A 72089-nucleotide genomic window follows, 5' to 3' on the forward strand; every position below is an offset into this window, starting at 1 on the left:
TACAATGTAACTACAATTATCAACAAAGCAGCTACACCTTAAAATACAAAGTCAGAATTCAAATAATCTAACAAATAACTACACTTTAACTACTATACACAGCAACACATGGAACAACAACTACCACAAAAGGCCTCAATAATATATACATGCAAACTAAAGTTAATATTATAAGTCTTCAACTGGCTCTACAATTTTACTACAAATTAACTACAACCATGAAATATAGATATACCAATTCTGTCTAAATTAATAAATATACAATTTTTACATACAATTCATCATCAAATATGATACATAAGGTTCAACCTAAATACAATCACACTATAATTAATAAGAGCAACATTTATAAGAAATGTCTACATTATATCTACAACTTATAATAAAGGGCATGGTCACATATATTTCATATCTACAATATAACTACAAAACAGAAGTGAAAATATATCTTTTGAATTTATTCTTTGATACTTACCGAGTCATTGAGGACTCCCTCGGGGTGAGCAAGGGAATAAAATCAGTCTTTCTTATCCACCTTTTCAACTCCAAGGTCTAACCAAGGATTGATTTAGTTATCCTTTATGGAAAAGGGAGCCTTCTTCCTGTAACAACAAATAAATGCCCAATCAAAAAAATTCACAGAATGAATTACATTTTTTAACTTTAAAATGCTGAAATGAAAGTGTCAAATTAAGCATTCATACCTCTTAGATACTTTGTCAGTACGGTGGTATAACCACTTGTTGAACTTATCTAACATATCAGAATCTACATTTTCACCTATAAGAGTTGTGAATGGGTGCTTGAGGTAGAAAAATTTAGGTCCAATAGAGCTGCTGCCTCCAGAACTATATAGCGGTATGAAAGGTGATCGTGCATGTTTCCCCGGTTGCCTGGTTCTCCCCGGATGAATAGGGGTTGCTTCATCTGGTATGGGCTCGCCATACTTAACCAATTGTATTAAGTTGTCTGGCAACTCAAAGTCATCCAATGTCACACGCTTCTTATCAATGCCTGAACCTTCAGAAACAACTTCATCCACATGATGTACATCTTCACCTTCATTTAGCTGTTTCTCAATGACTTGTTCTGTCTGAGCTGCTACAGTCACTCCGTGAATTGGGGATTGTGAATTGATATCTTCAATATCTGTTACAAAAAACAATACTTACTTAACAGGGAATGTAAAATTGTATAAAGAACAATTATTTATTTTGAATGACAGTATGATATTATACCTGCTTGTTCTACCTCAGCTGCTTCTTGAACTTCTCCATATAAGTCAACATGTACTGGAACATGTTCTGGACAAACTGCAACTTCAATTTATAAAAACAAAATAGGTAAAAAATACTAGATAATGATGCCTTGAAAATTGCAGATACATGTAGGAAGTTGTAGATAAATTGTGAATAATAAAACTCAGTTCTATAAAGTTTTATAATAAGTGTATATATTTGTATGTATTTTGTAGATACCCGTGTTGTTTGTGCTTGCATGCATTTGATCACCAAGATTGAACGGAAATTGTTGGTGGTTCACTCCTTGTTTTTGGTCATTGTTTTTTGTTGAACTACCAGCAAACTAAAGATTTTATGTTAGTTTGATTATATTTTTTTAAATGTCATAATTTGTTTTGGCATATAAATATATATCAACTCTTACCTTTGCCTCATCCACATCATATCTCCTATTTATTAAATTCAAAACCCTCTTCATAGAATCATCTATAAACACTCGAAGGTCATGGAGTTCCTTAAATACATCCTTCCTAAAATCCTCTAACTTTTCATCAACCTAAAAGTTAAAAATATAGTTAGTTGGTAATTTTATTCAAATAAATTACAATTTAGTTTAATTATGTACGAGGCAGTATTGTTTATACAATTGTCTCCAAATTGATACAGTTATACTACAATTTAACAACAATGTTATGCAATGTAGATAAATTGTAGCAAATATGTAAATATATTGTAGTTAATAATTTTACCTGCTTAATTCCCTTTTCTAGCTTCCTGAGCTTCATAGCCACAGATTCCTTGTCCTCTTGACAGTCTGTATGTTTGGGTTCCAATGTTGGAGAATCAGCATTTGGAACCTCTGATGATTGTGCACCTCGTTCATCTTCATACTCAATCTTGTTTGGCAGAGTAAGTACTCCAATCTCTTCTCCAGATTCAGTCATGCTTGTGAACTGAATCATGAAAAAAAACAGTTAGTTCCACTAAGACAAAAAAATGTAGTCTAAATGTAGAAATTATGAAGGTAAATGTAGGAACATACAAAAATGAAAAAAAATACCTTAACTCAGGCTTGATCATCTTCTCTTCAAAGGCAGTTACCAAATCTGCCCCTTAGTAGCTGACCATCTTAATATGCGAGGTATTGAGTCAAAACACCTCGTAGCAAGCTCCGTGCTGACGGTCGAGCAACACTCATAAAGTCACACTTGCAAGGCTAATGAGCATCCTCGTATGAGATAAGAATGTACACGGGGATTTAGACGATGCCTAACAGATTCCATAACCTGATTGAACGATTTAATACCTCATGGGTATGACTCAAAATTACCAGACTCTACCAAATAGAACCTAAAATGGTCTATAAAAGACACATGATCTTTGTCAGAAGGGCAAACAAAAAATTCCAAAAGATAAAGAATGCACAACTTGACTGCATCCTCATCGTTTACCCAAGATCTATTTGTTACTATGTTTTTCAAATACCACTTCTCTACTCTTTTTTTGTTAGGAAAATAGCTATCCATTAACTTGCTAACATAACTAGAAGTATATCCATAATCTGTAAACTTATTCACACAATTTAAACCGGTAATTAAACCAAACTCTCTTAAGGCAAAATTCAATTTTTCCCCCTTCAAGTGGATTGAAAAAAATGATTCATTAGACTTAGACAGTTCATACTTCATCAAAAGATGAATAGTTTGATTTTGCATGCAAATGGAGGGAAGAGACAATAAGTAACCAAAACAAATATTTTAAAAAACTTTAAAGCATTTGGATACAATAACTCTTTTATCGGGCTAGGAATGCTAGGATCACACAAAGTGTGGAATCTAAGCACACCATAATCCATATTATGTGGGGTAAAATAATGTCCATTCTGCACAAAATGATAAATTATTTCACATTAGTAAACTGCATAGAAATTAAGCATTAATATAAATAATATCTACATATAACTACATAATCACTACACTTATTGCTAAAAAAAATCAGGGAGAAAAAATACATACAAATCTGCTTCAAAAAAATACAGTCAACCCACACATATAACTACAAAAACATACAAGATATCTACACATATAAACATTATCTACAAAAATGCAGGAAGCAAAAAGTAGCTACAGCTCTGTTTCAAAATTTAAAAGCTAAGGACAATATAACTACAACACGACTACAAAATAACTACAATTATATCCGTGTTTTAAACCACAGCTACAAAAAATCTAGAAAATTAAGACAATTAATCTACAATTTACCAAAACACTTAAAACAGAGATTTTTACATCCAAAACAAAACTAAAAAAATGGAAACGAAAATACTAAATGTTTACCTTCACCAAATTTTTTTTCTGAACCAATTTTGGGAGCTTTTTGGACTGTTTCTTAGTTTTTTGTTTTGTGGAAGCAGGAGGCAAGTTGGGTTTTTTAACTGTTGGAATTTTAGGGACATCTTCAATAAAGTCGTCATCTACACATACCTCTTTCCCCTTTCTTTTGAATTGTTTGCCGCCTGGTGTAGCACTTCCTCCAGCATCTACATCGTGCATTTTCTTTGTTCGCATTTCGGTACGGATTTGTCTAGGAGATGAACTGTGAGTAGTAGGTTCCATTGCATGTGTAGATTTTACTTGTTTTTGTGGTGATTTTGGTGTTAAAACACCCAAATCGAAAGAGGGGATATCACCTACTGTAGATTTTTTATGTATTTTTTTGGAAGATTTGATATTTTTCATGGTTTAACTTCAATATTTGGTGAAATTAAATTGAGAAAAATGAAGAACGTGGGTAGATTTTGTTCTGTATAGAAGAAAACTGAAGAAAACGTGGGGGAGTAAAGGGTAAAGGTAAAACGTGGGGGAGTTACGGTAAAGGTAAAAGATGGGGAGGGGATGAGCTGAAAGGAAAGAGAAACGTGGGAATATACGGTCCTATAATTATGCCTAAAATAAATGGCCCATTAATTATATCCCTGTTTTAAATTATGGTATATAAATGATAATTTAGTATAGTAAATGTAATTATGTGTGACCTTAAATATGGAGGGTAATAAGGTTTGATTCCATTCAAATTTCTTCAAAAATCCCAATTTCTTCTTTGCTTCGCGTTAGAAACACTCGAGGGTTGTGGGAAGTGACTCCCGCCTGCGAACGAAGAGTTCGCTTTTGCACTGATGTTTGGACTTGTTAACAATGGCGCAAAAAAGCATCTCTTTCCCATTTGTTACATCAGATTTCAGCTCCTTTCCTCTACAGCTGTCGCAACTTCACGTGCCAATGTATTGGTGGATTTCCTGGTGAACTCACTTGAGTTCTCAACAGAAGAAGCCATGTCTACGAGCACCAAGGTAACTCGTTCGAGAACCCGGAACTACGAACCACATTTGTTACTTGATCTCTTTCTCAAAATGGGTATGAACAAATCCCAGATCAAAACCCTTGTTTCGTCTTCCCCTGAACTGTTGTTTTGTAATATTGACAAAACCCTTAAACCCAAAATTAAGTTTTTACAAGAACTTGGCTTATCTGTGTCTGACCTTGATCGTTTTATCAAAAAAGGCGATTTCTTGAAAAAAGGTTTACATACTATTTTAAAGCCTAATCTTGTTTATCTCCAGGAGTTATTGGGTAATCTTGATTCTGTAGCTACGGTTGTTAAGAAGGAGCCTAGGTTGCTTTCTAGTAATCTATCAAAAGTATTACCACCCAATATATCATTGTTGCAAAATCTTGGGATTTCACGGGCGGATATTGGGATGGCTTTTCATAGGCATCCTAGGTATCTGCTTATTAAACCTGAGTGGCTCGAGAGAGTAGTGCATCAACTGGAAAAGGACTTTCATATGCCTCGGGGGTCGCGGATGTTTCTTCATGGCATTGAAGTACTCGTGTCGCTTGCTGAATCGAAATTAGAAAGGAAATTAGATATTTTCCGGAGTTTTGGATGGTCTGATTCTGATATCTGCGCAATGGTGCGAAACCTTCCTTACTGTTTGACTACATCAGAGGATAAGATAAGACGCACATTGGAGTTTTTTATGGTGGAATTGGGATATGAATCTAGTTATCTTGCTTCTCATGCACCACTTTTAAAGTTAAGCTTGGAGAAGAGGATCATGCCAAGGAATGAAATCTTCAAGATTCTTAAAGAAAACCAGCTGATAAAAGAGAAGCTAAGTCTCTACACCGTTGTCACACGTACTGAATCGCAGTTTCTAGAGAAATATGTGCTGCCTTTCAGGGCTAAGATACCCGAGGTGTATGATTTATACATGAAAACTAGAAGCTAAAGAGAAATCTTTATAGTGGAGACAGTGGCTGCGGAGCATCGATTGTCTAGTAGGTTTATTCAGTTCCTTGATAATATTGCACTTTCGTTTCCATGCTCTTGTCAAACATATTACTGCTTTGTTAATTTTCATAGCTGATGGTCCATCATTGAGCGATGAATAGTGGAAATTGAGGCGCGTCTCATCTTCAATCAACCTGTGCTTGTTTAAAGTTAAGTAAATGGGATATTATGTTTGTGAGATTGATTATTTGAATGTTTATCTCTGTTAGGATAGTACACTTGGGGCTTGCACTGAAAATTCTTTTTCTGCTGTCTTTGCTCTAGGACATTTTTGCTCCTCAATTACATAGTTTTGACTTGAGGCTTCTTTTCTTGTGTTGCCTTGTCCTGGTGAGTGGGACTAAAATCTTCAACCTGTATTGGATTCAGCTTTGACAAGTGTGAGTACGATGTTTCTACATGTAGCATGTACCAGATAGTTATGAACCGTATACCATTGCCTTTTGTCAAGATACATTGGTAGCAAAGTGAAAATGGGGCCCCAAAAAGAAAAGAAAAAGTGACTGTTACTTAAGATTCAGATGGAAGCAAGTTTGGGATGAATTCTAGAAAAATTACTTCACTATATCAACTTTAGTTTAGGTTTCAGCATTATTTCATTTTTGACGCCTTGGTCATGTGTAGGGGTGTGCATAATATCGATATTTTGATATTCGGTACATTACTTGATTTAAGCTCTTAAAAATTTTGGTATTTGGTACGGTATTCGGTTTTTTAGAAAGAAAAAACAAAATGAAATACCAAATGATGTATCGAAATACATAGTTACATTGACGATACACATATATCCTATTACTCTTCTGTCCCAATTTGTGTGGCACTCTTGCCTTTTTAGCCAATCCCAAAAAGAATTACATCTTTCTATATTTAGTAACAATTTAATTTTAAACTTTTCACTTTATCCTTCATAAGATGATTTATAGCCGCAGAAATTTCTATGGCTCTTTCTTTTTCTATTTAAACTTTGTGCCTAGTCAAACATACTCACATAAATTAGGATGGGGAGGGAGTATAACAATAATATAAAAGGACTAAAAATTTAGAGCCTTACCTTAGTTTTTTTTTTAAAAAAAAAAAATTCCAACTTCATAAATCGTTCCATTCACTCAGTCAGAGTTGATGCTTGGTTTTTGATTTCTATCCAATTTGATTACTTTCATTGTTCATCTTGTCATACTAAAGTGTCCACTCTACAACAAATTTGAGAAATGACGAATTGTGGTGATAAAGTGCCTTGAAGTTATGTTCATACTTTAAAGTATACATTGAAGTGTACTTATTAACAATTATTTCCCTATTATATTTTTGGTTTTGTATTCTCAATTTGGTGAAGGTTTCTTACGGTTCCTTTCCGTTTTACCATCCACTCACCTTAAAGACAAAAAAGAAAGTTAGAATTCTTTATCCGAGCCAAACAAACTAACCGAAAAGAAAAAAATTGAACCACCCCAAATTTTACTAGGTTTGGTATTGGTATAACATTTGAAGAAACCGAATACTAAAAATACCGTACCCAACCGACTGATGAACACCCCTAGTCGTGTATATGAAATTTGGCATTGGTTGTTTCTAATAGCCTGTTTGGCCAAACTTTCAAAATCTGCTTATTTTGGGAAGTATTTTTTTGTCAGAAGTGCTTTTCAAAAAGTATTTCAAGGAGTAGCAGTTTGTGTTGGCTAGTTAATTTGAAAAGCATTTTTGCCAATATTACACAACAATTTGTATTCGCCCAAGTTTCCAAAAGTGCTTCCGGAGAAAGGATATTCACTTCAGCTTCTAAAAATTAGCTTCTGCTACTACTCAAAAGTTATTATTTTTTTCTTGAAAGCTTGGCCAAACACCTCAACTCTCTAAAATATGCATTTTTCTTAATTAAAAAAAAGTACTTTTGCATTTCTAAAAGCTTGGCCAAGCAAGCTATAAGTAATGCACACTTCTGGGAGAATGAGGTAGTCCGTGGATGTAAAAAGTAAAAGAGAACCTGATGTTTCGTCTGAAGTATATTTCATAAAATCAGCTTATGTGTACACAAATGTTAGTGTAACTTAAACATCATCTAAACGGACTCATCATCCGTATGATATCCACTCTTTTCCTAATTGGAGATAACTTTACATTATTCAGTCATTGTACTATGTTATGCAGCTGCCTAGGCCTTCTGTTCTCTTATTCCTGTGAAGCGCCTCTATTGGTATTGGAGTATTGCTAGCAAATGGCTTCTCTTAGTTAACACGTCTTATGTTTGTTGTATTGTAATAATGGAACTTAATTTGAATTATATCATTGTGATTACTGTCGGATATTGACCTGATTTACTAAAACAATCTTGGTTTTTGTGTAAGCTAGGTCTTTAACACTATCCTGTCATGGTCTGAACCAAAATGTTAAGAGAGCTACATGCTACCTTTTACGAATGAGATGCGCAAGGTGTTTATGCCTTTGAAAAATAGGTGCTAAAAGGTAATTCTTTTTGGTAAGATATGCAGATTAGAGCAATTCTTTTTCTTTGTTACTATCAATCAATTAAAACTTAAAATAGAGAACGTTTCCATTTCCTTGCGCTGAGATGCTTGTTGTAAATGTTGAAAGAAATAGCAGAAATTTCTTAGTTTCCTTTCCCTGAATTATTGATTGTATGAATGCATATCTCAATCACCACAGCATATTCCATAATTCCATTCTCATTTTTTCCTGTTGGCTGAAACCTCAACCACTTTCTGCCATATGTGATAGTATTACTAAATTCCTAATTAATTTGGAGCTTCTCCTCTGCATTGCTAGGCAGAGAAGTGGAAGGTCTTTAGTTTATCTTGGGACAGTATCTTCTCTCACTGTCCTGTGAGCATGCGAAGCTTACTTTAGGCGCAACTAGAGCTGTAATGATTGTTTATTGGAAACTCATACAGATAACATCTTTTTAGAAGAAGCCCACTGGCAATGCATACTTTGTTATTGAAATACAGCAGCACTAAGCGAAAGCACTCTAAAAAAGAAAAGAAGTGTTGCTTCTGGGCCAAATTACATGACAATCTTCAAATCACATTTCTAAGAAAGCTTGGCCATGGATTCTGGATAGCTGTCCATGGAATTTGGCTGTGGGGGTGCTTTGAGTGAGAATGCCCGGGGATTCCTCAAGTTGACTTCTTTGTGTCATTTGTTTTGCATATGAAAGGATAAGATTCACAAATAGCCACTTCTCAACTCTTGTAATTGAAAAATAGCCGTTGTCGTGGAGTTTCAAATTGTCATGGAGTTTCACCTGTGGAATTTGAAACTCCACGACAATGGCTATTTTTCAATTACTGGGCTGAAAAGTGGCTAGCCCGCACTATTACTACCATATGAAATTGGTGAAGTAGAACACACATCCTAGTGCTTATGCCGCATGTATTCTTACCTTTTCTTTTGACTTCTTCCAACAGTTGTAGCTTCGATCCTCTTTGTAGGACTTCTTACTTATTTTGCATCACAAAACAGTTAAACAAGGGTACTTTCAGTATCCAGAAGGATCGATTCAATCTTACAGTTGTGCTATTTTCTTAGTAGTGAGGTAGTGACCTCAAAACCTCTTAATGAAGATGTATACAAATTTTCTAGTCCTAGCTTCTTTCCGAGAATTAGTTCAAAATTGAGCACATACATTCAAGTTTTGTTCATGAAACTGATGATTAATTTTTGTCCTTCTTGCTAGTCTCAAATTTGGCTCTGTTGCAGGTCATGCTTGCAAAGTGTGTATAATTTCTTGTAGTAGAAACTAGCAAGTGGGATCATAAGATGCTTAGCTCTTCTTATGGCTGTTGTAATAATTTCTTCAGTTTTAAGAACGTTATAACTAGGGTGATGTCTGATAAAAAGACGCGTGCTGAGGATTTCCCAACCAGTTCTTTCATTTTGGTCTATGCTATTGTTAATTCTGTCATTGATTCTTTCAATTTGGTCTAATCAATTCATGTTCCCTGAGATTACTTTTTACTGCTGTGAAGGTGAGGCCGTTGCATTCTGGTCTGGTCATGTCCTAGCTCTCATCTCCATGACCCAATCAATCTGATCTAAACTTTATGCCGCATAAATTGGTAATCAGGTAATGAGAGCCTGTTTGGCTTAGTTAATTAAAAATAGTTGATAAGCATTAAGTGTTTAAAATGCTCGTAACAACGAAACTAATTTTATAGATAAACAATTCTTCTTAGCCGTTGTCCGAAAAAAGAATCTCATTACTTTGGTATAGTTGAAGAATATGTTGCTACTCTCCAGAAATGTTTAGTTGTGTTTAGTTGTTTATATATATCCGAATATACAACTTGTGTTGAAGTTTTTAATTTCAATCCTTAGGGAATGAGGCTATTCGGATATACAACTTGTTTTCCTCTTCATTGTAGTTGATGGAAGTACCACGTCTATTGTGGGATGGGTTATTAATCTCGTTAGACAGTTTTGGACAATTCTCACCTCGCGAGTTAGCTTTTTGAGTTGAATGAAGCCCAACGATTATTTCTTAGCATGATATCAGAGCAAACAAAGGTCTTGGTTTCAAGTCTCACCACCATCTATCATGAAAACGAATTTTCACGTGTTTGTCTTATTAAAAAAAATATCAACCGGCACGTGAGGAGGCGTATTGAAGTTTCTGTTTGGTAAGATGCAGCCTGGTGAGAATTTTCTTCAAGATTGTTTACATCAATGTGCAGAAGTTAGATTATGTTATCCAGTAGTGACACCAATGATCTTGAGTAACAAATAATTTACATCATCCAACTTGCGAGCATAATTTCTCTACGAAGATAATGATGAAGAAAAAAATAACAAAAAATAGAAAGCTACTGAATAAATAAGAACTTCTAGCTTGTTTTTAGGTAGTTGAAAGAACATCCTAGGACATTATTATTAGGTGATAAAATTTTAGTGTTGGAAAATTTGTTAAAATGAGGTTATGACATGCCTTTTAATTTGTTTAACTTACCTCATTGCCTTTGATCATTAACTCCAGTAACAGCGCCTTTCGCTCTCCAATCCATGGTAGCTGGAGTAGTCATATTTTCATACTCGAATGATGTGGTTTTTGACAACTTTTGATGAGAAGACATTTTCATGCTCGAATGTGTGGCTTGAGAAGCATACATTGCCAACACTAGTAGAGCCGCAAAAGCCAGCTTCCAATTGAATGTCAAAGCCATTTGATAGTATATCTTTTGTACGTAGGCAGTCTATCCTAATGCAAAGATTAGTGACTAAATTCATGGCTCGAACTCGTGACTATTTAGTCACAGTGAGACAATTTACTGTTGATGGGACATGGTTACGCAGATGTATCGCAACCCTCTTCTTGTATCCGGGTTTGGATTGGCAATGTCAGCAAACTAGCATAGGCAAGACCTAATGTTCAAACAATAATAGCAAAATGTCAAAAAGAACATTTGGTATAAACCTAAGAAACATTTTTAAGCAATTGAAGTAATATGTTTCTTCATCATAAAATGATTCTCAATGTATTCCAAAGTACAGTGTTGATTATGTCCTTTGAAGTAATAACAAATGTAAGTAATATTATCTATGCACTAATAAAGTTGGACAATCTTCCAGTGTTTTCTCCCACAGAACTTACTAAACACTTTCACCCATCCTAAACCAGAAAATTGGAAATAAAAACTAATTTTCTTTCCTCATCCTCTTCTAAAATAATCTTCATTCACATGAGGTGACCAGATTGCTGAGGTATTATCTGGAAATCCTCTGAACTCCTCTCAAGTGACAGGCATGCAAAACTGTGGCGCAGCGTTTCAATATTGCTTCATTTAGGCACTTAATCACACTTGATATTTCTGTAAATCCTCCTAACGAACAAATTAGAGCCGAGATATCCTACAGCACCTGGAGTTCAAAAAAATCAAGAAAGAACAATTTAAAGTCGGAACTTTAAGTCCATGACAGGGATGAAGAATTTAATTGACCCGCCAGATTTTGTATTGACTCGAGACATACAAATAATATATAGCTTACCACAAAGGATACCGAGGCCAAGGCAGAACATCATAGTGTAGCCAAAGTAAAAGCTGGTCTGGAAGAAACCAGACATCTTAGTCTTTACATGATAGTAATATATCGCATATAAATACACATAAAGAGCTGTTGAGGCAGCAGAGAAGAACGACGTCCACTGCCAATGGTAGTTCTCCGCATTCAGCAAGAAATATGTGCCCACAATTGTCACACAAACAGTGACAATGATCAGGATAATAAATACAAGAAGCATAAAACCATAGACATAGTAGACCTGCGCAACAACAAAAATCAAGGTCAGCAGCCAAATACAAATGTAAAACACATTATTTAGAAAAACAAAATAATACAGCTACACAGCAGATATGCAATAGATAAATACTACAAAACTTCCAGCAAATTAACAGACAAGAAAGTAATAATTGTCGATGGCATGAAAGATAAGGACCATTCAAGTGCTGTACAATGTTGGGTAACTTTGAAGAAGTAACCATTGCAAGTTGTCCTTTATGTGTTGAAGTGATTTGTCTAATAATTTAGGGAAAAACAAAGGAACTATACCAAAAAACATTAGTAGATCAATGTTTTCAGAATCTCAAGCAACTAGAGAAATGGTCACCAGCATCTATAAGCAAAGACATTGATATGTAATGCAGGTTTGTTTCTGTTGCACTATGCGTCACTATAATTTATAAAGTTCAAATATGGTTTCCAACTTAAGCTTGGGCAGTTGCCAGTTAGAATGGTTTCACTATCCATGTCGGAAGTAGTGTCTGACAGGAAACACATCGGACAGTCCTGGGACCTGCCGGCATACCCAAAACAATGTTACATCTAGGTCACCTTTCCTATTTTATAATTTTGACCAATAGAAACTTATTCGCACATGCCATTCATAGGCCTTAAGTGTGCACTCACTCGAACAGTTTTTAGCTGTCTTAGAAACTATATATGCATGACATGTATAAACAATCACAGAAAGGTATATAATCTACGCAAAAACAGTTCTTAGGCAAAAAAATTATTTTGTCTCCGACTAATTCAATGCTCATAGTGGAAAACCGAGTAGTGAAGCAAATGAACATCTAATAAAGTTGAAAAGATTGTCAAGTAAATTAGTGCAAGGAACAATATCTTTTTAAAATGCTATTTCCATTTAGCCCAAAAAGAAAAAAGAGGAGAGAATAACCTTGTAGTTCCAGAAGGAAGTGAAGACAAAATACATCTCAATGAAAATGCTCCCAAAGGGAAGAAGACCTCCCATCAGAGAAATTACAGATGGTGTGAGATACCATTTCTTCTCAGGGATAGGACGGGGTATGGTCTTAACACGGCACGGATTGTTTGGCGTACCACTCCAGTTTCTTCCTACAACAGTACCAAGAAGCGCCAGAGGGAATGAAATAAAAGCCCAAATAACAAAAACCACCACCATTGTTCCAAAGGGAATAGCAGCTAACGATCCATAAAATATTGCAATCGTGTTTAGAATGAAACCAATGCCAAAGCACATAAAGGGGAAAAGTGACGCTGTAAGGATCATCGACTTTATCCACTTTTTACCTGACAATATGCAAGGGTAAAAAAACAACCTTCAATCACTTAATGATTAGAGATAATTGATTGAATCAACTGAAGAGACGTCAGCTGCAGAAAGACAACATACCACCATTACGAGAGTACAGGCCACCACTCACGTATCCGGCAATGAATGATGTAAGAGCATAACATACGAAAAAGGTTGTAGTAATAGCTCCTCTCCTGAGCAGCATAAAGTACAGCAGATAAGCACAATATTGAAGTATTAGGGGGGGGGGGGAGTATACTCCCTCAGTATGTGACATTATTTAACCATGGACAGTTCTACAATATTAATGTGATTTTTATACTATATAGGTAGCAGTGCAAGAAAATTTAACTGATATTTGAAAACTTAGCTTACTGAAAAAAAAATCAAATCCAAACCATATTAAGTTAGTTAGACAAATTTGAGTGTGCTAGTTGTATAAGATATATTATTACCCAAAATAGTAAAAAATGTTATACCCACATGAGAAGCACTGTAAATGCCAAGTACTGGTGATAAAATCGTAAAGATTTTAAACACTGACAAATTTGATTCACTAGGAAATATCCAAATCCATGTACTGGAACTCAAATAGAAAATGACTGACACAATGTTGATTACACAGAACATATATTTGGAAGTCTTCAGACAAGAGGATGAAGATTAATGGGTTAAAGTGTATCATTACTTCATTAAACCCCACCCCCACCAACAAAAAAAAAAACAGGTTAAAGAGGGAGCCAGAAGTAATGAACCGGAAATAAACTCTACCTAGAACCACAATCTTCAGATTTAGTACATATAATTATAAGGGAAAGGTCGCAGACATACCCAATGTATAACATTCCAACAATAGCAAATATGATCACAAGGAGAACAAGTGTTGTAAGCTGAGCGCCAGTGCCAACAACAGCTGAAAGCAGGGCCAAATTTGGTACAGGCCGGAAGACATCACCATGGACAAGTTTCCAACCAGACTCTTCATTTACATCCCTCTCCTGTACAATTAGTTTAAAGTTCGATAAACTATCAAAAATTTGCCAGACATGAGAAAAGGCCTCAAATAGTACCTTAAATTTGGGTAAAGACTCAAAATTGTCCTTTAAATATGCTCTGGCTGGAGCAGTAACAGTTTCTAAAAATGGTGCACTTTTGGTCCTGGTGGATGGAATCTATTAGCTACAAATATCACCCCCTACTTTTTGCCATTCAATACAAAATAACCCATTCGTAAACAAAAGCACCTCTCTCTCAACGTATTGACTTGGATGGAGTACTTTCATCTTTCAATTGTTGCTGGTGATTCCATTATGTTCCTGAGGTCCGAAAATAGGGACCTTTTAAGCAAATAAGGGAGTGCACTGCAGGTGGATTAAAGAATAGATTGGTGCCATACCAAGAGTTTTCCACATTCCTCAGAGAAGACAAGAATAAATTGGCTAAATCTACAAAAGCTTTTCCAACCCGAAAGCCAACAATTGGCTAAAAATTGAAGTCGGCCAAGAAGAACACTAGATGGTATCTTTAATTGTGTAAACAGAGGAGACCCATCTCTTGTAAAATGTATAGCAATTTAATTGTGTAAACAGATGGAGACCCATCTCTTGTAAAATGTATAGCAATTTAATTGTGTAAACAGATGGAGACCCATCTCTTGTAAAATGTATAGCAAGTTCGGGAAGTTTTTATGGTGAATGGTGAGTGTCTGGTAGCAGAAGCTAACATGGCCCCTTTTTCGGGGAAAAAAAGGTAAAGAAAAACATGGTTTCACTAAGAAAGGTGAAATGTGTTGTCAGTTTTTTTTTTTTTTTTGAAGTAAGGTGTTATATTACTGGCATGAAGAAGATGCAATAAGTACAAGAGTAGATGTGTTAGCGCCAGTTATAAAAAAGTTCTATATCTAGTGCAGGGAGCTAACCAGAAAACTGGCTGTTGGGCCAGAATGAGAGAGCTAATGAAGTCTAGAAAGGGGAACACATTATTTACAGGGGATAGATTACTCCAACCAAAAAGATTCATCAGTTAGGAGTTGAAATGCCATCAAAGCATCTGCATTGCAATTTCTATCAGGAAAGGGCTATTCTGTATTGGGCGGCAACAAATACGGGTCACATAAAGAACTAACAAGTTCCATCTATCAGGACCAAAGTGCACCACTTTTAAAACTAGAAGGACTACTAGTGCCCCACTATATATTTAAGGTAAGATTTTGCATCAACGCTCGAACTTAAGGTACTATGGGCTTTTTTTTTATAAGGAAGGGACTATGGGCTTTTATCACTCAGACATCATGCAAAGACACGATTCAAGAGAAGAAGAAACATTACCAAAGACTCCAGATCATCATCTTCACGGGCATATTTAGCATAATCATTACGAAGAGTGCGCATCAAAATCATAGACACTAAGCCAGTGAGGAAAATAACCATCATGAACGAATTGAAAACAGAGAACCAGTGAATCTGCATAAAGAATAAGAAGTTAACAGAGGCTGGCAACAGAAAGAGTAACTTGGAGATACTCACGTTTGTTTGTGCAGATTTCTCCGTTAGTCATTTGTTTCAACAAGGACCAGATGACAATGAAGTTTCAAAACACACACGAGACAAGAAAGCCACAAGGAATTTAAATTCTACAAACTCTCTCGGGGTAACAAAGTATTGTCTCTAATCATATCAGTAACGAAAATGTGAACAGTTATCTGTTGGAAATAAGTATGGAATTGTCCACTGGACGTATTTTCAGTTATCAAAGTAGTTCTTTCATATAATTGACCCGGTCATAGCTCATAGAGGATAGAGCCAAATGAACAGAGCATAAGACTGCAATCACCATTTCATTGTTCAGTTGATTCTTTCAATAAAAGCGATACTAGTGCAAGGTGAGGACCATCGATGGTGATTGGGCATGTACCTGATGTTCAAAAAAGGGGTAATCCAGGTATACGTCAAACCGGCGTTCATAAATAATATTTGTGGGGACCCATTTCACAGAGTACGTCATGCCCAAGAGTCTTCCTTCCTCCAATGGCTTTGGGCTCTCTTGAGTTAGGTTGACATGAATGATCTGTCGGAGTTAAAAAGTTAACTCAGTATAGCAACATTAAGTTGCAATAGGTATGAGAAGTGACCACAAGAGTGAAGATCAATAATACATTACCTGGTCTCCATTGTATTGAATAAGAAAATTCTTGTGCGTGTAGAGCACATGCTTGGTGTCTCGGCTTCTATCAGGAAGCACTTCACCGACGAAACCTGAATTTCCATTACACCATAATGAATTTCAGTTATGTTAAACAGTACCTAGTTATCAGAATTCACAAGACAAAAACTAGCTGAGCACATACCCCATAATGGCAAATCGTCTGATGCAGGAAGCCATAAGTCATAACCACAAAATACATACAGATCACCGGATACAGTAAAAAGGTCAGTAACTTAGCAGGTCTCATCTAGCAGCCATGTGTTACTGTTAAAAGAACTTTAAAAAAGAAAAAACCATAGGACATATTAAAAAGATATATACCCATAAAAAACTCAAACCAATATGAATTTTCGATTGCATCCTTAAATTGTGCCACTTTTGCTGCATCCAATGCAAGATCACAAATTGTGCTTTTCTCCACATCTCCTGTTGTAATAAAACGGAACATGGTGAAAAAGATGCGCTTTTGAGGAATAACAAATCCATTGTTAAATTTCAAAGAAACATACTTTTGAACTTTATGTCAATTCGGCTATCAATAAGCTCATTCCCACCAAGAACCTCGCCAAGGCCACCCCACTTGTGACCACCATCACCGGGGTGGCAGAATGGAAGGCTGTAATAGTTGTACGTCTCTTGTGGATTATTATAGGGTCCCACTTTATTTACCCAAAGAGTGACAGGTTCATCTGCTTGATACTGCAGCAAATAGCAGAAAAGACATACATACCATCAGATAAACTCAAACCACGTTCTTACCAGCAAAATTTTTGTGAAACCAGATTTTCCTATCTGAGTTTAGAGACATTAAAAGAGACAGTCTTTAGGCTCTCATAAGATATCCTAACCGAATAGCATTTGCGTTGATTGTGGAATGCTAATTAGTATCAACTATCGCATATGCTTTATTAGGAGGGCAGCAGAAGGTATAGAAGAATAAAAGCACTAGTAGCAGAAGACATGGTGAAACAAGAAATATTCAAAGGAAGGCGATGAGTAAATGCGCCAGTTTTGTGGTTACACAGTACAGGGTATGGACTAAGGAGGAGTGAAATAAAGGTTTCATACCCTTCAACTTTTGAAAAGATAAGAATTATAAGAAGATATATCTGGTTTAGTCAGTTAAATGGGAGAGCTTATCTATAGATCTTCCTTTCCATTTTGCATTCTCGTTCCCTTCTTTGATCTAAACATATTAAAGAGCCGAAGACAGCTTTTTGAGAGGTGAAAAAGCTTAAGGCAAGGTAATCCACAAGTGAAAAGAGATCTTCTTTCAAGTGATAATGATTTACAGTTTCTCAATCAAAAATAACCTCAAAAACAGAATAATCAGGTAAAATTGAGAACAGATTCAGAGAGAAAGGGCCAAGGGGAACCTTTGAATTCCGTTGTTATACTTCCAACAAACATAAGAGTCCCAATCAACACATATACACATAAAAAGCGTCAAACAAAATGCTCTAGCCAGCTAAGCAAAGAGTTACTACTCTAACCTTTTTCTCAACAATGCTCAAAATCATTAACAGTATGAATGTAAACACATTAACAGTGTAAAAAGAAAATGATCATAAAGCCTCCATTTTTTAAGATTCAAATCATTATCCAACTCGACCTTCAGCATCAGATCATTATAATATAAAAGTTTAAAATTTTCTTTTATAAAGCTCAAAGTTATTACACACTTAGAACCTATCATAAAATCTTAAAAAAACGACCACAAAACATCCAGTCTGTAACCTTCAAATCACTACCCAACTACAATTTCAGTTCATCAAATAGCATTATCATACAAAGTCTCTATTTATTTCCACAAAGCTCAACATCACTAAAAGCTAAGCATTTACACATAAACAGCAGAAAAGAAAAGAATCATAAAACCCTCTGATGCATAGTAGAAGTTACGGGTTCGGCCCAACTGATACACGTGATAAGAAACCTACTAAATTTGTACAAATATTAAATGTCGAGCCCAGTAAATCAAATGGTCAGTGGGTTCAGTGGCAGAACACCTAAAGTTCAAATCCTGGATCCGCCTCTGAATACAGAAAATGCAGTTACATAAATAAATAATAAATGAAAAAGGATTACATCATAGAGTTAACTCAAGATCCAAGAATGGTGAACCCCAGAAACCAAAACCCATTTATATTTTCAGAAACTAAAGTACATCAAATTACTAATTCACTGAAATTCCAAAATTCTACCTTGGCAAAAGATGGGTATGCAAGGAACAGAGAGGAGATGATGAAAATAAAGAGGGATCGGACGGTGGAGAGCATTGCTGTGAGATCTTGAAAATTGATTCTTGAAACGTCTTTTTTGTTTATCAATTACGGGTTCTTTTTTCGACAGAATGTGAGCTCTCTCTCTCGCTGTGCTCTTTGGATCTGAAGTTATGAATTGGTTTTTGGGAGGATGGAGGAATTTGAGAGCTCAACGACTCGACAAAGCTGCAAATCTGAGTTTTTGTCGTTTCAAGGAAACTGTTTGGAAAAACCAAAAAGAAAAAAAAAATGAATTAAAAGGAAAAAAGAAATTATGAGTAGTGGGCTAAAAGGTAATTACAGTAACTTATAAAAAAGTACTACTACCACGTAAAACTCTAATTAAACCCTGTCTCAACATCTGAGTGACGTATGCGTTTTGGGCTTTTGGCTTGAAGTTTAGGCTGGGCATATATTGTAAAAATGGGCGCCCTAACTTATAGCTAGGGGCGGATCTAGAGCAAAGGTTATGGGTTCCCGTGAACCCAGTAATTTTTGCATAGATCATGTATTTATACTAAAAAATTCATTAAAAGTATAAGAATATTTAGCTTAGAATCTAGTTCGTTGGTCCAGTTATCATGTAGATTAACTTGAGATTGTTATAGGAACCCATAAACTTAGAATTCTGGATCCGCCTCTGCTTATACCCATTTTTTAAAAAACTTTTAACTTGTACCCACTTTTTAAATAACTTCAGTCTCTTTTTCCTCCTCCTTCTCCTCCTTCATTTTCTTCTTCTTCTTTCTTCTGCTGCTGTTGGTGCTACTATGGATATAACTACATTAGTATCCAATGCATTTTAGTGTGATCGGATAATATACTCAGGTGCTTCACATTATATTACTTTTTATATGGAAGTCGTTCATGATATAAAGAACTTTAGTCATCAGAAAAGTAGTGGAGTGAAATTGTCAGTAGGTAATAGATGTAAAATAACACATATAGGGAATGCTTCTATATTAGACAATCAAATTTCAGGGATTTCCTAAATGTTCCAGACTTTAAATTTCAATTAATTTCGTGTCTCCAAATTGACCAAGGAACTACATTTTTGTGCACTTTTCTTCTCTGACTTCTATGTACTACATGGTTTTTAAAAATGGGAGGGTGATAGGGTTGGTAAAGGATACATAATACAAAACAAAATAAAAACTTCAGCTCCTGAAGTTCGCTAGTTACAAAAACAAAAACTTCAGTTCTAGAGCTAAAGTTCGCTAGTTACAAAACAAAAACTTCATCTCTAGAGCTAAAGTTCGCCAGTTACAAAAACAAAACTTCAGTTCTAGAGCTGAAGTTCGCCAGTTACAAAACAAAAACTTCAGCTCTAGAGCTGATGTTCGCCAGTTACAAAACAATTGGTTCAGCACACTTGCTACTTCAGGCCCGTCTACTAGAATGCTGAAGTTTTGTGTGATTGTCTTTGCTACTTCAGCCCCGTATACTGAAGTTATGCGAAAAAGCGCGTACGCTTGCAATTTTTTTGTAAAGCGGGCACAAGTTAAAACGTGACACAAAAAGCGGGTATAGATACAAATGAGTCGCATATATCGGAAAACTGATAGCCCGAACCGAAAAAAAATGGGAAATTTTCGTTCCTATACCATATAGGAAACTATATTACGAAAAATGTCCATAATTTACAAATTACCTGCCCTGCTAACAGATTTTCTACAACATATAAACAACTTATTAAAAACATAATCCTATTAGATGTACAATTCCTTTAATAGGCGTGCGAATAATGGGATATTAAGGATTCTTTCAGACTTTATCCAACGCAAATTTCGCTATTAAATTTCGCTCGTTTCTCTCCTAAAATCATTACTCTATTTTTACGACAATACTCTATTTCACTGGTTTTTCTGATTTCACAAATCAAAAGCGACTAAATGTGACGACCCGACCCGTCGTCTCATAGGTTACCGCTTTGTTTTTCCCATTCTCAGCTTCTTTATGCTTTATTATCCGTATCTTATGTGATCGAGTTGGTTTGGAGTGGTTTTGATAAGAAATGAGACACTTAGTCTCTTTTAAGAAGGCTTAAGTTGGAAAAGTCAACCGGATGTTGACTTATGAGTTAGAGGGCTCGGATATGAATTTTGACGGTTCGGTTAGCTCCGGGAGGTGATTTGTGACTTAGGAGTGTGATCGGAAGTGGTTTTGGAGGTCTGGTGTAGAATTAGGCTTGAATTGGCGAAGTTAGTATTCTGGCGAATTCCGGTTGATAGGTGAGATTTTGATCCGAGGGTCAGAATGGAATTCCGAGAGTTTTTGTAGCTTCGTTATGTCATTTCTGATGTGTGTGCAAAATTTCAGGTTATTCGGACATCATTTGATCGGTTTTTTGATCGAAAGTGTATTTCGGAAGTTTTTGGAAACTTAGGCTTGAATTCGATGAGTTTTGGGTAATTTGATGTTGTTTGAGGTGTTTTGATGATTGGAACAGGTTTGAATGATGTTCTGAGTTATGTTGGGATGTTTGGTCGGGGTCCCATGAGGCTCGTATATGTTTTGAAAGAGTTTTTGGAAGATTTTGGCGTTTCGATTATGAGCATGTAATGATCCAAAGGTCCATTTTTAGTTCTAGAGATTGAAATTTGATTTTGAGACTTCCGGAATTTTGATAATGAATTGTAGGAGTGATCTGGAAAGTTTGGTCTAATTTCATCAAGTCGCGATTGGCTTTTGACGCGAAACATGAGTTAATTGTTTAACGAGCGAAATGAGTATTGAACTGAGCAAATGAGCTCTGAATTGAGTTTCGACTGAAGGTCTATGTTCGTATTATTATTTTTAACTCATAGGAACAAGAATCATCGAATTCCGAGGTCCCAGGCCCGAGAAATGAATTTTTGAGTAAAATTGCTTTCTGAAAATATTTAAGGAAAATGGAAATGAAATTTGATTAGAAAGTGATGGTATCGAGCCCGTATTTTGGTATCGGCGCCCGGTACAGGTCTTATATATGGTTTAAGCACTTTCTATAAAGTTTGGTTGAAAACAGACGTCGTTTGACGTGTTTCAGACTCAAAATGGAAAATTTGATGTTTTATGAAATTTGAAAGAATTCTTGGATTTTAAAGCTTAATTCGTGGTATATGACGTTATTTTGGCAATTTGATCGCACGGTTAAGTTCGTAGGATGTTGTTGAGTTAGTGTATGTGTTTGGTTAGGAGCACCGAGGGCTCGAGAGTGTTTCGGAGGTGTTTCAGAGTGATTTTGGACTTAGGAAAATTGGAGAAAATTGCAGAAATAGTACCCCGTGAACAATACCGTGTACAGTACCCCGTGAACAGTACCGTGTACAGTAACATGCGTGAACAGTAGAAAGTGTTATTTATGCCAGTCCAGGAGCATGAGAATCTTATTTCAATTAGCATAAACATGTGTACTTGCTGGATTACTTCTATATGATATGCTTGGATTGGAGGTCTGTGACCGTGCCAGGTGGATTATGTTATTGGCAACTAAGTTGCTCGTGAAGTTAATGTCAATGTGAGCTATAGAAGAGCCGGTTATTATTATTCTATTCATGTATCTTGGTTCCACTGTGATTGACGAGCTCATAGCATATCGTTGGGTTGGTACTTGTGGAACTTTCAAAGTAGCTCTCTTCTTTGAGGTATTTTCCCTTTCTGGGGTAACCGGATGGTGCAATAGTAAGGTTTACTGGTATGACATTGTATTATGTACTTCTCCGTGGGCATGATGATTCGCTTGTGGTACTAGACATCAAATTGCGCTTGGTTGATATGGGAAATGTTTATGGCTTACCGCGTGATTTAGTTATCATTGGCAGCATATGAAAGTGTGAGATGAGACTTTAGTTGATAAGAGTTTTTCTATCGGCATTCGGGTGTTGTGTGCAGCTGTTGTGATTAGGAGTTATCACTACAAGCGTTTGAGTTATGTGATCTATCATGTAATAGCACCTGAGGTTACATGTGTGGGTTATTACTGCTTGTTCGGGCTTATTCACAGTATAAATGTGGGATTCTGATCATATGAAAGATTTCAAAAGTGGAAACGTGGTCCTATGGCTTATGGGCTAGATTGGATTGCAAAATTTCAGTTACAATGTGTTGTCGGACCTATATGAGATAGGGTGACGTGGGATCACCCCCGGGTATATGCGTGGCGAGGTTACTAAGCGATTGTTTGGATTTTGGGACAACTCTAGGCACATTCGAGGACGAACGTTTGTTTAAGTTGAGGAGGATGTGACGACCCGACCCGTCGTCTCATAGGTTACCGCTCCGTTTTTCCCATTCTCAGCTTCTTTATGCTTTATTATCCGTATCTTATGTGATCGAGTTGGTTTGGAGTGGTTTTGATTAGAAATGAGACACTTAGTCTCTTTTAAGAAGGCTTAAGTTGGAAAAGTCAACCGGACGTTGACTTATGAGTTAGAGGGCTCGGATGTGAATTCTGACAGTTCGGTTAGCTCCGGGAGGTGATTTGTGACTTAAGAGTGTGATCAGAAGTGGTTTTGGAGGTCTGGTGTAGAATTAGGCTTGAATTGGCGAAGTTAGTATTTTGGCAAATTCCGGTTGATAGGTGAGATTTTGATCCGAGGGTCAGAATGGAATTCCAAGAGTTTCTGTAGCTTCGTTATGTCATTTCTGATGTATGTGCAAAATTTCAGGTTATTCGGACATCATTTGATCGGTTTTTTGATCGAAAGTGTATTTCGGAAGTTTTTGGAAACTTAGGCTTGAATTCGATGAGTTTTGGGTAATTTGATGTTGTTTGAGGTGTTTTGATGATTGGAACAGGTTTGAATGATGTTATAAGTTATGTTGGCATATTTGGTCGGGGTCCCATGAGGCTCGGATATGTTTTGGAAGAGTTTTTGGAAGATTTTGGCGTTTCGATTATGAGCATGTAATGATCCAAAGGTCCATTTTTAGTTCTAGAGATTGAAATTTGATTTTGAGACTTCCGGAATTTTGATAATGAATTGTAGGAGTGATCTGGAAAGTTTGGTCTAATTTCATCAAGTCGCGATTGGCTTTTGACACGAAACATGAGTTAATTGTTTAACGAGCGAAATGGGTATTGAACTGAGCAAATGAGCTCCGAATTGAGTTTCGACTGAAGGGCTATGTTCGTATTATTATTTTTAACTCATAGGAACAAGAACCATCAAATTCCGAGGTCCCAGGACCGAGAAATGAATTTTTGAGTAAAATTGCTTTCTGAAAATATTTAAGGAAAATGGACATGAAATTTGATTAGAAAGTGATGGTATCGAGCCCGTATTTTGGTTTCGGCGCCCGGTACAGGTCTTATATATGGTTTAAGCACTTTCTTTATAGTTTGGTTGAAAACGGACGTCGTTTGACGTGTTTCGGACTCAAAATGGAAAGTTTGATGTTTTATGAAATTTGAAAGAATTCTTGGATTTTAAAGCTTAATTCGTGGTATATGACGTTATTTTGGCGATTTGATCGCATTGTTAAGTTCGTAGGATGTTGTTGAGTTAGTGTATGTGTTTGGTTAGGAGCACCGAGGGCTCGGGAGTGTTTCGGAGGTGTCTCGGAGTGATTTCGGACTTAGGAAAATTGGAGAAAATTGCAGAAATAGTACCCCGTGAACAGTACCGTGAACAATACCCCGTGAACAGTACCGTGTACAGTAACACGCGTAAACAATAGCCGAAAATTCTGGACAGTGTAAAGAAAGAGCAGTCTGATTTTCTTTCATTTTTTTGACTTTCAAGCTCGGATTCTGGGCAATTTTGAGCGAGAAGTTATGGGAATTCTTGGGGTAAGTGTTCTTGACTCTCTTGTGATTATATTCCATGAATAAATATTCATTTTTGGCTTTAGATTATTGATATTTGAAGAGAAATGGATGATTTTCTAAAATTCCCTAAAGATGAATTTTTAAGATTTGAAAGCCAATCCGATGTCGGATTTTGGTAAAATTTGTATGGTTAGACTCGTGGAGAGACAAGGAATCCGGTAATGTTAATTTTTTGATTTTTCGAGACGTGGGCCCGGGGCTCGGGTTTTGTCAAATTCGTGAATTTTGATATTTTTCGATTACTTTCGATTGGGTATTGTCTCTTTGGCATAATGCGACATATTCGTTGTGATTTTGGGCAGATTCGTCGCACGAGGAGGGTAATTTGAGAGGCAAGGGCATATCGAGCTAGACTTTGACCGTCTTGAGGTGAGTAATTGATGTAAATGATGTCCTGAGGGTTTGAAACCCCGAAATTTCACATCGTAACGCTATATTGAGGTGACTTGCACGCCGGATAACGGGCGTGGGGTAGAGCACCGTTGGGGATTGTGACTTGGTCCGTCCCGAGAGATGTTTGTACCGTGTTTTCTACTTAAACTAAATTGAGAATCATCCTTACTTAGATTTAATTGTTACATTTGGGCTTCTTGCCAATTATTTGAATCCTTCAGGGATTGATATCACTGCTTTCGCATATTTTGCATATCATTTGACCCCAGTCCAAGGTTTTAAATACTATTTTGCAAACTCAGCCATTTTTCTAAGATTTAAAAACTTAAATGATATTTCTAAATGATATTTCGGGCTGAGAACTACTGTTTTACAAATGCCCAAGGGGCTTATGATGGTTTCTGGACTGAGCATGGATCGGGCTGCGCGCCGCAACAATGTTACATTGATATTGAGGCCGAGAGCCTGGTTGAGTACATTGATATTGAGGCCGAGAGCCTGGTTGATTATACTGAGATTGATATGAGGCCGAGGGCCTAGATTTGATGCCACAAGATGACTTGATATTGCGCTTGGGCTGTAGGAGCCCCTCCGGAGTCTGCACACACCCCCAGTGAGCGCCGTCGACGATAAATAAATGGATGGCTCGGGTTGCATGCCGCAGTGAGTACTAGAGTGTACCATCATATGCATTGCATTGCACTCATTCATTTGTTTTTTTATCTGTTATACCTGTCTCAGTATTTGGTACTCTGACTTAATTAACTTGTTGCTTCACTATTTGTTGTTCTAAACTGCCAGTTATAGTTTACTTTGTATTTTTTTTTTCATAATTTCTTATTCTCAGCCTTTATATATGTTTATTACTCACTGGGTCGGAGTACTCACATTACTCCCTGCACCTTGCGTGCAGATCCAGGTATACCACAGGCTAAGTGAGGAATTGTTTAGCTGAGCAGGCAGTATCCGGGAGTATTGAGGTAGCTGCATAGTGTTCGCAGCCTTGATCTCTCCCCTCTATCTCTATCTTTTATTCCGTATTTTTCCTAGACAGACTTGTAATAGGTGAATATTCTGTATTAGAGGCTCATATTCATGACACCGGATTCTGTTAGGCTATGGTGTGGTATTTTAATTGAACTTCCGCAGATTTTATTATTAATTATACACTTGAATGAAATGACTTAGTAAATTCTCTGTGATATTTATCTATAATCTGAATAAGAATTTAGGATAATGTTGTTGAATGGTTGGGCTTGCCTAGTAGTGTGTTGGGCGCCATCATGACCGGGGTTGGGGCCGTGACACTAAATTAGGTGCAATTCTTCTATAACAAGCGCAATTATGTCGAAAATCCCAATTATGCTTCAACTGAATGGGAATTGGGATAGCTATGAGATATATAGAGACTTTCAGGTCGACAGAATTGTAGTCGAAGAGGATGCGAGTTATAGCTTATTGAATTCTACAATAACAGAGCATCTAATGATAGATACATCCGAAAAATAATAGAAATCAAATACATTGTCAACGAACATTGTCCTCCAATGGGAATTAGGAACGATATGGGTGTTCGTGTATACATGGAGACGAAAAAGGAAAACAAAAGCTTAGGAACATATTCGCTATGTATAACAGTACGTGATTTCAGTTTAGAATTGAGTATCACCAATTCGAACACAGTTGCAGCTTTGTTTTGTTACATTACTATCGAATTTTGGTTGTATATTATTGATCTACAATTTATCTACAATATTTCTACAGAAAAGGGTAAATTGAGAGTCTATATATATATATATATATATATATATATATATTAGTATTGAATTTCATTCTATCTACAATATTTCTACAATAAAACTACATATCATTTGTATATTATTGATCTACAATTTATCTACAATATTTAAAAAATAACTACATGTCAGAGTCTCTCTCTCTCTCTCTCTCTCTCTCTCTCTCTCTCTATATATATATATATATATATATATATATATATATATATATATATATATATATATATAATTTCATTCTATCTACAATATTTCTACAATAAAACTACATATCATTTGTAGCTCAATATGAAATAAAGATTTTCAATATTTCTACAAATTAACTACAAAATATCTACAAAAGACAATGTAGATAATTTGTAGATATTTTGTATTCTGATTGTATATGAATTGTTTTTTGTTTGTAATGTAATTGTAGGTGAGGGCTTCAACAGATCATATACATACAGTGATAGATGGTGCGAAGCGCTATATTGTTTGTCTTAAAAATAAGAGATGTAGCTGTGGACAATTCCAGCTTGATGAACTTCCTTGTGCACATGCTTTGACTGCTTTAAGCCGCAGGATTGAGTCTTATGAAATACCAGTAAATCCCCTACTTGATGAAACCAAATGGAATGTGCCACAACATATAACTGAAGAAGTTGGAAATCCACCTTCAGGTGGGAAAAGACAGCCAGAAAGACCTCAAAAATGAAGATACAAAACATATAATGAAGTAAATTCAAAGAAGTACAAGGTTTCATGTGGCAACTGCGGAGTAGAAGGGCATAATAAAAGATCTTGCAAGAATGTTCCCAAAAAGAAATTAAATTTTATGTAGTAAACTGAATTTTTCATAAAAATTACTGATGAGTTCAGGAGAATTATATTTGATGTGTAATAGTTTAGGCACCTTCAACTCTTAATGTAGTTAGTTTGAAATTGTTTTGTTTAATTAGTATTCTGTATTGAGTTAATACTTTGGTAGCTTGATTGGTTTGTGAATGATTTCTATATATATAATACACAATTATTTTATTATCTCTAGCACCCATCGATAGTTTTAATGATCCTTACAATTTATCTACAAAAGAACTATAAAAAACTACAAAATAACTACATAATCTGGAGTTGACAGAGTAACTACATAATAATTAAGTTGAAAAAGAGTTAACCAGTAACAATAATTAGATCAAGTACTGTTTGCTTTCAACAAGTGAATATAAAAACAACAGAATGTTTCCCCATTGTTCGAACTAGTATACTGGATAAAATAAAAATACAAAGGGTAAAATAATTCACGCAAAAATCTGCTACAATTAAACTTCAACAATCTTGTTCATAAACTTGTCTACCATCTTTCTACAAAACTAGCTGCAACTAGGGGTGACAAAATGGTTCAAAGAAAACAGTTAACCACCCATATTATCCACTAAAAATGGGTTGGATAATGAACTTTTTAAAAACGGGTCAAATATAGATAAGAAACATATTATCCATTTAGAAAATGGATAACCAATGAGTAACCAATGGATAACCAATGGGTCTAACTTTTACATTTGTAAAGCCTCAAATTTGGGGTTCCTCAAGTTAGAGAGACTAAGAATTCTCCCAAAAGTGATCATATACAAGAAGTCACGGATAATATGGATAACCTATATTATCCGCCGGTTAATCCATTTTTATCCGTATTAAATATGGGTCGGGTCGGATAATTGATCTGTTTTTCATTACCCATTTTTAACCCGAACCATATCCGACCCGACCCGCCTGTTTGCCACTCCTGGCTGCAACTAAACAATTTAACTACATGTTCCATACAAAAAATTGCAACTAATTCTTCTTCCTCCAGACTTGCATTTTCTCGTTCACAACTGATGCACCTTTTTTCCTTGCTAATTTGGCAGTCACCTAACTTTCACTAATTGCACCATTTTCTTGCTTTTTCCTAGCATAGTCCCACAGTAGCGCTCCATAGAGTCTACGATGTTGCACCAATCTCTTATTAATACACTGCTCCAATCTAAAAAATAACATATCTACATTTGTCATACAATATATCTACAACTACATAATACAGTTAAAAATAAAAATAATATAACTACAATTTTTTTACAATATATCTACAAGTTTAAACAAATTCAAAAAACTACAACTAATATTCTACAAGTTTAATGACAGGTTCATCTTCTACAAAATCATCATCAAAATCTATCTCTTTGCCTTTCTTTTTCGCTGAATTGATTTACCTCGAAGATTCACCAGCATCAAAATCATATTTTTGTTTAGTTCTAGCTTCTGCCCTAGCTTGACGAGGGGAAAACTTATGCTTCTTCTCTTCATTTGCATGAGCATATTTTTCATGCTTTTTCGATGAATGTGGTGATAAAACACCCAAATCGAAAGAAGGAACATCTGTTTCTTTAACTTTTTTAGGGATGTTCTTTGAAGCTCTGTTCTTTTTCATTGAAAATCTTTGAAGCTGGTCGTTAATGGGTGAATGAACTTTGAAGAATAGCAGAAATTTTGACTGATTTTAGAAGAAAAAACTTGAGAATAGGCATTAATGGAGGAGTTACAGATTTTCGCTGGGTTTAGAAGAGGAAATAGTGGGTGATTGAAGAGAAAATCGTGGGGTGTAATTTGATACGTGGGTGAGGGGGTGGGATTTGGAGAGAGAAACGTGTGGGGGGAGTGGGAATATACGGTAGAGTTAAATTAGGAGACTAATTAATACTATTAAAACCCCTAAAATGTACATAAATGGTAATTAGGTATATAAAAGGTAATTATATTAAAAGTTAAGCATGTAGAGTAATATAGTTTGTTATATGGCATAGGAATGTAAAAATCCCAAAAAATTTATTGGGTTATCTGTATCAGGTTATTGGGTTAACAGTTCGGTAACCGATTAGAATTTTTTTACTATTGAGTTATCGGTTCGGGCCTCTATTTGCCAATTTTGTTAATGGCTAAATTGATAACCCAATAAGAATTAATAAAATTACGACTTTATCCTTAAGTATATACATATATTTAGGGCTTCATTCTCTCATATTCTTTCTCAGCCGCGATATGTGGAGGTAATGAATAGAATTCTGCTGCTACTAATTGTTATCAATATATCATTATTATATATTTTTTGCTAATTCAAGTTACCGTCGCTGAGCTTATCCTATGGTTGTGGTTGTTTGTTGTTCCACTCATAATTAGCTACATTTTGACATATTGGGTGTGTTTGGTATAACGGAAAATATTTTTCAAGAAAATATTTTTTTTAAAAATAAGTAGTAGTCTTATCCATTTTTCTGTGTTTGGTACGCAAATTAAGAAAAATGACTTCTTAAGAGTATTCATAAATAATTCAAATATAATAAACATGAAGCTATAAACTTTCAAACCAACAACCTTCCGAACCCACAAATTTCATAAACTTCTGAACCGCTAAACTTTCGAAACCGTGGAATTTCGAACCCGTAAACTTTATAATTTCTAAACTCGTAAACTTCCAAACACATAAATGTCACGACCCAAAATCCCAACCCGATCGTGATGGCGCCTCTCGTGGGGACAAGGCCAGCCAACAACAAAACAATACATCTCTTTATAATTACTTAGCAGGAATAAGTCTAATTCGCAGATAATATAATCACAAGTGCGAAGTAAACATGATAGAATAATGGAAACCATCCCGACTCAGCCCGAAATCGGGGTGTCACAAGCCACGAGCATCTAAAGATCTAAATACTAATACAAGACCAGCAATATACAGAATGGAATTTAGAATCAATGAAGAAATACGGTGCCGTGAACGCTGACGGTCACCTTGCTCAGCTACAATAGTATACCTTCAGTCCGCTAATAACCCGCTACCGGGTGAACAGTACCTGCAACTGCACGCGAGGTGCAGGGAGTAAAGTGAGTACTTCCAACTCAGTGGTAATAAGAGTAAATAATAACTGAGCGATAAGAAATCACGTAAGAACACTTCATCATGCTATCTAAGACGGTACAACCCTTTTTGAAAATAGTAATTCCATGAAAATCCTTTATAAAATATCTGACTCAGTTTTAAACCTCTTTTGAAAATAATCTTTTTAACAGTTGCAAAATAATTCCAACCATTAGTGTCACTATGCACAGAAACCCGCCCCTCGGACAATATCTTCGTTCCTGGTCAGCCACTCGGGGCCCAACACTCAAGGATCAGATAGCACCAGCAAAAGCAGATAAATATCTCCGGAAATATCACAACAACAAATAATGAACAAATGCATGAATGCAATGCAATGCATATGATGGTACATTCCAGTACCCACTGCGGCGTGCAGCCCGAGCCATCCATATTTATTTATCGTCGACGGCGCTCACTGGGGGTGTGTACAGACTCCGGAGGGGCTCCTACAGCCCAAGCGCAATATCTTGGTCAGTCATTGTTACCTGACCGGTCAGCTATTGTTACCTGACCAATTTATATCATATAGTGCCATTGTTACCACTGTTCAAATATATCATCCAGTGTCATTGTTACCACTGTTTCAAGTATATCACACAGTGTCATTGTTACCACTGTTTCAAGTATATCACACAGTGTCATTGTTACCACTGTTTCAAGTATATCACACAGTGTCATTGTTACCACTGTTTCAAGTATATCACACAGTGTCATTGTTACCACTGTTTCAAGTATATCACACAGTGTCATTGTTACCATTGTTTCAAGTATATCACACAGTGTCATTGTTACCACTATTTCAAGTCACTTTATAATCAGTCCAGAAAATAATATAATAAGCTCCTTGGGCATTTACAAAATCGAAGTTTCCAACCTGAAATGCATTTAAAATATCATTTAAGTTTTCAAAACTTAGAAATACGACTGGGTTTGCAAAACAGCATTTAAAACCTTGGACTGAAGTTAGATGATATGCAAATCATGCTAAGCAGTAATATCAATCCTCGAAGGATTTTACAAGTCGGCACAAGGCCCCAAACATGACAATCAGCCCAAATTATGATGATAACAAGTAATTTCAGTCAAATACGCAGTAAAATCAACAACCGGGACGAACCAAGTCACAATCCCCAACGGTGCTCTACCCCACGCTCATATTCGGTGTGCAAGTCACCTCAATACAACACTATGATGTGCAAATCCGGGGTTTCAAACCCTCAAGATATCATTTACAAGTATTACTCACCTCTAGCTCGCTATGCCCTTGCCTCTCAAATTGGCCTCCTCGTGTGACGAATCTGCCAAAAATACACAAACATCGATGAAGTTCGATTTCTAAAAGACGGAGTTTTAACCCTACATATCTGAAATTCGCCCCTTAATGATACTATAATGATCCCATACAGTTATGTAACTTCAATCTACAATACCACACTCAATAGGGCCAATATTAGTACTAGATCCCATAAATTATGCCATTTAGGCATATTATCAAACATCTTGTAAGCATAAATATTTACACCTCTTAACTATAGCATTGGTTCCTCCAACTATCACCATCAACCAACAATTCATCCCACTATTATTCTTTAATAATTTATACTCCTAACATCACATGTGTGATCAACCATTCACCCCAAACCAACAAAAATTCCATCCAATAAACACCTTTAAATCCCTACCATGTTCATGTATTTAAATTGGGAATTTATGGCTTCCAACCACCATACAATAAGTTGTAATACTTGATTCATACTCATATTCCCATAATATATCCATATATGTGAGTCTAAGGTGTAGGATTTACCTTTTGGAAGAAATCTTGCAAAACCCTTCTTTGAGTTCTTGAAGGAATTTCTTGAAAATCTAAGGATTTTCAAGATCAATCCATGTTAATATAAGTGTTTAGGAGTAGTAATCAACTCAAAGTACTCCAAAAATCTTACCTTGGATCATAGAAATGAAGAGTGGGACGAAATCCCCTTGAGAGAGCAAGCCCTTGCTCCAAAAATGGCTTGGGAACTCTCTATTCCCGGTCTTGGGGTATTTAGGGGCCTGCTACTAGCGCGGCCGCGCATCTGGGCGCGCTAGTTTGCCCAGTGTTCTGTCTTGGGCGCGCATCTGGGCGCGCTAGTGACATATGTCCAGTAAAATAGTCATAACCTTTTGTATACACCTCCAAATGACGAACGGTTTGTTGAGTTAGAAACTAGACTCAAAGGGCTTTAATTTGATAGGTTGTGGGTCACACAACTACTTGTATAACGGGAGATATGATCGTCCAAAGTGAGGTCTTACGTGCACTCATTTACAACTTTCGTCTATTATGAAATATTTCCAACTTCAAAAGTTTCCATTAGCCATCCGAAATCACTCTGAAGCCCCCGGGACCTCAATCAAACACGCCAACATATCCCATACATTATTCAAACGTGTTCCAATCAACAAAACACCTAAAACAACATCAAAACCATCAATTCACATCGAATTCAAGCCTAAGGTTTTTCCAAAAACTTTCGAAACACGCATTGGATCAAAAACTCAACCAAACCACCTCCGAATGAAATAAAATTTTGCACACACATCCCAAATCACATAACGAAGCTACAGCAACTCTCGGAATTCCATTCCGACTCCCGGATCAAAATTTCACCTATCAACCAGAAATCGCCAAAATACTAACTTCACCAAAATAGGCTAACTTCTTCACCGGACCTCCAAAATTACTTTCGATTGCGCTCCTAAGCCTTAAATCATCACCCGGAGCTAACCGAATCATCGGAATTCAATTCCGAGCCCTCTAACTCACAAGTCAATATCCGGTTGACTTTTCCAACTTAAGCCTTCTTAAAAGAGACTAAGTGTCTCATTTCTTATCAAAATCATTCCAAATCAATTCTAACGCACCCCATACTGGTAATGAAACATAAGAAAGCATAAAATGGGAAGAACGGGGTAGTAACTCATGAGACGACGGGTCGGGTCGTCACAATAAATCTCCGAACTCATAACTTTGGAACTTGTAAAATTTGAACCTTTAAACCGATAAATAAAATAAAACTAAAAAATATATTTAAAAAATATTTTTTCTGGGGGGGGTGGGGGGCAGGGGGAATGGGCAGAAAATGAAAAAAATAGAAATTTGAAGTTAATTGTTTTTTAGTGTATGTGTGTGTGTGGGGGGGGGGGGAGGGGAAGGTGGGGTTGGGGTGCGGAAAAACGAAAAAATAGAAATTTAAAATTGCAAAAAAAAATAAGGTAAAAAAGTAATTTTCTTGTGGGAGGGGTAGTAGGGTCGTTTTTTTGTGGGGTGGAGGGTGCACGGTGGGTGGTGACGGAAAAAGAAACTGAAATTTGAAAAAAAAAACTTTTTTGGAGAGAGGGGGTGGGGTGGGTTGGTGAGGGTGGGGAAGGTTGAGAAGAAGTTTTTGGAAAATGTTTTTCATTCTCTTGATAACAAAAATATTTTCCTCCAATTGGAGGAAAATGAATTCATAAGGAAAATGTTTTCCAAAACATTTAAGCCAACCAAACATGGGAAAATTGGAAAATATTTTCCGGAAAATGTTTTCCTTCATACTAAACACACCCATTATGTATAAAAGACTAAAACAGTAAGAAAATCTTCAGTTGCGAGCTTCTGAAGAAGTTTGGATCTAGATTAAGTTATTTTATCAGGTAAACCGATAATAGTTGATAACCGATTAACCGATAATCGATAACCAATTTTTTATCGGTTCGCTTATCGGTTTTGCATACTTATAAACCGATAACCGATATGTCGAACCGATAATATTCACAATCGAACCGAACCGACCGATGCCACACCTACTTGAAGTTGCGTGAATGAAAAATAGAGAAAAATATTTGAATTTCTCTTCTTTACAAAGAAATATTGTTCATATTAAAAGACGAAAAGAGATTTGATGAATTTATATATAATTGTAATTCTTCTAACTCTTATAAGAGTTGAGAAGAATCAAGCCTCACACGTTTGACTTTGGATTTTGTCTTTGTTTGGGTCAAATTTATTTGTTAATATAAAGATTATATTAATATTTTTAATCCAAATAAATTGTTTCGGTAACGATAATTTAGTTCTCCCTCTCGTTTTATTTTCTCGTTATTTGTTCAGACATTTTATGGAATAACCGTTACATGAAATAGTCACTTTGGAGTGGTAGCCTAACATGAAAGGTTGCACCTCTTCGTTTGGATCCCACTTTTTGGCTATATTTACGTGTTATAGCACTCTTTTTCCTTCTTGCATTGTTTTCTAATAAAGAAAAAGTAAGTGTGATTTACTGTTGCCTTATTGAGTGTGTTGAACACTTGTGTTTGAAGTACCGCTACATTAATGAGGTTAATCGGTTCTATCGTATTAGAAAATAATTCTAAATATGGCGTATTAGGAGGAGATTAAGTTCCTTAAGGACACACTGTGAATCTAGTGGGCTCGGATTTATTCCTACTTCTTCTACATTTATGTTTCTATGTTTGTTTACAGGTTGCGATTTTTTTTTAAATATAGATTTTTAACAGTATGCTCAGAGATGCGAGCTAGATAATTAGTTACGTATTCGGACGAACCCAATAATCTTGCTTAGATCCAATATTTGTATTAAATTATTTATTAAATATGTATAAATCTATTACGGACTCAATAACTAAGGCTTCATTTGTTTGCACATAATTGAGGTCTGAGTCTTTAATCATTCAGATCTTAGACGTTAAGTGTGTTTATTTTTAAAGTCTGAATTTAATCATTCAGATTTTAATCATTAAGTGTGTTTATTTTTTTTACTTTAAAACCACTTAATGAGTCTGGATAAGTCTATATGATCAAGATCTATAACAAATATTTAATTTCATTAAGATGCTACCATCCATATTCATTACTAACTGCTGCCACCGCCTACCATTATCAATTACCACTATCACCATCTTTAACCTTAGCCGTCACCACCATCATTCTCAACTACAAACACACACTCACCCACCTCAACTACCACCACCAACCACCCCATCACCATCAACCATGGAAGGCACCACCCACCATTATAAACTACCACCACCCACAATCACCTTACTCAATCACAGCCACAACAACTATCACTATCCACCATTATTAACTATTACTACCCACCGCCATCATCCTCAACCATAATCAGAGGCGGAGTCAGAATTTGAAGTTTATGGGTTCTGAATTACCCTAGAACCCATAGCTCGTCTTTGTTACTGGGTTCACAATTAAATATTTATACATATTAAATGAATTTCTTAATAAAAATATAGTGTTTAAGAAAAAGTGATTGGGTTCGGTCGAACCCACACCTAGTAAGCTTGCTCCGCCACTGACCATAATCCCTATCACTACCAATCACCACTAGCTACTACCAGAACCACCACCATCAACCAATAATTAGTTATTGGTTATTATTTTTGAATTTAAATATATAAAAACGAAAATTAAAAAATACAAAACTACCATATATATATATATATGTATTGGTTACTAGATTAATTAGTATTTTATTTGAATTTATATTTATTAATTTTTATATAAAGATAAATTCTATATATTCAGATGTTTAATAAACAAACAACCTTTAACATTTAGTATTCAGATCTTAAAATATTTGTATATTCATATTCAAATGTCTTAATCTTAATACATATTTTGATATTCAAATATGATATTTTAATTTAAAAAAAATAAATAAGGCCTAAGACTACTTATGAGTTCAACGGCAACTTATAAACTTTAAATTGTGACACATCTCTCATCTCCACCTCCACCAAGCCACTTGCCAAACGTTGAAAGTGTCTCACACAGTTGCGTGTGTTATAAAACTAAAAATTTTCTGCCTTCAACGTGCGAGTGATGCCACTAACAAGTTACAACATATACGTATATATTTAGCAAACGCCGTCAATATAGCTTTGTCAACTGCATTCAATTGTTGGCGTGCAGTTTGAGCAGTGTAGGTTCTTCTGCTACTGAAAATGGATATTTCCTCATCACCACCAATTGTAGGAGGAGAAGAAGAAGAAGAAGCTATGCTATTGCTGGAGACTGAAACTCCAACTCATTCTAACGACATCGTTCCAGATTCCGTTGACTACTACGGCCGTCCGGTCCACCGATCAAATTCCGGTCGATGGCGATCCGCTTCTCTCATCATATGTAAGTCACATTAATTGATATGCTTTTCCCTTTTGAGTATTCCGTTATTCTTTTCATTTGACATGACCCTGCTTATTATTACTCCATTTCAATTTAGATGACACATTTCGTTTATCGAGAGTAAATTTGACTAAATTTTGAAGCTAAATTAGATTAGTTCAATTCAATGTTTTAAAATTAAAATTTAGATATTCAAAAACTATACGAAAAGTCGAAAAGTACTATAAGTTGCAATTTTTCTCATGTAAATATGATAAAATATACATTATGGTCAAACTTCACGCGGTTTGACTCTCGATAAGGGAAATGTAGGGAGTAATATTTTGTACACTACTTCTTTCGCTACAAATATTTCTATTAGATTTTTAAAAATTATTTCTTCAACTCTTCTTTTAAAAAGTTAAAAAGTGGAATTAACTGTGTTAGTGAAGTCAGCAATTTGTCCTAGTTAGCTTAACTGGAAAAGTTTCTCAGATTGGCTGTTTGATATTGACAGCAGCAAGTGAATTGATTTGGCGTTTTTTCTTAGATTTAATTACACTAAACACCTCTATAATATGACTCAGCTTTGGATACCCCTTTATTTTAGAATTAAAATACTTACACACCCTCTACACTATGAAAATCCTTTAATCTGAGTGTTGTTCTAGAATTCTGCTGTCTCCAATTTGAATTTAGCACTAATTAATCTGAAAAAATGAATTCAAACTTAGTGCACGTCGCAATATGTAGACAAGTCTGAAACATTTGCTGGTTTTGATCTTCATAATATGAACTCCATCTTTCATTTTAGGCAGAGAGTGCTAATTACTATTACTATTATTGTTCTATGGCAGGTGTGGAAATAGCGGAGAGGTTTGCATATTATGGCATAAATTCTAACCTAATTAATTACCTGACTGGGCCACTGGGCCAGTCTACTGCAGCAGCTGCGGAGAATGTGAATGCGTGGTCCGGAACAGCGTCGCTCACTCCCCTTTTGGGTGCTTTGGTGGCTGACTCCTTCCTCGGTCGTTATCGCACAATTGTGTTTGCTTCTCTGTTTTACATTCTGGTAAATGTTAATCTCTTATTTTTCAAAGTTCTTCGCGTTAGGCACTGAGAAATGGTCCACAAGACCTCAAATCAATATACTTGTATAGGTACTCGGGGATACCAAAAAAGGTAATATCATTGAGGGATATTGTTCTCTGTGGTCCTTTAATTGATTGCGATGGATTCAATGCTCTAATAACCTTTATCCTATTCTGTTCAAAGTTTTGGTCTTTTGAATTTGAAATGGTGTTGAAAAGCATGATGTGAGTTCACGATATGAGAATTTTGTAGATCGGACATGGATTGTACAAAACTGCCTAAGATCAAGAATTCTCATTGCCTATTTGAATGTTCTTTGAGTTTCCAGCTTGTACATAATAGAATACAATAGATTGTACCTTACAGAATTATGAACCTTACTCTATCATTGGAATATGCCCCATTCATATAGCCCATCTTTTGGATTTTTTTCTGTTTATATTTTTCTATGATTTAAATTTCTGAACCTCGATTTAATATGTCATAAGATTTTGAACTGTTTTTGTGGAGGAAAAGCTAGTTTAGGAGCAATACTACCCCCTTTAGCATAGGCGGATTTAGGACCCACCACCCGCTTCCTCAAGGTTTTCTAAAGTTGAAATTTTAACCTTCAAATGTGTAAGAGTTATAGTTGTCTCAAGGGCATGGGTCTAGTAGTAAAAGTGCAACACGTGTTGTGTATGTTAGGGGCACATCATGGGTTTGAACCGTGGCACAGACAAAAGCTTGATATTTATGTAGAGAAGGATAGAGGACCGAGCCCATTATCCACGTGTTTCGAATTGTGCGCCACTAGCCCTCGGGGATTTCTTGGTTATCAAAAAATATTTAAGGATTTTAGTAATACTTTTTCATATATATTATGTTGGATAAGGTTGAGAGTTTGTAAGGATGGCCTACTAGAATGTCTTTTGAATTCAGTTAGACCAATATTCCATCTAGAAATGGCAATCACTTCTACTTGTGCTTTTGATTCGCATGATAACAGGGACTTGGACTATTGACGCTTTCGGCTGTCTTCCCCTTCTTCAGCTCTTCTAACTGCCAAACTACTGATAATGCTGATGCATGTTCTCCTCCCCGATTCCAAGTTGTATTATTCTTTTTCTCTTTGTATCTGGTCGCAATAGCTCAGGGAGGACACAAGCCTTGTGTTCAGGCTTTTGGAGCTGACCAATTTGATCCACTAGATCCCATAGAATGCAAAGCCAGAAGCTCATTTTTCAACTGGTGGTACTTTGGCATGAGTGGAGGTAATATTGTGACCGTCTCGGTTCTGAACTACGTTCAGGACAACTTTAATTGGGGTCTTGGGTTTGGAATTCCTTGCGTTGTCATGTGCCTTGCACTTGTCATTTTTTGGCTTGGTACATTAACTTATCGGTTTAGCAGCAGATGTGATAAAATAAGCCCATTTGTGAGAATTGGCATGGTTTTCAACAAAACAGTGAGGAATTGGCGTGCGACATCTGTAGCGACATCAATAGAAGAAACAAGAATGCAGTGTCATCAAGATTCTCAGCAACTCAAGTAAGCATTGTCAGTTATGAAATTTTATTGACGTGTCTTGTTGAATAGTTAGGTAAGTGGTTAGTTTTATCCAGAAAAGCAAATGGTGTGATATAAATGTTGTTCTTTCTATCTTAACCAGAATACTAGACTATCTTCTGCCATAAAAATTAGACTTGGAAACAGAATTATACTGGATTATACTTCACAGAATGTTGTCTGTTTATAGGTTTCTGAACAAAGCTTTGCTTGCACCAGATGATCATTCGGCTGAAGATGGCCAAATTTCCAAAATCAATGATGTTGAAGAAGAAAAGGGACTTCTCAGGCTGGTTCCTATATGGGCGTCATGTTTGATATATGCGATCATATTTGCTCAAGCATTCACCTTATTTACAAAGCAAGCAGTCACAATGGACAGATCAATAACACCATCATTCAAGATACCATCTGCTGCCCTTCAGTCCTTTATCAACGTTTCTATTGTCATTTTCATTCCAATTTACGAGCAGATCCTAGTACCTATTGCGAGAACGATTACTGGAACTCCATCTGGTATTACAAAACTCCAAAGAGTCGGAACTGGGATCTTTTTGTCTGTTCTTACTATGGCAATTGCAGCACTGGTAGAGAAGAAGCGCCTCGAAATTGCACGAGAATATGGATCGGCTGATGTACCAAATGCAACAGTTCCAATGACTATCTGGTGGTTAGTTCCGCAATATCTTTTAATTGGAATTTCTGATGCATTCACTATGGTTGGTCTGCAAGAATTCTTCTATGATCAAGTGCCTAGAGAATTCAGAAGCATAGGTCTCTCTCTTTACCTTAGTATTTTTGGTGTGGGGAGCTTTCTAAGTAGCTTCCTCATTTTTGTCATTGAGAAAACAACAGGTGGTAAAGGCAGAGATGGTTGGATTTCAGACAACTTGAACAAAGGACATCTAGATTACTTTTATTGGCTACTTTGTGGACTAAGTGCTCTTGGATTTATGACATATTTGTATTTTACACGGCGTTATGTTTACGCTCATTATTATGGAAAGGTCATCTGAAATTGTTTAAAATTGAGGTTTTTATGATGTTCTTTGAATTTACCAATGAAAAAATAAAACATAAGTCTTGACAAGCATATAATGCTCATGAACATTGGTTGCACTCGTGAGGTCAAATAAGCTAATACGATTTCCATATGGAGTACGTGTTCGGGATAAGCATTTTTTTTTTTGGGTATAACCATTTGGTCTCCAGAATTCATTGGCCCGACTAATTCAAATTTGCGCGGATGAATGACAGAAATAGGACACTTTGGTACCACTATTGATTTTTTGACCCGCTTGCCCCATGGGCAACACTTCAAGTTTAACAAGTGTTACCTCTTGCTTGCCCCATAGACAACACATTTGACTTTGGACTTTAAAGGTTTGTCCATGGGGCAACCAATGGGTCAAAAGGTCAAGAGTGACTATTTTCAACAATCATTAGGTGTAATTTCCTGAACTCGCAGTGTGTAGGGCTCATTCAAAGGGGAAACACTCTCTACCAATAGTTTCTCCTTTCCTATCTACATAAGCAAATTTTGTTATCATAATCATCCACTTTATGATTGAACTCGCAGCTTGAAAGAAGATGCTTTTCCAATCATATAATGAAGATAATAGAACTACTCGCCTACACAAGGAAAGAAAGGAAAATCGTCAAGTTAGAATTAGGTCGAGGAGCGAAGCTGTCCTATCACAAAGATATAGGAATAAGAAACTTCACTTACAACGAGAACAAATACCGTCCTGATTGAGATAAGCATTCAAATATCAATGCCATAGACATCAAGTCTGATTTCTACACTGTTTTCCTTTTTCATTGAACAAGAAGCATCAGTTGAATTGAAAATGAAACTGCTCCCAATTTTTAGTTCTCATCGCTCAATAATTTTTTGAAAAGAAATTGTTCAATTATGTATCATCAGCAATGAAAAGTAAACAAGCAGTACTATGCTTGACAAGAGCATTAAAGAGAAGTACAATTTTATCAGAGAACTGAATAAACGTAAGAGATAACCGATGATCTGCAGCAACAGTCTCCAATGTAAAGACTTCTCTTTAGCTTCTAGTTTTCATGTATAAATCATACACCTCGGGCCTCTTCTCCCTGAAAGGCAGCACATATTTCTCCAGAAACTTGGATTCAGGACACATGACAACAGTGTAAAGACTTAGCTTCCCTTTTACCAGCTGGTTTTCTTTGAGAAATTTCAAGATTTCATTCCGTGGCATGACCCTCTTCTCCATGCTCAACTTTAAGAGTGTTGGACGAAAAGCCAGATAACTAGGTTCATACCCCAGTTCGTTCATGAAAAACTTTAATGTACTTCTTATCTTAGCCTCTGATGAAGTCAAACAGTAAGGAAGCTTTCGTACCATTGCCCATATTGTTAGAATATACTATAAGCCATGCGTATTGTTATAGTATTCTTTATGAACAATTATTTATTTACTTGTTTAAATTCAATAAAGTTTCATTTTAAATAGATCATGTGTTGGTTTGTGCGTCCATTGCTTACATAGTAGATAATTTAGTGTATAGAGTTTAGCTTATACACGGAAGATTAAATCATCGGTTCTTGTAAGACATAAAAGTTAATGTTCACAATCTAATGATGGAATTGGACAAATCATCGGAATGATTGTAGCACAAGATTAAGTATAATTTATCTTGATTATGGGAATGGTTTAATTCCAACTTCTTGTGCTAGTACATTTTGTATGTATTGAACGGATCAAGTAGAGATGAGTATTTTATACTGACTTTATAAAATAATTTCTCTAGTCCATTTAATGTACTTATACTCTTAATCCTGATATAATTATTATTAGCTGTGTATGTCACTTGTTGTTTTGATTTATTAAAAGACGAGATTCTTTCGCGAGTCAATAAGCCTGGTAAATTGGATGACAATGATATACATTGGCGAAGTAATAATTAGTTGATGGAATCCATGTCTCAATTTTGAGATTGATGATACTCCTTTATGAAAGCTTATAAGTTTTCATGTGTAAACCCGGCCGGTGGATTTTGTATCCGACACATGAAATAAGTTAAGTGTAAGTCTAAAGGAAGTAATCAATAAATTAAATAGTCAGTAATTTAATTTGATTGATTAGTATCTGAATCTTAACATGGGGAGTTAAATAAGGTTTTATGGAAGAATTTCGAAATTGAACTAAGGAGTGCAATTACGAATTTTTAGTGGAATAATTCGTAATTTATTATGATGGAAATTAGTTTCAGAATTTCGAAATTAATATCATAATAGGAAGCCTTGTTAATTAAATTCTGTGGTCCCTACTGTGCCTAAGTAATAGAAAATAGTGGAAACTGTTACTTAGTGAGAAAGAAAACGTGGAAACCGTCCCTTAGTGGGAGAAGGAAACCTAACAGGTTTTGAAAACGGTTTTGACCTAAAAAAAGCAGCTATATATATGGATATAAGGGCTGGACGTTTTTGACATGATTCTGACTGCGGTTTCTACTAGAATTTTGCCCACCCAAAATTCTTTTTTTTTTGGTTATTGTTTGGGTAACACAGTAGAAGACTGTGGAAATCTGCTAGTGTGTTTTCAACTGAGGAACTGGAGAACGACCTAGATTTGTTGTGTTTACGCTTCAAGAGGTAATCCTAAAATCTCCATACATGCTAGTTGTTTAGATTACACGTGAATAAGATTCTGTTATTGCTTCCGCTGTGGTATATATTCCATCAATTGGTATCAGAGCTTACTCACGTCTAATTAAATAATTAGGATAAACCATAAGGATTAATATCATGTTCTATATGCAAGTTTTGAATTACATGCAAAGTTTGTTTTTCTGAAAACCTGCACTGTTTTTTTTGGTGTGATTATCTGTTATGGGTTGTGATGATTATTCTGGAAACTTGATGTATCTTTTTAATATTGGTGATGTTGATTTAGAATAATCTGAAAATTGAATTTTATCATGTAAAACGGAAAATCACGTTCTGCTGAATTAGGGCAGAAAATCGGAGGTCAAAAAGTTGACGGACTCCGATTGACCTGAAACTTGGCAGGTCCATGCGAAACGGCCCAGTGAGCAATACACATGGATTTTATCATGACTGAAGTCGTTTTTTGGGCATTCGGTGTCGTTTAGATGGTGTTTTTGCTGTTTTTCTAAAATTCTGAAATTTTTTTTAGTTGTTTTTAATTCCAGAAATTGTGGGGATCAATTCCCTTGGTCCTCGGGCTTAAAAAATCAGTGATATAATGTTTTTACACGTTGACGTAGGTCTTCTTCCATATTGGATAAAAATATTATGAATAATCACTATGTTATACTAGTCATTGATTATTTGTATTTACTCTCCATCTGCGTATGCATGTTGGTTCAATGGGACTAATATATGTTGAATGTTGATATTCACTTGGCTTAAATTAACAGTTTACTCTCCATCTGAGTATGACATGTTTAAGTTTATGGAGTGAAAATCTGTCATTATATATGTATATTGCAAGAATAGCTTCTTTCCCATCGAAATTTGTTGTTCAAGGTGCATAGATTGTATATATATAATGTGTTTTGAATTTTAATGTTCATAATACAAACTGATTTGATCTATTTAAATATTTAATGTCTCCCAGATTAACAATGACTGCTTTTAATCCCCTTACTGCCATTCTTACCCAAAACAAACTTGAGGGTCCAAATTATGTTGATTGGAAACGAAATTTGGATATTGTTCTAATTGCTGAAGAGTACAAATTTGTGCTCGATGAGGTGTGTCCAGAAAAACCTGGAGATGATGCCACAGATGATGAACAGAAGGCTTACCAAAAATGGATTAAGGCTGATGAGATGGCGCGGTGTTACATTTTGGCATCCATGTCGAATGTTCTGCAACATCAGCATCAGTCGATGGAGTCTGCTTATGACATTCTGGAAAATCTCAAAGAAATGTTCGGAGATCAGAATCGTGCGGCTAAGCAGACTGCCATGAAAGCCCTTCTGAATACCAAAATGGTTGAAGGTTCATCGGTCAGGGACCATGTTCTGAAGATGATGAGTCTTCTGAATGAACTGGAGGTCCTTGGAGCTAACATTGATAAGGACACGCAGGTTGAAATGATCCTGCAGACTTTGCCTGACAGTTTTCAGTAATTTCGCCTGAATTATAACATGAACAAAATGGATTTGTCCCTTGCGAAATTGTTGAATGAGCTGCAGTCGGCAGAGACTATTATCAAGTCCCAAGCTCCTCCCGTGGCATTGAATTTTGAGGCAGGTTCTTCTTCTAAGCCGAGAGGCGGGCAGAAAAAGAAAAAGGCTCAAAAACCCTCTGTTGGTGGCGCGACTGCTGGTGTGAAAAAGGCTAAGGGCAAGTGTTATCACTGCAAGCAGCCCAGGCATCATAAGAAGCAGTGTCCAACTTATCTGGCCAAGCTGAAAAATAAACCAGGTGATTTACATCTACTTGTCGTTGAAACATTTTTAGCGGCTGTTTCTACCATGTCATGGTGTGTAGATTCGGGAGCCACTAATCATATCTGCACTTATTTGCATGGGTTTCAGGTAACGCGGCAGCTAAGTAAAGGAGAAATCAATGTTTATCAAGCAGACGGTTCAGCAGCCTCAGCTTTAGCATTAGGAAATATTAGTATTTCGTTTGGTAGTGGTAGAGTTTTAGCTTTAAAAGACACATTATATGTACCTTCCGTTAGAAGGAATTTAATTTCGGTTTCTAGCGCTATGAGAGATGGTTATGATTTTAATTGTCATGACGTTGATAAATGTGTTATTACTCATAATAAGCGTTATCTCTCTTCGGCTACATTGATTAATGGTCTTTTTGTTGTTGACTCTATTCCTAAACCGTTACCACCTAAAGAACTAAATAATGTTGATTTACCAAGCAAGAGAAAACGTTCTTCTGAATTGAGTGAAACATATTTATGGCACTTGCGTTTGGGTCATATAAATCTGAACAGAATTTCCAGGTTGGTCAAGGATGGACCTTTAAGTTCATTGAAAGTGGAGGCACTACCAACTTGTGAATCTTGTTTAGAAGGGAAAATGACAAAACGAAATTTCCCCTCAAAAGGAAATCGGGCAAGTGATAAATTAGAATTAATTCATTCTGATTTGTGTGGTCCGATGAATGTCCAAGCAAGAGGTGGTTTTGAGTATTTTGTGACTTTCACAGATGATTACTCAAAATATGGATATATTTATTTGTTGCGTCGAAAGTCTGAATGTTTTGAAAAGTTCAAAGAATTCAAGACTGAGACTGAAAAGCGACATAATAAACATATCAAGACACTACGATCTGATCGTGGTGGGGAGTACCTCTCTACAGACTTTATTGGTTATTTATCAGAATGTGGAATTACATCTCAATTATCTGCACCTGGAACTCCACAACAAAATGGTGTAGCTGAAAGAAGAAATAGGACTCTTATGGAAATGGTTAGATCAATGATGAGTTATTCCGATTTGCCTTCGTCTTTTTGGAGACATGCCTTAGAAACGGCGAATTATGTTCTGAACTTAGTTCCTTCAAAGTCAGTACCCTTGACCCCTACAGAATTGTGGACTGGGCGCAAGCCTAGTCTGCGGCATATTCGAGTTTGGGGTTGTCCGGCACATGTGCTAAAGGGGAAAACGGATAAATTGGAGGCAAGAACGGATGTATGCGTGTTTATAGGTTATCCAAAATGGACGAAAGGTGGTTTATTCTATTGTCCTAAAGAGAAAAAGGTAATTGTTAGAACAAATGCCAAGTTTCTAGAAGAGGACTATTTGATGAACCATGTTCCTAGAAGTAAACTCGTTTTACAGGAACTCAACAAAGGAATGGAAACTCAGTCATCTGAAAATCAAAACGACCATATCCAAACCCCGGAAGTCGATTTTGACATACCATTGCACTTTAGTAGTGGGAGAAATGTCAATAGACTTAATGTACCACAAGAACAAGTGCCCGCAGTCATACTACCACAAAGTAGTGGGAGTCATGTTGAGCAGACTGCACAACAGGAAGAAGTCGTTGATATCCCTGTGGATAGCATGGAGACTCAGGTTCCTGATGATGTTGTGGTTCAACCACAAAATCAACGTGATATAGTTGCAACTGATGTAGTGCGTAGTCGTAGTGGGAGAGAAATAAGACAGCCAGTTCGTTACACGCTCTTGGGAGAATCATATGATAGGATCCCTGAGGAGCCTACCTCCGAACCTGTCAATTACGACCAAGCACTACATGATAAGGATGCCGATAAGTGGGTTGCTGCTATGAAATCAGAGATGGAGTCTATGTACTCTAATCAGGTTTGGGATCTTGTAGAACCAACTGATGGGGTTAAACCCATTGGATACAAATGGATCTATAAGAAAAAGAGAGGTGTAGACGGAAAAGTACAAACTTTTAAAGCAAGGCTTGTAGCGAAATGGTTTACTCAGAAAGAAGGGATTGACTATGAGGAAACCTTCTCGCCGGTAGCCATGCTTAAGTCTATAAGGATTCTCTTATCCATTGCTGCTCATTATGATTATGAGATTTGGCAAATGGATGTCAAGACAGCTTTCCTTAATGGAAGTCTTGATGAGTGCATCTATATGATGCAACCAGACGGTTTTATGGAAAGTGGCAAAGAGCACATATTGTGTAAGCTTAAAAGGTCCATTTATGGACTAAAACAGGCATCTAGGGCATGGAACACTTATTTTGATAAGGCGATTAAAACTTTTGGTTTTGATCAGTGTCTTAACGAATCTTGTGTATACAAAAAGTGGGATGGGGACAAAGTGGCATTTTTGATCTTATATGTAGATGACATACTGCTCATAGGAAATAATGTGGGCATGTTGAATTCAGTTAAGCAGTGGTTGTCCACACATTTTGATATGAAAGATTTGGGAGAAGCGGCTCATATCCTTGGGATCAAACTCTTGCGAGATCGCAAGAAAAGGATATTAGGCTTGTCCCAAGGTCTTTATATTGATACAATACTCTCCAGGTTTAGCATGCATGATTCCAAGAAAGGATTCCTTCCTTTCAGACATGGAATTTCTCTATCTAAAGATCAGTCTCCTAAGACTGATGAAGAGATAGAAAAGATGAATGCGGTCCCTTATGCATCAGCTGTGGGGAGCCTCATGTATGCTATATTATGCACTAGGCCTGATATCTGCTTTGCCGTTGGCGTTGTTAGCAGATTTCAGTCTAATCCTGGGAAAGAGCATTGGACGGCGGTTAAACATATAATCAAGTACCTGAAAAGGACTAGGGATTACATGTTGATCTACCAATCGGATGACCTGGTACCTATTGGGTATACTGATTCGGATTTCCAATCAGACAGAGATTCTAGAAAGTCTACCTCAGGTAATGTGTTTACTCTTGGAGGTGGAGCCATAAGTTGGAGGAGTATCAAGCAAACTTGTGTTGCTGATTCCACCATGGAAGCCGAATATGTGGCAGCCTCTGAGGCAGCCAAAGAGGCAGTTTGGCTCGGTAACTTCCTGAGAGAGTTGGGTATGGTTCCTTCGATTCAAGCACCAATTACGCTTTACTGTGATAATAGTGGTGTGGTTGCAAATTCAAAGGAGCCACGAAGCCATAAGAGGGCAAAGCACATTGAGCGTAAATATCATTTAATTCGTGATATAGTGCAGAGAGGGGATGTAGTGGTCACCAAGATTGCGTCAGAGAACAACTTGGCAGATCCGTTTACTAAGAGCTTACCACAGAAGACTTTTGATAAGCATGTAGAAGGAATGGGTGTCAAAATTGTAGACGCATGGTTATTAGTCTAAGTGGGAGATTGTTAGAATATACTATAAGCCATGCGTATTGTTATAGTATTCTTTATGAACAATTATTTATTTACTTGTTTAAATTCAATAAAGTTTCATTTTAAATAGATCATGTGTTGGTTTGTGCGTCCATTGCTTACATAGTAGATGATTTAGTGTATAGAGTTTAGCTTATACACGGAAGATTAAATCATCGGTTCTTGTAAGACATAAAAGTTAATGTTCACAATCTAATGATGGAATTGGACAAATCATCGGAATGATTGTAGCACAAGATTAAGTATAATTTATCTTGATTATGGGAATGGTTTAATTCCAACTTCTTGTGCTAGTACATTTTGTATGTATTGAACGGATCAAGTAGAGATGAGTATTTTATACTGACTTTATAAAATAATTTCTCTAGTCCATTTAATGTACTTATACTCTTAATCCTGATATAATTATTATTAGCTGTGTATGTCACTTGTTGTTTTGATTTATTAAAAGGCGAGATTCTTTCGCGAGTCAATAAGCCTGGTAAATTGGATGACAATGATATACATTGCGAAGTAATAATTAGTTGATGGAATCCATGTCTCAATTTTGAGATTGATGATACTCCTTTATGAAAGCTTATAAGTTTTCATGTGTAAACCCGGCCGGTGGATTTTGTATCCGACACATGAAATAAGTTAAGTGTAAGTCTAAAGGAAGTAATCAATAAATTAAATAGTCAGTAATTTAATTTGATTGATTAGTATCTGAATCTTAACATGGGGAGTTAAATAAGGTTTTATGGAAGAATTTCGAAATTGAACTAAGGAGTGCAATTACGAATTTTTAGTGGAATAATTCGTAATTTATTATGATGGAAATTAGTTTCAGAATTTCGAAATTAATATCATAATAGGAAGCCTTGTTAATTAAATTCTGTGGTCCCTACTGTTCCTAAGTAATAGAAAATAGTGGAAACTGTTACTTAGTGGGAAAGAAAACGTGGAAACCGTCCCTTAGTGGGAGAAGGAAACCTAACAGGTTTTGAAAACGGTTTTGACCTAAAAAACGCAGCTATATATATGGATATAAGGGCTGGACGTTTTTGACATGATTCTAACTGCGGTTTCTACTAGAATTTTGCCCACCCAAAATTCTTTTTTTTGGTTATTGTTTGGGTAACACAGTAGAAGACTGTGGAAATCTGCTAGTGTGTTTTCAACTGAGGAACTGGAGAACGACCTAGATTTGTTGTGTTTACGCTTCAAGAGGTAATCCTAAAATCTCCATACATGCTAGTTGTTTAGATTACACGTGAATAAGATTCTGTTATTGCTTCCGCTGTGGTATATATTCCATCACATATATCAGAATCAGACCATCCAAAACTCCGGGAAATATCTAATTTCCTTTCTAATTTCGATTCATCAAGCGACACGAGTGCTTCAATGGCATGAAGAAACATCCGTGACTCCCGAGGTATGCGAAAATTCTTTTCTCGATTTACTACTCTCTCAGGTCTGCGTTCCTCCATTTTTTCTTCTTCTTCTTCATCCTCAGAGGGAGCCGACGCTACGCCTCTTCATTTTTTCTTCAGCATCTCACCAGGTTAAGGTACCTTGTTTTTATTTTAATTTGTGGAATTTTCTCTCTCATAGAATTTTCTCTCTCTCAAAGCTCGCCGCCGATCCGTCTGAAATTGGTTTGCTTCTTCTCTTAATCTTTCTTATTTTGGTTTTAGTCGTTTTCCTTTTCTTTCATTTATTATTTTCTCCTTCATTCTTTTTCGTGAATTAACTAAACACTTACTCTAATTGCTTTTCCCCAAGTTCGTGGTTTTAACTAGGGTTTAAACGAAAATCAATTTTAGTTTTGGATTTCTTTTAAAAAATTACTCAGTTCTTTCATTGTTTTTCTGACTTCTCTTTGTTAAAGAATTTAACTGGTGAATTCTGCTGTTAATTATGGTTGAATTGTTTGTTTAGATTACAAGAATTTCATTTTAAAAATTATTAGTATTGAATTCCGGTCACCGGATTTCCCTTGAAATTGCTGGGAGGTTTAGAAGGTTGACAATTTGTTTAATTTGAAATTAAGGTGAGAATTTTCTCATTTCCTGTCATTGCATAGCGGTTTTTAATCCTTGTAAGGGCTTAGTTAAGTTTAGATCCCCATTCCTTTTGTTTACATGGTTGTACTTGTATTACGACTTGATATATTTACTGAAATGTTGCCTTGTACTGTCTCTTACAGCAAATAGCCATTTCGTTTTTCATTTGAAGCTCTTTTGTTTCTGTACTTTGTATGATTTTTCTTCAGTTAATTTCGGCTGCTAGTTACTTTCGGTGCTACACCAGTGGTAGCGGTGATAGCCCTTTTTGGTCTTTGGGTCGTGGTATTTTCTGTGTTTTCAGGGAAATTCTCAAAGTGGTTGGAGACAAGTTGGACGCACGAGCACTAGCAAAGGAGAGCAACCTGGACGAGCGTCAGCAAAGGGCGGTGAGAAGCGGTGCGAGAGCTTGCAAGTATATCGAGGGTTGCAAATCAACACAGGTTTGGTTCTCGGGAATTGGTACCTTCCGTTCTACTGTTTTCCTTTTGGTGTTAGCTAAATTGATGTTACTTTAGTTCACAATAGTTAAATCATTCAATAGGTGTACAGGTAGTCACTTGTTTCCTTCTAGTTTGATTCGTTGTCCGTTGTGCACTAGCGAGTCTTTTGTAGGTCTGTCGTAGGTGTAGTGGCGGCAGTCTGGGATGATAGATTAAAAGCATGTTCTCAGGTGGGGCAGAGTGTGGGGCAAAGAGTGGGCCGGGGTCAGGGGGTGGGTCGGTAGACATGGGAGGTAAAGGGGGCAAGGGAGCTTATAGATTGAGAATCAGGTCATGGAACATAGAATCGCTAACGAGTAAGTCTATAGAGTTGGCGAAGATCCTTCAGAAGAGGAAGATTAATATAGCGTGTGTCCAGGAGACTAGGTGGGTCGGATCGAGGGCGAGAAACGCAGATGGGTATAAGTTGTGGTACTCTGGAGTCGTGAGGGGTAAGAATGGAGTGGGTATCCTAGTAGATAGCCATCTTAGGGAGTCGGTGGTAGAGGTCAGGCGTGTGAATGATAGACTAATGACTATTAAATTGGTGGTGGGTGAGTGTACTTTAAACGTCGTTAGCGCGTACGCACCGCAAGTAGGTTGTGATGAGGAAATTAAAAGGCGTTTTTGGGAAGGTTTGGATGACATTGTTCGTAGTATTCCACCTTCCGAGAGGTTATTCATAGGAGGGGATTTCAATGGCCATATTGGGTCGTCTGCAGGTGGTTATATTGAGGTGCATTGCGGCTTTGGTTTCGGGGAACAGAACAGAGGGGGCATCTCACTGCTGGATTTTGCCAAGGCATTCGATCTAGTGATTGCAAACTCGAGTTTTCCGAAGCGAGAGGAGCATTTGGTTACTTACCAAAGTTCGGTGGCGAAGACTCAAATTGACTATCTCCTCCTCAGGAGATGCGACAGAAGGTTGTGCGAGGATTGCAAAGTTATCCCAGGTGAGACCCTTGCAACGCAACATAGGCTCTTGGTGATGGACGTTAGTATTATGATAAGAAGGAAACAGAGGTCAGTACGAGGCCGCCCGAGGATTAGGTGGGGCGCCTTGACTAAGGTTAAAGCCCAGGAGTTGGAAGGAAGGTTGTCGGCAATGGGAGCTTGGAGAAGTAGTGGGGACGCAAACATTATGTGGTCGACAACGGCGGACTATATAAGGAAGGCGGCGAGAGAGGTGTTAGGGGTATCTTCAGGCCGCACCGGTGGCCACAAAGGAGACTGGTGGTGGAATGCAGTTGTACAAGGTAAAGTGGAGGCGAAGAAGGTGGCTTACCTACGGTTAGTGGGGAGCACTGGAGAGGAGGAGAAGATTGCGAGATATAAGGTAGCTAGGGAGGAGGCAAAGATGGCAGTGACGGAGGCAAAGACGACAGCTTTTGCTCGTTTGTATGAGGAACTAGGGAACAAAGGCGGGGAGAAGAAGTTACTCCGACTCGCTAAGGTGAGAGAGGGGACGGCTCGGGATTTGGACCAAGTGAGGTGCATAAAAGATGAGGACGGTAAAGTTTTGTTGGGGGATGACCAGATAAAGAGGAGATGGCAGACCTACTTTCATAAACTTCTAAATGAGGAAGGGGATCAGGATATTGTACTAGATGAATTGAGGAACGCCAAAAGCCCCCATGTACTAAGTGATTGTCGGGACATTGAGGTCGATGAGGTCATGGAGGCAATGCGTAAGATGAGAAGAGGTAGAGCTACCGGACCAGATGAAATTCTGGTTGAGCTTTGGAGGTGTGTGGGTAGAGCAGGCTTGGAATGGCTTACTAAGTTGCTTAATGTTATATCCAAGACTAATAGGATGCCCGAAGAGTGGAGGTGGAGTACAATGGTCCCGTTGTGTAAGAACAAAGGCGATATCCAGATCTGTAACAACTATAGGGGTATTAAATTACTAAGTCATACCATGAAAATCTGGGAGAGAGTGGTAGAAATGAGAGTGCGAAGGACGGTGTCTATTTCAGACAACCAGTTCGGGTTCATGCCGGGGCGATCTACCACAGAAGCTATCCACCTTATTAGGAGGATGGTAGAATAATACAGGGATAAGAAGAAGGATCTCCACATGGTGTTTATCGATCTAGAGAAAGCGTACGATAGGGTTCCTAGGGAGGTCTTATGGAGATGCTTAGAGGCTAAAGGGGTCCCGGTTGCCTACATTAGGGCGATTAAGGACATGTATGATGGAGCTAAGACCCGGGTTAGGACAGCAGGAGGCGATTCAGATTATTTTCCGGTTAGTACGGGGTTGTACCAAGGGTCTGCATTCAGCCCTTTCCTATTTGCCCTGGTGATGGATGCTATAACGCATCATATTCAGGGGGAGGTGCCATGGTGCATGCTATTTGCTGATGACATAGTCCTAATCGACGAGACACGACGCGACGTCAGCGAGAGGTTAGAGGTTTAGAGACATACCCTTGAGTCCAAAGGTTTCAGGTTGAGCAGGACGAAGATGGAATACCTTGAGTGCAAATTTGGGGAAGAGACGACGGAAGCGGGAGTGGAAGTGAGGCTTGATTCTCAAGTCATCCCTAAGAGGGGTAGTTTCAAGTACCTGGGGTCATTTATTCAGGGGTCCGGGGAGATCGACGAGGATGTCACACACCGTATAGGGGTGGGGTGGATGAAATGTAGGTTAGCGACAGGAGTCCTGTGTGACAAGAAAGTGCCACTGTTACTGAAAGGTAAATTTTATAGGGCAGTGGTTAGGCCTGCTATATTGTATGGGACCGAGTGTTGGCCGGTGAAGATCTCACACATCCAGAGGATGAAAGTTGCAGAAATGAGGATGTTGAGGTGGATGTGCGGGCATACAAGGAAGGATAAGATTAGAAATGAAGATATTCGAGAGAAGGTGGGTGTGGCCCCCATGGAGGACAAGATGCGGGAAGCAAGACTCAGATGGTTCGGGCACATTCAGAGGAGGAACACTAATGCACCGGTGAGAAGGTGTGAACGACTGGCGGTAGTGGGTACGAGGAGAGGTAGAGGGAGACCTAAGAAGTATTGGGGAGAGGTGATCAGGCAGGATATGGCGCGACTTAGGGTTACTGAGGACATGGCCCTAAACAGGGAATTATGGAGATCGAGCATTAATGTTGTAGGTTAGGGGAAATTATGATGTCTTTTTTACAGCGCACTAGAGTGAGACTAACCAGTTAGGAATTAGTCTTAGAATGCTATTGATCAACTATTGATGATGGGCTTTATCTTCTGTGTATTAATACCTTACATCTTTCTCGTATTTCCTATATCTCTTATATTGTTGTTACTTTGTTTTTTATGGAATTTATGTTATGTTATGGATTTTACAGTATTTTATGTTGTTTTATTATGAGTCTATTGATAGTACTAATATAGTGTCTCTTGTTGCCTCTTTGAGCCGAGGGTCTCCTGGAAACAGCCTCTCTGCCCCTCGGGGTAGAGGTAAGGTCTGCGTACATATTACCCTCCCCAGACCCCACTTGTGGGATTACACTGGGTTGTTGTTGTTGTTGTTGTTGTTGTTGATTTACTACTCTCTCAAGCCACTCGGGGTTATTAAGCAGATATCCCAAAATTATCATTTTTGGTGATTCATTTATTGGAGTCTCATGTTTATATTAAAATATAGCTAACATATCTTTTGCATGTTTTTAAAAATTTATTTAGTATTTTTTAAGCTAAATTGCATATAATTACAATATTAACCTATTTTAAGATTTAATTGTGTTTATAATTATAAAATTGACTCCAGTATTTTTATTTTCATAATTATATATTATTAATCATTTTAGTACCTTTAATTTACTCCCAGAAATTATTTTACTATTTTTTATAAATTAAACAAGGGAAAAAGTGGCTATTTAAATGTTAGCCCCTTTTATTTCAATTCTGGCCGAATTTGGCACCTCAATTAAACCCAATTTCAGATCTCATTACACGGCCTAATTCCTAAAATTACCCGACTCACGACCCTTTAAAATAACCCACCCGGCCACCCTTTTGATCCCAGCCGTCGATCTAACAGATCAACGGCTCACACTCTTCCTTTCCCTTTTTAATTCCCCAATGCCCCCCAAACCCTATTCATTTCTCACCGGTAGCAGCCCCTGGATTCCCCATCTCCCAAATTCTCTCTCAGAAACCCTAGCCGCCTCTCTCTATTTTCACCCTAAAACCACCAGAATCTATGGCTTCCAAGGCAACTGAAGTCTTATACCGACCTCCTATATCTCCTACACGCCGGGTTATTGAAGATTCAAGGACTGACCGCGAAGAAGCTTGGTGCAAGCTTCGTTTGATTCGAGTTCTATGGCCGTCTCCGGCCTTGCTCCGGCAAGCCATGGCTGTTCGAACCTGATCTCGACTTCTCCTGCTCAGATCAATGACTTTCCAAGTCTTTCTCACCATTTGGGTTCCTCTGAAACCTTAGCTTTTGAGGTTCTTCTGACTTCTTTAGATCCGTTCTAGATCCGTGTTTTCCCTGAGCTTTTAAACGGTTTCTCGAGATTTCTTTCAAAAACTATGCTTTCAAACCTTTATCTTTCCGATTTAGGGTTTTGTTGAGATGTTTCTCTGATTTTCGTTAAGCTTCTTGTGTGTTTCTTCTACTATTAGTTTCTTCTACTGTGTTTCTCTCCTACTGTGTTCTTACGAGTTCTTTTTACTGTGTTTCCTATGTGTTTCTTCTCCCATGCTCTTATGAGTTCTTCTACTGTGTTTCGCATGTTGTTCTTTTACTATGTTTCTCATGAATTTCTTTTACTGGAAGATGCATGTTAAAGGGCTCAGTTCCTTTTTGAGATTTCTGAACTTATTTCATTAGTATTTCTGCTTGATTTACTTGTTTTCGTCTCTACACTCGATTAATTGTAAAACCCCTAGAATTTGGGGGTTCATCTGAGTTTTGAGACCATTGGCTATGTGATTTGCTTGTTCTTCATCTCTGAACTTGTTTAATTTCAAAAACCCTAACTTTCTTTGGACCTATTTCGAGTTTCTGAAGATTGTTTCATCTGTTGCTCAACTGAATCTTGAAATTTTTGTTTAAACCTTGGTTTCTGTATATGATTCTGATTCCCTGATAAACTTTTCTAAGGTCCTTCTACTGGACCCTTTGTATGCTATTTGATACTCTCTCTTCTCCATTGCTGAGTTACCCTGTGATTACCACGCTCCTGTAGCCTATTATCTACTGATTTTGCAATGACACGACATCTTTTTTCAGCTTAACATGTTTATATGCTCTTTATATGTGATGAACTTCCCTCTAAAATGGCTTTCAAATTTGTGATTAGTTTAGACTTCCTTCTGAATAGGTCTGATTGATTTCTTTCCTTATTTGCTGATTTCCCTGTGACTCGACTTAAGTTAAAATCTTTCTCAGCTTTTCTGACTTGGTTCATTCATGGACTAGTAATTATAAAATCTCTGACTCTTGATTTACTGGCTACTAATTGATTTTTTTACCTTATTTGTGCAACCGTGTATTTCAAAATTCTGTCCTTAAGTAACCTTTTATTGTATTTGCCCCTAATTGCCTACTTTGCACAAAAGAAGCTTTTTTGATTTCTTTCCTTAAATAACTTTTACCGTTTGAATCTGAATTTCTTAATTAAAGGAAGTCTTGTGTGATTGATTCTTAATTGTTAATCAGTTCTTTAACTGTTTCCTTACCTTATTTCTGCCTGATTTTCACATTATAATGCACGACTCTTTCACAAACGCACCATCACTCATTTATAGTCTTTCTGAACTCACACTTATACACAATAGTATTCTCTCTTCTTGTCTGCACTATGGCCTATTTACAAGACCTACTGCTTTTCTCTATTTATTTCTTTGAAACTGGTATGTCCTGATTTAAGCTTTAGCACCACAACAATGCGTTTATTTACTGCTTTTGTAACCATGTGTACTTACTGTTTCTGTATAGTTCAACACTTAAATTAGCATGCTGATTTCTTTCTGCCTATTTCTATTGTGAATCCTAAACCCCTGCCCCCTTATCATGGCTATAAAGCTTCTGCATCTTTACCATGTCTATAAAAGGTTTTAAAATCGACAACGCATAGAAATCATGTTTATAGGAACTATTAATCGAATCCAAATCGCTTCATTCATGTATAAGGCTAAAACCAGTAATAACGACGTGTCATCATTTGCAGAACTTATAACCTTTGCTAAAACTTCCCTTTCTTTAATAATCTGGCAACCCTTCTTAATCAATATGTATTCAGTTTAATTCATTGTTTTCTGAAATCAGTAGATATCATGCCTATAGGATCCTCGTCCAACACTTAGGCAAGCCTTAGGGTAAAAATTATAAATAAAATCTATTTTTATTAATTACAATCTGCAGGCAGGCCTGATTCGGGTTTCTTATCTTAATTGTGTAATAAATCAGTCTGCCTCAACTTTTAAGTTCTTAATCAGACCCTAAACAGTATGTGTAAGTCATGCTAACTACGTATTTCTTTGATTGAAGGAGGTATATCTGAGCCTTTTTACTTGTTATGTGCTCCTCCCCAACTTTCTATACATGTTTTTGTATGTCGCCTTAGAATTCTGCCTTTGAAACTACAAATAAGCCTAATATCCCTCTCTTTTAGGATTAGTAGTCTTAAATACCTCTGGGACTGATAAGATTGGGATGGGTAATAGCATGCAATAAGTAAACGAGACCATTCCGCGCTTTAATACTTTAACGGGGTGGGAAAGGGTAGATATGGATATGATGACCACGCGATAACATCACGTGTAGCCCCTCACTGATGAGTGATTACCAGATGTTGTGTGGGGTGATCCATATTATTAATAAACCTAGGACTCCTCTTTTCCTTTGTATCTTTGTTTCTTCTAAAGATTTCGAATTCTTTTTTTTAAGAAAAACTCAGTTTTCTTTTAATTCTTTCCAACTTTATTTGTTTATAAACCCTTATGTGAAAATCCCCTCTCATTTGGAGCTTTATTTGTTTACGTGTTATTTGCACCTAAGTTCATAACAATAGTCTGGCCGGAAACCACACTAGTGAATCCTGAGGGGTGCCTAACACCTTCCCCCTGGGATAATTTCTAGCCCTTACCCTATCTTTGGTTACTCAAATCAAACTCTATTGGTGTCCCAATGCACCCTAATCATTAGGTGGCGACTCTTCAAATTCAAACCCAATTCCTAAAAGGGAATGAGTTGTCCTCCCAAACATTATGAACCCGATTTCGCTCGAGAAAAAGGGGGCGCGACAGCGTGGCGACTCTACTGGGGATTCTTTGGCTTTTACCATTTCAGACTATTATTGTGAATTTATGTTTCTTTATGCGCAATTATCTGTTTATTTCTTTCAAGCATTCAATTTTTCTTTTCGATTATAAAACTGACTTGTCTTTTTGTTTCTTTCCCTTATTACTTTCCTTTACTGCTTTCCTTTACTACCGCTTTAAATTATGAAAGACTATTGTATTTACTGCTTTCCTAACGTGCAAATACGCGACAACCTGCTTTAATTGTTGCATAATCATGCTCAACATCATATTCCACTCGTGCCAAACAAAATACCATAGCAACGCTTATAATGAGTGGTTGCGCTCTTCCGATATTATCACCCCTTTAAATCCAGAAAAGGCATATTTTTTGTAAAATCAGTCGATCAACAGTGTAGTCGACGGTTCCGTGCCTTTCCCCCTTGAGTTGTCCGCTCAAGGGTACCAGTCTAAAACCCCATAGAAACCTTACTCTATTTAACTGTGCATGCATCATGGTCAAACCTAGCCGAGTCAGTTGTGTTGTCCACATAATGACTCTTTAAGATAGCCTTGTCCAAAGTCCACTGGGTTTCCCTAAAACCCAAACGGACATCACCACATTCTGTGCATTTATTTAGAGAACTAAATGCTTCATGCTAATTGTTGATATTAAATAGTCGAGTCCGGTGGGGGTATGGTCTCAACCCTTTTGTTTTGTAGAAAATGAAGAACGAGGTCCCTAGCTTCGGTATGGTTAGCACACCCTCACTTTTGCTAGACTGGTGGAGGAGTCTTCCATCAAATGACCAAATCATTGAGTGGAAAGAGAGGGCCGCCAAAGCTAGCGAAGAGTTGGAATATCTAGAATACAATCTGCTCTAATTGGAAGGAAAAGTGAGGAAGAGAGTCGCCGACTACCAGAACGCAGAGAAAAACGAAGGAGAACACCTGGCAAAGGCATTTTTCCTGGTGAACCTATGCGAGTTGGAGGATTTGATCAACGAGAGCATTCAACTTGAGAAAGGTCCTTCCGGGACCAAATAGATAGGAGTTTTTATTTTGCTTTAAGAAATGTAATAAGGCCAACGACCACTAGTGATATTTTTATTTCCTGCTATTTAAGGTCGATTTGGGATTCGTCTATAAAATAAGGCATTTAGCATTCTAAGTTCTCCAAATCAACTTGTTGCTAGTCCTACCTCGGGCACAAAGAGGTTCCCAAATAGGACACGATTTACATTCTTGCACTATGTGTTTAAATATCACAATATTTTCTTATAATCCTCACTGACTTGTTACCTTTTTGTTTTTACTTTTTGTTTATTTATTCCCCTCCCTAAAGGTTAGTTCGTGCACTCTGGCAACATGATCTTATTCAACGAGATCCAAGGAACCTCAACCCACTCCTCCTCTTAGTCCAGTCAAAAACAAGAACAAAGAAAAGATGAAAGATATGAACAACTCCAGAAAGGAAAACTCAACTGAATGGGTAGAGGTCGCTCATGGTCATGGTACTCTGGTTCCTAACAATTGGTCGCCACCATGGCGCGACCCTTACTATCCGCTGGAGCAGCCAATACCACATTTGAAGCAGACTTTCCAGCCAGCCGATGTTATCTATGGGTCGGAAGAAGAGGAAGAACTGGCTACAGTAAGGAATTTGTTCCTGGAAGACAATGATATGGATTGTTCTGTTGTTTTCGAGGAAGAGGGGGAGGAAAGCCCTTCCGTACAGGCAGTGAGCATGCCTCAATAACTGGACCATCAGAACCACCAGAGCCCGGAAAGCCTCGGGGTAGCAAGGCTGAACAAGCATCATGCACTATCTTTCGTTTTTACTAGTTGACTTTCCTTTTGCATTTTTAAATTTCGCAATAAGATCTTCAATGTTCAAAACAATTTTGGAATTTTTTAAAGCATTTAGATTTTCCATATAACTCTTACTCTTATTATTTTCTCTCATTACTTTACTTATACAACATTACTATTACTTATCTTGATGAACCAATGACTGTGACATGCAACGAGACAACGCAACAAACAGTCACAGATTCAGAGGAAGATGAAATACCGGAAGAGATTGTTAAGGAAGTTGAGAATTTTGAGAATAGACCTAAGTCCAACCAGGACGAGACCGAGATTGTTAACCTGGGGGATGCAGAGAATGTCAAAGAAACGAGAATCAGTGTCCACTTATCGCCATCAGAAAAGAAGGAAAACACAGAATTTCTAAGGGAATATGAAGACATATTCGCTTGGTTGTATGATGACATGACTGGTTTGAGTACATCTATTGTGGCACATAAACTGCCAACTGATTCGACATATCCACCGGTAAAGCAAAAACTCAGAAAGTTCAAGCCTGATATGAGCTTGAAAATCAAACAAGAAGTCACTAAGCATGTCAAAGCCAAGGTTCTCAGGGTAGTAGAATATCCGACGTGGTTAGCCAACATCGTACCGGTACCAAAGAAGGACGGGAAGGTTAGAGTCTGTGTCGACTATCGGGATCTCAATCGGGCCAGTCCAAAAGACGACTTCCCCTTTCCAAACATACACATCCTGATCGACAATTGCGCCAGGCATGAGTTGCAGTCATTTGTAGATTGTTTTGTGGGGTATCATCAAATATAGATGGATGAAGAAGATGCTGAGAAAACGGCTTTCATTACGCCATGGGGGATGTACTATTACAAAATGATGCCGTTTGGATTAAAAAATGCTGGGGTCACCTACATGAGGGCCATGACCACCATTTTCCACGATATTATACACAAGGAGATCGAAGTATATGTAGACGATGTTATCATCAAGTCCAAAAAAGCCACTGATCACATGGAAGATTTGAGGAAATTCTTCAATAGACTGAGAAGATACAACCTAAAACTGAATCCCGCAAAATGTGCATTTAGGGTCCCGCCGGAAAACTACTTGGATTCATTGTAAGTCACCGAGGAGGAATAGAACTAGTTCCATCAAAGGTCAACGCTATTCAAGAGTTGCCACCGCCAAAGAACAAGAAGGACATGATGAGTTTCTTGGGGAGACTTAACTATATCAGCCGATTCATAGCACAATCTACAGTTATCTGTGAGCCAATCTTTAAGATGTTGAAGAAGGAGGCCGCTACCAAATGGACTGATGACAGCCAAAAGGCCTTCGACAGAATCAAGGAGTACTGTCAACACCACCAGTCTTGGTCCCACCCGAGCCAGGTAGACTTCTATTACTCTACCTCGCAGTATTGGATGGAGCATTCGGTTGTGTTCTGGGGAAACATGATGAAACAGGAAGGAAGGAACATGCCATCTATTACCTCAGTAAGAAGTTTACCCCGTACGAGGACTGGTATTCTCTGTTAGAGCGCATCTGTTGTGCTTTAACTTGGGTAACTCAGAAGCTGAGGCACTACTTCTGTGCCTATACTACATATCTCATATGAAGGATGGATCCTTTGAAGTACATCTTCCAGAAGCCCATGCCCACTGGAAAGCTAGCCAAGCGGCAAATCCTGTTGAGTGAATTTGACATTGTCTATGTAACTCAGAAGGCAATCAAGGGACAGGCATTAGAAGATCACCTTGCTGAAAACCCCGTGGATGGGGAATATGAACCCCTGAAAGCGTATTTTCCTAACGAAGAGGTATCATTCATAGGAGAAGATATTGCAGAATCCTATGTCGGTTGGATAATGTTTTTCGACGGAGCAGCAAACTTCAAGGGAGTTGGCATAGGAGCAGTCCCCATATCGGAAATCGGTCAGCATTATCCGGTGTTCGCCAAACTAAAATTCCCGTGCACCAACAATATGGTTGAGTACGAAGCCTGCATCTTAAGGCTCAAGATGGCCATTGGCATGAACATCCAAGAGTTGCTAGTAATTGGGGATTCAAACCTACTTATACATCAGGTCCGAGAAGAATGGGCGACCAAAAACTCCAAGATACTCCCTTATCTGCATCATGTACAGGATTTGAGAAAGATGTTCACAAAGACGAAATTTCAACATGTTCCCAGAATCCAGAATGAGTTCACCGATGCATTGGCTACCCTATCATCCATGATACAACATCCAGATAAGAACTTTATTGATCCTATTCCGGTAAAGATCTATGATCAGCCAGCTTACTATGCTCATGTCGAAGAAGAAGAAGATGGAAAACCTTGGTTTCATGATATCAAGTAATATTTGGCAAAAGGAGAATACCCCGAACTTGCAAACACTACTTAGAAGCGCACGCTCCGAAGGTTGTCTAACAATTTCTTTTATAGCGGAGGAATCCTTTATAGGAGGACTCCGGACTTGGGATTACTAAGGTGTGTTGACGCAAAGGAAGCATCTAAACTGCTAGAAGAAATACATACTGGGACCTGCGGTCCACATATGAACGGTTTTGTCTTAGCCAAGAAGATACTCCGGGCGGATTATTTTTGGATGACTATGGAAACGAATTGCATCCAATATGTCCGAAAGTGCCACCGCTGTCAGATACATACATATATGATAAAGGTGCCTCCAAACGAGCTTAATGCAACAAGCTCACCATGACCGTTCGCCGCTTGGGGAATGGATGTTATTGGACCAATCGAGCCCACCGCTTCTAACGGGCACAAATTTATCCTAGTGGCAATCGACTATTTCACCAAATGGGTTGAGACAGCACCTTACAAAGCAGTGACTAAGAAAGTCGTGGCAGACTTCATTCGCGACCGTATAGTTTGTCGGTTCGGGATTTCGAAATCAATCATCACTGATAATGGTTCCAATCTCAATAGTGACCTAATGAAAGCCATGTGTGAAACCTTCAAGATCAAACACAAGAATTCTACAGCCTACAGACCTTAGATGAATGGAGCAGTAGAAGCCGCCAATAAGAATATCAAGAAGATACTAAGGAAAATGATAAAGAAGAATAAGTAGTGGCACGAGAAGCTATCATTTGCTTTATTGGGATACCACACCACAGTCCGTACATCAACTGGGGCAAGCCCCTATATGCTGGTTTATGGTACAGAAGCCGTGATTCTCGCCGAGGTGGAAATTCCCTCATTAAGAATCATACAGGAGGCAAAGCTAGACGATGCAGAATGGGTAAAGAATTGTTACGAGCAGCTAGCTCTTATAGATGGAAAGAGAATGAATGCAGTTTGCCACGGTCAACTTTATCAGAATAGGATGTCCAGAGCTTTCAATAAAAGAGTCAAGCCAAGACAGTTCACACCGGGGCAGCTGGTGTTGAAGAAAATTTTCCCGCATCAAGATGAAGCTAACGGAAAGTTCTCTTCAAACTAGCAAGGTCCATACATGGTTCACCGGGTTCTAATAGGAGGAGCCCTCATACTTGCAAAAATGGACAGAGAAGTTTGCCAAAGCCGATCAATTCAGACATAGTCAAGCGATACTATGTGTAACCTTTATGCTTTCCTCATATGATGTATTTGAACTATGCCTGACCTGATTCCCATTTAAGAGGGGATACGTAGGCAGCCCTATGGGTTCGGTCACAATTCAATAAAATTTTTATTTCCCCCGTAATTGGAAGCTGGGGCAGAATTTTGAGGAGGACCCTCAAAATTCTGAAGTTAATTTCAGCCAGTCACCGCAAGCAGCCGTCAGAAGCAGTATCCCAGTAAACTGGGGTAGAATTTTGAGGAGGACCCTTAAAATTCCGGAGCAAGAGAAGTTGCAATGTCTTGAACCACGTCACAGTCATCAGTTCATCTAAAGAAAACTATTCTCGATTATGTATTTATGTTATATTTTTACTAAATCATGCATGTCTGTTATCGAAATTGCTTTGTTTAGAAACACTACCCCAATGATACACATAGTATCTCCGAAATAGAGCCGAGCAGGTCAAGCAAAGTCAGCGGGGATACAAACTAACCTTTCCCCTTTACAAAACTCACGATTTTTCTTTGGATGCAGGCACCCGAGTCGCAAAATCATTGAATATATTATACACTCATATTGTTTAGTAATACAACTCTCAGAACCGTCACACCTATTCACAGTTGCTATCTACACATAATATCCCCAGCAGCCGCAATATCACGAATCAGCTATCAGCTAAGAAAACTCTATCACCATTTGCCTTTTTATCTCTTGCATAAGGCTATTCTGCCTTCCGAGACTAAGCATTGTCTTCATTTGCATTCTCTGCATTGCATAAGGCTACTATTCTGCCTTCCGAGACTAAACACTGTCTCCATCTACATTTCTTGCATTGCGTAAGGCTACTATTCTGCCTTCTGAGACTAAGCACTGTCTCCATCTGCATTCTCTGCATTGCATAAGGCTACCATTCTGCCTTCCGAGACTAAGCACTGTCTCCATTTGCATTTCTTACGTTGCATAAGGCTACTATTCTGCCTTCCGAGACTAAGCACTGTGTCCATCTGCATTATTTGAATTGCATAAGGTTACCATTCTGCCTTCCGAGACTAAGCACTGTCTCCATCTGCATTTCTTACATTGCATAAGGCTACCATTCTTCCTTCCGAGACTAAGCACTGTTTCCATCTGCATTCTCTGCATTGCATAAGGCTACTATTCTGGCTTCTGGGACTAAGCACTGTCTCCATCTGCATTTCTTGCATTGCATAAGGCTACCATTCTGCCTTTCGAGACTAAGCACTGTCTCCATCTGCATTCTCTGTATTGCATAAGGCTACCATTCTGCCTTCCGAGACTAAGCATTGTCTCCATCTGCATGACTGAAAGATCGCCACTTTACTTATATCGGCTGAAATATCGCCGCTTCATTTACACTTGCAAGGATGAAATATCGCCACCTTCTGCATTGCATGGGCTGAAAGATCGCCAAATACTACATATCATGGGCTGAAAGATCTCCAATTTGTCCAAAGGCATCATTGTTCAGAGGCACCATTTTCATAGCCCGAGAACGCCATGCCATGGCCTGAGGACCCATTTTATCTTTTGCATATCATTATTCAAAGGCATCATAGTTCGGAGGCATCATTCTCATAGCCCAAGAGCATCATTTCATGTCCTGCGAATCCTTTATTATACGCTTCATGGCCCAAGACGTCATGGTCTGAGGACGCCATCCTAACCGTCCAAAGACAACATTCATGGTCCGACGGGAACTTGCATCATGTATAAATTTCCGCATAATATACATTAGTATTGCTGATTTTCAGGTAAACCGGCAAGTAACAACTATCTCAGCAGGAGGAAGCCCGCTCCAGTTCCCGCAGCTTTATTAGACCTTGACCATTCATCCCAACCTGAATATTGCGTCCGTTCTTGAAGAGTCTCCATCGGCATACTCCGCCAACGGATCCTGAACTACATATGGCCTAATTCATGTAAGACCAAGGATATGTAGGAATCTAAGAAGCCAGGACGCGGCCAGCCTCTTCAAACCATGTCGTTCGATCAAAATTAGCCATCATATCTTTACCCGACAACTCTTTCATCCTTCCTGGGTAAAGAGGGGCAGCTGTTGATACCCAATTTTTCCCTGTATTTTTTTTATATGCAAAATACCTTTCAAATAACAAGTATATTCATATATAAGTATACCCCAAGGCTACACAATTTTTTTTCTTAATTTTTTAAATCAATTTAATGCCCTATTTTATCAAGGAAAACCCAATAATTATCCCAAAATTATCATTTTTGGTGATTCATTTATTGGAGTCTCATGTTTATATTAAAATATAGCTAACATAGTTTTTGCATATTTTTAAAAATTTATTTAGTATTTTTAAGCTAAATTGCATATAATTGCAATATTAGCCTATTTTAAGATTTAATTGTGTTTATAATTATAAAATTGACTCCAGTATTTTTATTTCCATAATTATATATTATTAATCATTTTAGTACCTTTAATTTACTCCCAAAAATTATTTTACTATTTTTTTATAAATTAAACAAGGGAAAAAGTGGCTATTTAAATGTTAGCCCCTTTCATTTCAATTCTGGCCGGATTTGGCACCCCAATTAAACCAAATTTTAGATCTCATTACCCGGCCCAATTCCTAAAATTACCCGACTCACGGCCCTTTAAAATAACCCACCCAGCCACCCTTTTGATCCCAGCCGTCGATCTAACAGATCAACGGCTCACACTCTTCCTTTCCTCTTTTAATTCCCCAATACTCCAAACCCTATTCATTTCTCACCGGTAGCCGCCCCTGGATTCCCCTCTCCCAAATTCTCTCTCAGAAACCCTAGCCGCCTCCCTCTATTTCCACCCTAAAACCACCAAAATCTATGGCTTCCAAGGCAACTGAAGTCTTATACCGACCTCCTATAACTCCTATACGCTGGGTTAGTGAAGATTCAAGGCCTGACTGCAAAGAAGCTTGGTGCAGGCTTCGTTTGATTCGAGTTCTATGGCCATCTCCGGCCTTGCTCCGGCAAGCCATGGCTGTTCGAACCTGATCTCGACTTCTCCTGCTCAGATCAACGACTTTCCAAGCCTTTCTCACCATTTGGGTTCCTCTGAAACCCTAGATTTTGAGGTTCTTCTGATTTCTTTAGATCCGTATTTTCTCTGAGCTTTTAAACGGTTTCTCGAGATTTCTTTCAAAAACTATGCTTTCAAACCTTTATCTTTTCGATTTAGGGTTTTTTGAGATGCTTCTCTGATTTTCGTTAAGTTTCTTGTGTGTTTCTTCTACTATTAGTTTCTTCTACTGTGTTTCTCTCCTACTGTGTTCTTACGAGTTCTTCTACTGTGTTTCCTATGTGTTTCTTCTACCATGCTCTTATGAGTTCTTCTATTGTGTTTCGCATATTGTTCTTTTACTATGTTTCTCATGAGTTTCTTTTACTGGAAGATGCATGTTAAAGGGCTGAGTTCCTTTCTGAGATTTCTGAACTTATTTCATTAGTGTTTCGGCATGATTTACTTGTTTTCGTCTCTACACTCGATTAATGGTAAAACCCCTAGAATTTGGGGATTCATCCGAGTTTTGAGACCATTGGCTATGTGATTTGCTTGTTCTTCATCTCTGAACTTGTTTGATTTCAAAAACCCTAACTTTCTTTGGACCTATTTCGAGTTTTTGAAGATTGTTTCATCTGTTGCTCAACCGAGTCTTGAAAATTTTGTTTAGACCTTGGTTTCTGTATATGATTCTGATTCCCTGCTAAACTTTTCTAAGGTCCTTCTACTGGACCCTTTGTATGCTATTTGATACTCTCTCTTCTCCATTGCTAAGTTACCTTGTGATTACCACAATCATGTAGCCTATTATCTACTGATTTTGCAATGACACGACATCTTCTTTCCGCTTAACATGTTTATATGCTCTTTATATGTGATGAACTTATCTCTAAAATGGCTTTCAAATTTGTGATTAGTTTAGACTTCTTTCTGAATAGGTCTGATTGATTTCTTTCCTTATTTGCTGATTTCCCTGTGACTCGACTTAAGTTAAAACCTTTCTCAGCTTTTCTGGCTTGGTTCATTCATGGACCAGTAATTATAAAATCTCTGACTCTTGATTTACTGGCTACTAATTGATTTTTTTACCTTATTTGTGCAACTGTGTATTTCAAAATTCTGTCCTTAAGTAACCTTTTATTGTATTTACCCCTAATTGTCTACTTTGCACAAAAGAAGCTTGTTTGATTTCTTTCCTTAAATAACTTTTACCATTTGAATATGAATTTCTTAATTAAAGGAAGTCTTGTGTGATTGATTCTTAATTGATAATCAGTTCTTTAACTGTTTCCTTACCTTATTTTTGCCTGATTTTCACACTATAATGCACGACTCTTTCACAAATGCACCATCACTCATTTATAGTCTTTCTGAACTCACACTTATACACAATAGTATTCTCTTTTCTTGTCTGCACTGTGGCATATTTACAAGACCTACTGCTTTTCTCTATTTGTTTCTTTGAAACTGGTATGTCCTAATTTAAGCTTTAGCACCACAACAATGTGTTTATTTACTGCTTTTATAACCATGTGTACTTACTGTTTCTGTATAGTTCAACACTTAAATTAGCATGCTGATTTTTTTCTGCCTGTTTCTATTATGAATCCTAAACCCCTGCCCCCTTATGTGTTTGAGCCATGGTTTAAGACATGGCAATATGTAAGTTATTGTCCATGAATTAAACTTGATCCCTTGGGATCCTAGCCTCTAAACAGTGTGTTCTAACAAGCTTATGGGTATGCAAGCACTCCCCATTGCTTGGGATGCCCACAGCCTGCTCTTGCCTTTTCAACTTCCCTATTCCCCCTGTACCCCTATGTGTACTTATTTGTAGCTGTTTCCCTTTCCCTTTCCCCCCTTTTAGAATTCTGTTTCTGCACTTGCACACTCTCATAGTCCTTAAGTTCTTCCCCCCTCTTGTGAGCCTTGCCTTGGGACCTTGAGCTCCCTATGAACTTGGACACTTGAGGGTTGGCCCTTCCATACTGCACTTGTCTTAATCTGATAATATATTTGGGTGTGAGCATTGCCCGGAGTCCCCTTTGAGGCTTTTAGGGAACTTTGACACATCCAAATGGGAGAAAGGCTTTGGATCATGATCTCTTAGAGTTGGTTTACCTCATATTTCAGACATGAAGTCTGAATCAGGCTCTCCTTGGTTGTACCTTTTAATTTCTGATGTATTCTTTTACTTTATTCTGGGCTATAATAATTTGTAATAAACTCTTGGGGATGGCTAGTGAAAAGGGGCGGGTAAGTATGTATGCAAAGGGTAGATATCCTGCCTATAGGTACTTTTGAAATTCTGCATTTCTCACATATATATCATGCCTATAGATATTCCTGATTTCTGCATTTCTCACATAGATACCATGTCTGTAGGTATTTCTGCATTTCTCACATAGATATCATGCCTATAGATATTCCTGATTTCTGCATTTCTCACATAGATACCATGTCTGTAGGAATTCTGCATTCTCTCATATAGAAATCATGTCCATAAGTACTTGGAAATTTGAATTCTGCATATAGAAATATGCCTATAGGTCCTTCTGAATCTTGTATATCCATTCTTCATCTAGCTATCATGTTCATAGGTCTCAAATAATCAACTGCAATTAGATATCATGTTCATAGGCCTTAAATGAAATTCAGCATCTAGATATCATGGCTATAAAGCTTCTGCATCTTTACCATGTCTATAAAAGGTTTTAAAATCGATAACGCATAGAAAGCATGTCTATAGGAACTATTAATCGAGTCCGAATTGCTTCATTCATGTATAAGCCTAAAACCAGTAATAACGACGTGTCATCATTTGCAGAACTTATAACCTTTGCTAAAACTTCCCTTTCTTTAATAATCTGTCAACCCTTCTTAATCAGTATGTGTTCAGTTTACTTCATTGTTTTCTGAAATCAGTAGATATCATGCCTACAGGATCCTTGTCCAACACTTAGGCAAGCCTTAGGTTAAAAATTATAAATAGAATCTGTTTTTATTAATTACAACCCGCAGGCAGGCCTGATTCAGGTTTCTTAACTGAATTATGTAATAAATCAGTCTGCCTCAACTTTTAAGTTCTTAATCAAACCCAAAACAGTATGTGTAAGTCATGCTAACTACATGTTTCTTTGATTGAAGGAGGTATATCTGAGCCTTTTTACTTGTTATGTGCTCATCCCCAACTTGCTATACATGTTTTTGTATGTCGCCTTAGAATTTTACCTTTGAAACTACAAATAAGCCTAATATCCCTCCCTTTTAGGATTAGTAGTCTTAAATACCTCTGCGACTGATAATATTGGGACGGGTAATAGCATGCAATAAGTAAAACGAGACCATTCCGCGCTTTAATACCTTAACGGGGTGGGAAAGGGTAGATATGGATATGATGACCACGCGATAACATCACGTGTAGCCCCTCACTGAGGAGTGATTACCGGATGTTGTGTGGGGTGATCCATATTATTAATAAACCTAGGACTCCCCTTTCCCTTTGTATCTTTGTTTATTCTAAAGATTTCAAATTCTTTTTTTAAGAAAAAATCAGCTTTCTTTTAATTCTTTCCAACTTTATTTGTTTATAAACCCTTTTGTGAAAATCCCCTCTCATTTGGAGCATTATTTGTTTAGGTGTTATTTGCACCTAAGTTCATAACAATAGTCTTGCCGGAAACCACACTAATGAATCCTCAGGGGTGCCTAACACCTTCCCCTTGGGATAATTTCAAGCCCTTACCCTATCTTTGGTTACTCAAATCAAACTCTCTTGGTGTCCTAATGCACCCTAATCATTAGGTGGCGACTCTTCAAATTCAAACCCAATTCCCAAAAGGGAATTTGTTGTCCTCCCAAACGTCATGAACCCGATTTCGCTCGAGAAAAAGAGGGCGCGACAGCGTGGCGACTCTGCTGTGGATTCTTAGGCTTTTACCATTTCAGACTATTATTGTGAATTTATGTTTCTTTATGCGCAATTATCTGTTTATTTCTTTCAAGCATTCAATTTTTCTTTTCGATTATAAAACTGACTTGTCTTTTTGTTTCTTTCCCTTATTAATTTCCCTTATTACTTTCCTTTACTGCTTTCCTTTACTACCGCTTTAAATTATGAAAGACTATTGTATTTACTGCTTTCCTAACGTGCAAATACGTGAAAACCTCCTTTAATTGTTGCATAATCGTGCTCAACATCATATTCCACTCGTGCCAAACAAAATACCATAGCAACGCTTATAATGAGTGGTTGCGCTATTCCGATATTATCACCCCTTTAAATCCAGAAAAGGCATATTTTCGGTAAAAGCATTCGATCAACGGTGTAGTCGACGGTTCCGTGCCTTTCCCCCTTGAGTTGTCCTCTCAAGGGTACCAGTCTAAAACCCCATAGAAACCTTACTCTATTTAACTGTGCATGCATCATGGTCAAACCTAGCCGAGTCAGTTATGTTGTCCGCATAATGACTCTTTAAGATAGCCTTGTCCAAAGTCCACTAGGTTTCCCTAAAACCCAAACGGACGTCACCACGTTCTGTGCATTTATTTAGAGAACTAAATTCTTCATGCTAATTATTGATATTAAATAGTCGAGTCCGGTAGGGGTATGGTCTTAACCCTTTTGTTTTGTAGAAAATGAAGAACGAGGTCCCCAGCTTCGGTATGGTAAGCACACCCTCACTTTTGCTAGACTGGTGGAGGAGTCTTCCATCAAATGACCAAATCAATGAGTGGAAAGAGAGGGCCGCCAAAGCTACCGAAGAGTTGGAATATCTAGAATACAATCTGCTAGAATTGGAAGGAAAAGTGAGGAAGAGAGTCGCCGACTGCCAGAACGCTGAGAAAAACGAAGGAGAACACCTGGCAAAGGCATTTTTACTGGTGAACCTATGCGAGTTGGAGGATTTGATCAACGAGAGCATTCAACCTGAGAAAGGTCCTTTTGGGACCAAATAGATAGGAGTTTTTATTTTGCTTTAAGAAATGTAATAAGGCCAACGACCACTAGTGATATTTTTATTTCCTGCTATTTAAGGTTGATTTGGGATTCGTCTACTTTTTTATCAATAAAATAAGGCATTTAGCATTCTAAGTTCTCCAAATCAACTTGTTGCTAGGCCTACCTCAGGCACAAAGAGGTTCCCAAATAGGACACGATTTACATTCTTGCACTATGTGTTTAAATATCACAACATTTTCTTATAATCCTCACTGACTTGTTACCTTTTTGTTTTTACTTTTTGTTTATTTATTCCCCTCCCCAAAGGTTAGTTCGTGCACTCTGGCAACATCATCTTATTCAACGAGATCCAGGGAACCTCAACCCACTCCTCCTCTTAGTCCAGTCAAAAACAAGAACAAAGAAAAGATGGAAGATGTGAACAACTCCAGAAAGGAAAACTCAACTGAATGGGTAGAGGTCGCTCATGGTCATGGTACTCTGGTTCCTAACAATTGGTCGCCACCATGGCGCGACCCTTACTATCCGCTGGAGCAGCCAATACCACATTTGAAGCAGACTTTCCAGCCAACCGATGTTATCTATGGGTCGGAAGAAGAGGAAGAACTGGCAACAGTAAGGAATTTGTTCCTGGAAGACAATGATATGGATTGTTGTGTTGTTTTCGAGGAAGAGGGGGATGAAAGCCCTTCCGTACAGGCAATGAGCATGCCTCAATAACTGGACCATCAGA

The 72089-nt window shown here is 37.5% G+C and overlaps 4 protein-coding genes across 6 annotated transcripts; 3 read left to right on the forward strand and 1 right to left on the reverse strand.

Annotated features, from left to right (window-relative positions):
• The first annotated feature begins 4303 nt into the window (after nt 1-4303).
• LOC107777872 (uncharacterized) lies at nt 4304-9938 on the forward strand. Of its 3 annotated transcripts, none has more exons than XR_012710215.1 (3): nt 4305-5581; nt 7941-8054; nt 9578-9938. XR_012710215.1 is itself a non-coding variant. In XM_016598036.2 (2 exons), exons 1-2 carry the CDS (start codon nt 4417-4419, stop codon nt 5530-5532), a joined length of 846 nt encoding a protein of 281 aa, XP_016453522.1. In that variant the 5' UTR covers nt 4304-4416; the 3' UTR covers nt 5533-5902. The 3 variants fall into 3 exon arrangements, 1 of the variants encoding a protein (XP_016453522.1); XR_012710214.1 differs by lacking the exons at nt 7941-8054; nt 9578-9938 and adding exons at nt 5667-5743; nt 5859-5902; XM_016598036.2 differs by lacking the exons at nt 7941-8054; nt 9578-9938 and having other exon boundaries at nt 4304-4590; nt 4861-5902.
• A 1091-nt stretch (nt 9939-11029) lies between these two features.
• On the reverse strand, nt 11030-18901 carry LOC107777871 (transmembrane 9 superfamily member 1). Its single transcript, XM_016598031.2, has 12 exons — nt 18567-18901; nt 16872-17061; nt 16684-16788; nt 16505-16522; nt 16318-16412; nt 16072-16224; nt 15486-15620; nt 13990-14156; nt 13258-13352; nt 12781-13154; nt 11592-11865; nt 11030-11462 (listed from the first exon to the last, which is right to left on the reverse strand). The coding sequence occupies exons 1-12, from the start codon at nt 18639-18641 to the stop codon at nt 11395-11397; spliced, it is 1749 nt and encodes a 582-aa protein (XP_016453517.1). The 5' UTR covers nt 18642-18901; the 3' UTR covers nt 11030-11394.
• A 7495-nt stretch (nt 18902-26396) lies between these two features.
• LOC142181668 (uncharacterized) lies at nt 26397-27321 on the forward strand. The gene is made up of 2 exons (XM_075255069.1): nt 26397-26468; nt 27043-27321. The coding sequence occupies exons 1-2, from the start codon at nt 26397-26399 to the stop codon at nt 27319-27321; spliced, it is 351 nt and encodes a 116-aa protein (XP_075111170.1).
• Nucleotides 27322-36349: 9028 nt separating this feature from the next.
• LOC107791419 (protein NRT1/ PTR FAMILY 5.10-like) lies at nt 36350-40423 on the forward strand. Its single transcript, XM_016613479.2, has 4 exons — nt 36350-36748; nt 37585-37802; nt 38811-39352; nt 39561-40423. Exons 1-4 carry the CDS (start codon nt 36568-36570, stop codon nt 40384-40386), a joined length of 1767 nt encoding a protein of 588 aa, XP_016468965.1. The 5' UTR covers nt 36350-36567; the 3' UTR covers nt 40387-40423.
• The last annotated feature ends 31666 nt before the right edge of the window (nt 40424-72089 follow it).

This window comes from Nicotiana tabacum, chromosome 6 (genome assembly GCF_000715075.1).
Source record: "Nicotiana tabacum cultivar K326 chromosome 6, ASM71507v2, whole genome shotgun sequence".
NCBI classification, from domain to species: domain Eukaryota; kingdom Viridiplantae; phylum Streptophyta; class Magnoliopsida; order Solanales; family Solanaceae; genus Nicotiana; species Nicotiana tabacum.

Bases quoted from the DNA above. Each gene is read 5' to 3' on its own strand.
- LOC107777871 (XM_016598031.2), bottom strand. From the start codon at position 18,641: ATGCTCTCCACCGTCCGATCCCTCTTTATTTTCATCATCTCCTCTCTG. The intron at 16,789-16,871 runs GTATGTTTCTTT...TTATTACAACAG, and splicing joins AATTGACATAAAGTTCAAAA to GAGATGTGGAGAAAAGCACA. The intron at 14,157-15,485 runs GTAATGTTTCTT...CTAATTGTACAG, and splicing joins ATGATGATCTGGAGTCTTTG to GAGAGGGATGTAAATGAAGA.
- LOC107777872 (XM_016598036.2), top strand. From the start codon at position 4,417: ATGTTTGGACTTGTTAACAATGGCGCAAAAAAGCATCTCTTTCCCATT. The intron at 4,591-4,860 runs GTAACTCGTTCG...GTTTATCTCCAG, and splicing joins CCATGTCTACGAGCACCAAG to GAGTTATTGGGTAATCTTGA.
- LOC142181668 (XM_075255069.1), top strand. From the start codon at position 26,397: ATGGGTGTTCGTGTATACATGGAGACGAAAAAGGAAAACAAAAGCTTA. The intron at 26,469-27,042 runs GTACGTGATTTC...ATGTAATTGTAG, and splicing joins CATATTCGCTATGTATAACA to GTGAGGGCTTCAACAGATCA.
- LOC107791419 (XM_016613479.2), top strand. From the start codon at position 36,568: ATGGATATTTCCTCATCACCACCAATTGTAGGAGGAGAAGAAGAAGAA. The intron at 37,803-38,810 runs GTAAATGTTAAT...GCATGATAACAG, and splicing joins CTTCTCTGTTTTACATTCTG to GGACTTGGACTATTGACGCT. The intron at 39,353-39,560 runs GTAAGCATTGTC...GTCTGTTTATAG, and splicing joins CAAGATTCTCAGCAACTCAA to GTTTCTGAACAAAGCTTTGC.